This window comes from Callithrix jacchus, chromosome 7, assembly GCF_049354715.1.
Source record: "Callithrix jacchus isolate 240 chromosome 7, calJac240_pri, whole genome shotgun sequence".
Lineage (NCBI taxonomy): Eukaryota > Metazoa > Chordata > Mammalia > Primates > Cebidae > Callithrix > Callithrix jacchus.
In genome coordinates, this window is record NC_133508.1 from 9,754,009 (window position 1) to 9,826,097 (window position 72,089).

Sequence of the window (72,089 nt, forward strand, 5' to 3'; positions counted from 1 at the left end):
TCAAACTGATAAATAGGCCGATTCATCGGAAAGCTATTACAAAAATAAATCTGTATGCACCTAAAAATAAAGCCTCAAAATACATAAGAAAAAATGGTATTAGAGGAAGAAATAGAAAATTTCCCAAACATAGGAAAAAATATTTTTCAAGCAACTGATAGAACCAACTAGAAGAAAATTAGTAACGACACAGAGAATCTAAATAACTCCGTTATTCACCTCGATCTAATTGATGATAGAACAGTATGTCCCAAAACAAATCACTTTATTGAGTAAAGCCATACTTCGTTGGAAAGTTGTAACTTTAACTATAAATAAATAAACTAAAATAGAAGTTGTAAGCTTAACTATAAATAAAGTTGTAAGTTTAACTGTAAATGTAAACTATAAAGACTGAAAACAAGTAAGCTGAATTTTAAATTCCAAAAGTCAGCAAGGAAACAAATGAGGATCAGATTAAAATAAAAACTAAGAAAGATCAATGTGAACAGAAATCGATACAATAGAGAAGCACAGGAACGGGGTGGCAGCGGTCACAGGAGCAACCAACCACCGTGAAAGAGAACCATTCAAAATTCCTAAAGCCGACTTTTTAAAGAGATTGACAAAAACAACACTGATGGGAAAAAAGAGAGAGAGAAGATGAGAAAGGGAAATGGGGGCAGAGCAGGAGGAGGATGAGGAGCAGAGAAAGAGAATAAGAATGTAAATAAGGGCCAGGAGGAGTGGCTCAAGCCTGTAATCCCAGCACTTTGGGAGGCCGAGGTGGGTGGATCACGAGGTCAAGAGATCGAGACCATCCTGGTCAACATGGTGAAACCCTGTCTCTACTAAAAATACAAAAAATTAGCTGGGCACGGTGGCGCGTGCCTGTAATCCCAGCTACTCAGGAGGCTGAGGCAGGAGAACTGCTTGAACCCAGAAGGTGGAGGTTGTGGTGAGCCGAGATCGTGCCATTGCACTCCAGCCTGGGTAACAAGAGTGAAACTCCGTCTCAAAAAAAAAAAAAAAAAAAAAAAGAATGTAAATAAGGGTCCATAGTGAGAAGAGGAAAGTTATAGTCGCAGAAGAGAGTTTAGTTGAGAATAAAAGACAACTTCAACTTCAGAAAATCTATCAAATGTTTTGTCTCAAGAACTATAGCACAAAAGCTTTAGGAAAATCTCAATAGATAACGAAAATACATTTAAGTCCAAATTTATTTGTTAGAAAAAATTCTCAAGAGACTAGTAAGGAATGTTTTTCAGCTGTTCAATGGTACTACTGAGTGCCAACTATATTCCAGCATTCTTTATGCATTGAAATAGAGCTTGGAATTTTATCGCTTTATTTTCATGTCATATTAATATCATTTTAGAGAGCAATAACCTTCATAGGGAACATGCATATCCATTTATAACCATTTATATAAACAGCTTAGGAATTGGCAAATTACATAACTGCCTCTCTCAGTACAGAACCCTCTGTCTTTCCTACACATAATAACTTCACTTTTTGTTTCTTTCGACCTTAATGGGTATCAGAAAATATTAGCATATGTATTGAGGATTGTCTTAGAGTGCTAAAATTAAGACCTGGAGTTATCAAACAAACTACAGATCTTAGATTTCAAAAAGTGTAGGGCGTGTGTATGTGTGCATGTGTGCACGTGTGCACCGTGTGTGTATAATTTGTTTGTAACTTGACCTTTCCTTTCCTTGAAGAAGGGCACAGGAGACATTCCTAGACAGGTTCTCCATATTTTCTTCGTTCAGAAGTGGCTCAAATCTAATTTTTTTGCAGGTGCTAAATAAAATCAAGATGAAGCTAAACAGATGGTCACACCTCCCTCTCCTCATCTCAGTTAGTCAGCCTGATTAAAATGGTCATTCTTCCAAAACTTGCATGTCTTATGCAAATGCTTCAAATATTTCCACAAACCATATGTCCAATATCCTGACTTGAGCATGAGTAGAATTATGTGAAAAGTTAGTATCGACACCCACTCCAATAATGCATTCTCAGAGATTTCAAAGGAATTCCGTTGGGGTATTTTGGTTTGGCAGACACCAATAAAATGTAGAAATTTCTATTCAAGTAGTTAAAATATTCAGTCAGTGTGTCTTTAACAAGAAGCAATCTGTATCCCTGAGTAGTTAACTGTGAACTTGACATACATTAAATGCTTATGTCATGTATAAGAAAATGGCATTTTAGTCTTAAGTAAAAACTTAAGATGTCTTCATAACTTAAAAATAATTATATTTCATTTCCTTTTTTAATCTGAATTTAAGACCTTATTTTTGGCCAGGATCCATGTTGAAGAAGAATGTCTGGAGTTTCAAACAAGTGAGTTTTTTGTTTATATTCTGTGGCTGTGGAACTTGAAGTGAGTTGATCAGGGTAAATGCAGCTGTGAAGACATGAGGGTGAAACCACTTCTACTTCCTCCCTTTCCTCCATAACTGCAGAGACATGTAGCCTATTTCCGAGACAGGCACCTATGCGATTACCGTGCAACTACACGACGTGATGCTGGGTTTAATCGTATTTGTCCATTTTAATATTCTCTATCATTTTAAATATAAAGAACCTCAGGAGAAACCCAGAGCTCTGAATAGCTCCCGAATTCGCAATGGGAGCATAAACTCATCCAGCACCTAGGCATAGACTTTGAATTGCTTTGCTAAAAAAGTCCACTGTGTTACATTTGTTTGGAACTACTTTGAAATGTTTTGTGGGTTCAAAACACACATTAAGTGAATAAGTAAATAAGTGAATTCTTGCCTGCTCTGTGCTGCTGTCGTTTCACAGAGGATGTCTTCCTCCGTCTAAATTTTAAGTTACGGGAGGATGAGATCTGTGTGTCTTTCTTCTCTCCTGTGTCTCACACTGCACTTCTCCCAGGGGCTTACCAGCCTTGAGAATTCTCCCTTGTGTTCTTCCAGCTGCTGTTGTATTTCCCATGAATCCTCCCCTCCCCAGTAAGTAAGTCTCCCTTCCTAGCCACGTTTCTGGACAGTATGCTTTGAGCAGGCGGGTGGAGGGACAGGTCGGTAGGTGCAGCTTCAGAGGGAGTCCTGACTAGCTCCCCATTCTGTACAATCACCTAATTGATTGATTACCTAAGTATTGGTAATTTATTACCTAGTCATCTATCTATGTATTTACCTATCATTTACCTATCAATATCTATCTATCATCTATCTCCCAGACAGCCAGCTATGAAACCTGGAAAGATCACTCTCTCTCTTCCTCCTCAAAGACCCTCACTCCAGAGGAGTCCTGCCCTATACCTGAGAGGAAGAAACACAAATGGAGAAGCCAAGAAGAATCAGAGCAGGCAGGTCTCACTGGGCTTTCCCTCACTCTATCACATTAGATCACAGCATTTTTTCCTATCACACTTCTACACCGCTGTCCATTCTTCCATCAAACCTAAGTATAAAAGTACAGTGTTCCCTGGGCCTTTGATTCTTCGTTTCTGAAGGATCTCGTGTCCTGTAAAACTTTGACTAGTTAAACCTATTATGCTTTTCTCCTGTTAGCCTGTCTTTTGTTCTAGAAGTATCTGCTATGATTCTTATGATGGGTAAGGGAAGGTATCTCACCTTTCAGACCCTACAGAATGCATACTCAGGTTCTTCATAAATACCTTCTGTCTATAGGAATATTGATAAACTACTTAATAATTAATCATTTGCTGAGCATTTCCTGTGCATACACAAGAACTGAAAGTGGCCCACGTTACTGGGGAAATACTACCACTGAATCCATGGATTCTGGCTTCGGAACACTTCTTCAAGAAGCTGGTTAAAGTAGCTAACGACATCAGAAAATTCTTAAGAGATATCAATATTGTATGGGGATCCTTGATTATCAGGTTAATTTGGACTATAAATACTCTCTTAATGGGACTGCAATGAAATTACCAATGAATCCCAAAGCACAGGAAATGTGTAGTTATTCGCACATACCCAGGTCAGTGACACAGCATCCTCTAGGGACCCTGGGACGCTCCCTTTATTTGCGGAAATTATACTTGTGCTCTCAATTCAAGCCTCAAGGCTCATTACTGATCCTCCTTGATTAAAAATGTGTAATCTTAAATTAAATCTACATATAATCAAATATTTCATTAAAGTAATTTTAAGATGTTTTGCAAACTGCACTGCGAACATATTAGGAATGTTACAACAGTGTCCACCTTCATCAGCTCATCAGTTACTCAGCGTTTACCACCTGGATGACTGCTTTCCAGCGGGTCTGCAGGTAGATCGCCAGGCCTCCAAGAGTTAACGATGGAAGTAGGCTCCAGGAAATCTGCTTTTCAGTTCTCTCGTTTCATTTTCCAACTTCCCGTCCCTAAGTCAGATTCTGCGGTACACTTTTGAATAAAAAGATTTTCTTTTTTTTTTTTTTTTTTTGAGACGGAGTCTCACTCTCTCACCCAGGCTGGAGTGAAATGGTACAAGCTCGGCTCACCACAACCTCCGCCTCCTGGGTTCAGGTGATTCTCCTGCTTCAGCCTCCTGAGTAGCTGGGACTACAGGTGACCACCACTACACCTGGCTTATTTTTGTATTTTTAGTAGAGATGGGGTTTCGCCACGTTGGCCAGGCTGGTTTCAAACTTCTGACCTCAGGTGATCCACCTGTCTCGGCCTCCTAAAGTGCTGGGATTACAGGTATGAGCTAATGCGCCTGGCCTGAATCAGAAGATTATCACCTGAGTAGGCAAAAATCATTTTGTTGTTAATATGTCCTAGTTATTTATTCATGCCATAAAACAGCCCTTTTATCAGTTGAAAGCTCCTGGAGTTACATCTGGTTTAAAGAGTATAAACCAGTCCTCTTTTTCCTCCCAGGACTGAGCCTCAGGGCTCACCTTGCATGTACACCTTTCACATAGCTGATGAGTTCAGTATCATCAGGCTGTTATTTCCTAGGGTCTTCTAGGGTGAACCGCCTCTCAAGCCACTGTGGCCATAGATTTGGTGAAAACCGTCCAGCGGTTGTCCCTTTGCATGGTTCACAGTCAGTAGAGATGGACAATTTTAGGCGTTGAAATTGTACTGCCAAGCAGACATACCAAACCCATGAGTTGTAGCAGAAGCGAAAGCTAGGATGGGTGTAAATTCAAAACACCTCCACTCACACGATGGTGGCACATTAAATACTAAGGGGGTGAATGTTTTTGAGGTGCACAATGTCCAAGTTAGGGATTTGGGGAACCTACTGTGTCTATGATACGAAAGTAGTGTGGTGGAACGGAGGCAGTGTGCTTTGACGGTTTTATCCTCCAGAAAAAGTGGAGGCTCCCACCAGACCTTGAAACACACGTCGTCATGACTCAAACTCACCTTCAATTTATTTCCTTTATTTTTGACCTACCTGAGGCTCTCAGACTCTTTACTGGCAGACCAGAGTGTCTCTCCTTGGCACACAAACCGGGGAGATAAATTCAAATTGTATCTGTTTCCCTTCTAAACAAAAGACTGCATTACCCTTCCCTGCCCCTGCCCGTTTTCCAAATGATTTCCATGATTCTCTCAATATGACCCGGTCTCTCGGACTTGGAATGTTCCAAAATTTCACCATCCTATGGGCAGAAGCGCCACTGGGTTTTCTAGGTCAGCCCCAACCCCAAAACTCTACTGCTGCCCTTGGCTGCCTTCCCCGGGGAGGTCTTCTCTTGACAGCTTCAGGGGAAAGGTAGAACTGTACTCACGATGGGATTTGTGCCAACACATCAAAACCCATAGCACTCTCAATGTGTCTGTGCAGCTGACATGTGAATTATTTAGAAACCACTGGGCCTGTAGACGGGAAGGCCATGTGTTTGGCCTGTTCAAATTGGCAAGTGACTGTCTGCTGCAACTTCCTCTGCTTCCCGTAATAGAACTCCACTTCTCCTCCAGCGCCCTGTGCAGAGCGGCTCACGTAAGCGCTGTGGGCCGAGAGTCAGCCCCTGGCGTTTTGTAACTCGGCTTTGGTAACCATGGAGTAAGATGATTCAAATATTTTGCAAGCTAGTCACTGTGCTGATATGTAATATCAATACCTCCCACCGGAGCTCTGCATCTTACCGCTGAATCGAGTAAACTCCTCATTCTCTCAGAGTGTTGAATACAGTAGCAGATTACCGTGAAATAAATAAAAATAAAAACAGCACATTACTGTAAAATAAATGAAAATCTGGCATCTGTAGCTGTGGCTGGAAGTTAACCTTTATCCGGTGGATCCTGCTTAAAGGGATTTCTTTCTGACTGTGCTCACTGCCCTGGGCTGAGTCTCCAGTCGTGTGTGTGTGTGTGTGTGTGTGTGGGTGTGTGTGTGTGTGTGGTTTTTAATGACATTAAGAATAATAAATTGGTGTGGGGGATGAATCACTATTTTAATAATTGTTTTGTTTTCTTAAAAATCACTGTATAAATGTCTGGAATTCTGAATTTCAGATGAAAGATCTCCGTTTCTTCTGAGGATAAGCATCTGCCTATACCTTAGCCAGGGATATGTCTGCACTGGCTCAGGTCTGTTCACATTTGGGGCCGTCTCTCTCTCTCTCTCCATCTCTCTCTCTCCATCTCTCTCTCTCTCTCTCTCTCTCTCTCTCTCTCTCTCTCTCTCTCTCTCTCCGTCTCTCTCTCTCTCTGTCTCTCTCCATCTCTCTCTCCCTCTCTGTCTCTCTCTCCCTCTCTGTCTCTCTCTCCCTCTCTGTCTCTCTCTCTCTGTCTCTCTCTCTCCGTCTCTCTCTCTCTCTCTGTCTCTCTCTCTCTTCCCGTCTTTCTCTCTCTCTCTCTCTGGCTTCGGACCTGTGTGCTTGCCTGTCTTGGGATTCATGACCTCATTCTTTTCCTCATTTCTCTTGATCACATTCCTCCCAAGCCAGAGGCTGTTTCTCCACTCTTGGTTGTTTCCGCCCTAGTCCGGCTCAGGTGGCTTCTTGGGGAATCCCCAATGGCTCTGCTCCTCCCACCATGGGCTTGGCCAGCTGCAGGCTCGGGTCTTGTTATGGAGTTACTGGTTCCCTGGCATGGCTGTGTCCCAGCAGAATAACTTCTCAATTTCCAGTAGCACCCCTTGGCGCCTGACATTCAGAAGACATGAAACAAACACATGAGGAAGTGAGTCTGCAGGTAGAACTGGAAGCTACCCAGTTGATTCCTTCCCAGCCTAAGAAAGCCGCCCAGGAACAAGGGGACATCTGAGGCACACTAGGCCTTTTGTGGCCAGCAGACTGATGCCTGGCCTGGGCCCTTCTCTGTGGTGCCTGGACCTCCATTGATAGGGGCCCTTTCACACCCCCACAGACCCTGGACAGGCCTCTGAGTGGAGGAGTGCGCTGGTCTAGCCTCTACTCACCCTTGGGCCCCAGGCCAACGTGACAGCCCCTGTCTCCAGGTCCAGTCCCTCCTTCCACCGAGGGGTCCTGCCTTTCCCTGCCTTGTAATCCATCTGGGCCCCTCCCCCCAGGGCTCTCCCTTTCTCTGCTCCCATCTTTCTGAGGACCAACCTTCTTGCACCCAACCAGCCTCCCTGGGCCTCCCTGTCCCCAAGCTCCTGTGGGTTAGCCCCTTGCTGGGTCATCTCCTGATACTTACTGAAGGCTTTTCTCTCATCCATGCCTTGGCTCCTGGTGCTGCTTCTTAATCTGCTCCTGTCTCACCGCACCTGTGAGTAAGATCTTCTAGAGGCAGATGTGGAGCCACCATCTCACTGCACCTGTGAGTAAGGGCTTCTAGGGCACATCTTCTCATCAGGCCCGTTTTGTAGAGTGTCAGCTGTGTCTGAACTGCTTCGGTGGCTTTTCAATGATCTTTTGATGAAGACCCAAATTCTTAATGTGGGAACGAGGCCCCACGCCCTCTCACGCACTCTTTCCCTTAGCCTTTCCTTCACATGTCGTGGTTCCTTCTCGGGTCCTTCTCTCCACTCCTTGGGGTCTCCTCCCACAGGGTCCCTTGCCCTGCTCTCTGGGGCCCATGTCACTTAAGGAGTGTGGACTCTGCAGATCTCAGGAATGTGCTGCTCTCATGACAGCCCAGACTAGCCCCGGTTCCCGCACGCTGATGCCGCAACTTGTGTGTCTTGACTTCAAGGGGCTGGGGTCTCTGTTTGTAATTTTGCACTGGCGCAGTGTGCGCTTGCCTTTCCCACTTGGTAGAGTCACACTTCTTAGGCTCAGGCAGGGGCGTCCCCCTGTATATCTCCCCTCTCATGTTCTCCACGGTAAATACTCATCCTGGCTTCTAACCTGGAGCCTGCCCATGGCTGCGCTCTCATTGGTATGTGTTGACTAGATGAACAAATGGATGCACTGATGGCTGAGAGAGGGAGCACATCTAGGAAATGGAGAATTTAGGCACACCAAGGCCTCGTGCCGTGAAAGAAGGCTGTGCCTCAGGTGAATACTGTATCAGCTCTCTTCATTCATTAAGAAATATTTATCGAACGTTCCTATGGATCAGGTGCTTTGATGGTTATCTCCTTTGGGAAAACACACCCCAGCGGAATCCTCAATACTCAAGCCCTACAAACTTAGTATCAGTTTTTCTTTTTTCCTTCCTTCCTTCCTTCCTTCCTTCCTTCCTTCCTTCCTTCCTTCCTTCCTTCCTCCCTCCCTCCCTCCCTCCCTCCCTCCCTCCCTCCCTCCCTCCCTCCCTCCCTTCCTTCCTCCCTCCCTTCCTTCCTTCCTTCCTTCCCTCCACTCTTTCTCTCTTTGAGGGAGTCTCATTCTCTCACCCAGGCTGGAGTGCAGTGGTGCGATCTTGGCTCACTGCAACCTCTACCTTCCAGGTTCAAGTGATTCTCCTGCCTCAGCCTCCAGAGTAGCTGGGACTACAGGCGCCCGCCACCATGCCTGGCTAATTTTTGTATTATTAGTAGAGATGGGGTTTCACCATATTGGCCAGGCTGGTCTCGAACTCCTGACCTCATGATCTGCCAGCCTCGACCTCCCAAAGTGCTGGGATTACAGGCATGAGCTACTGTGCCAGACCACAATATCAGTTGCTTTCCATGACTGATTCTATGCTACAGGATCCCCGGGCAGCAAGAGGGAGCACACCCACCCATGCCCTCCCTACGTTTCCTGCTGGTCCACAACCTTGCCCTGGTGAGGGATGAGTGAACCGCAGAAAGGGGAGAGGGTCTGAACCCATGAGGCTGGATGGAGAGAAGCACCTCTGTCTGCAACACCTTCTAAGGAGTGACGTTCATGAGATGAGAGTTGGCTCCAGACAGCTGAGAGTTGGGGGCTTCTGTGCACCTCCAAGGGGCAAGACATTCTCCTTCCTTCATCCTCACCTCCTCCTATTTCTGAGCATCATCACCTGGCAGCAAATTCTGTTTAGAGGTGAATTTGGGCTCAAAGGAGGATTTCTAGGGCAAGGAGAAATCATTCTGAGAACAGGGAATTTGATAGAGTTTCAGGAGTTTTTGACAATTGTCTCTGGAATAGTGCTGTGGCTGAGGTCCAATTCTGCTGGCTGGCTTTTCGCAAGTCTTCCAAATCTGTCCAGGTCACATCTGGAGAAGAGCAGACTGGTAATTTTTTCATCTCTTTTTTTCAGCCCCTGGAGGAAGAGCAACTCTCAACACCCCTTGCTTTGGTGTCTCGTTTCTCTGAGATCAGTGAACATTCTGCGTTGGTTGCCCTGTTCAGTTTTGAAGGTAACATTGGCTAGATCTCCCTTAGACAATGAGGTTACCCAGATGTTAAGTAGACTTTGGGCTTTAGCAACACAGACACACAGGCATGCATGAGTGCATACACAGACACACAAGTACACACACGTGACAGCCAACACACAGAGGTTTCCTCTGCAGGCACACAGGTCACAAGTGGCATGAAGTGTGGCTCGGCATTTCATCACCTGTGTGCATTCCTCTATTTGTATAAGTGCATAGGCAGGGATCTTGTTTTGCTTTTATATATTTGCAGGTTGAATGCCTGTTTGGATTTTAACAAGAGCACTTATGAAGCACCTTTACAGGACATGCCAGCTTTACACTGTAGGGCCAGGTCAGGGTGTCTGCAGGTTGGGTTTCTGATGCTCACTTAACAGAGCCATGATATTCTTAGAGAGGCTGCAACTGGTCTCTGCCTTGCCACTCATGTCCATTTCCAATCTGGGAAATGAGGATATTCTTTGTTTTCCACCTGCCCATACTAAACATGATTATCTTCTTTTGAAAATATAAAAGCAGGGCCAGATGTGGTGGCCTACTTCTGTAATCCCAGCACTTTGGGAGGTGGAGGCAAGTGGATCACCTGAGGTCAGGAGTTCAAGACCAGCCTGACCAACATGATGAAACCCTGTCTCTACTAAAAATACAAAAATTAGCTGGGCATGGTAGTGGGCACCTGTAATCCCAGCTACTCTGGAGGGAGGCTGAGGCAAGAGAATTGCTTAAACCTGGGAGGCAGAGGTTGCAGTGAGCCAAGATTGCACCATTGCACTCCAGCCTGGCAACAGAGCAAGGCTTCATCTCAAAAAAAAAAAAAAAGAAAAGAAAATATAAAACCACAAAGATATGCTCAGTGTGGTAAATGTAGAAGACATAGGATAAGCAAGGAGCATACGTTTTAAAAAATCATTAGCATCCCACAATCTCTCTTCTACTTAATTATTCCCACACCTTTAACTATCTGCTAAAGGGTGATGTGTACCTTTTATGTCATTGGCACCTTAGGGCATAGTCGTGCTGATATTACTCATCGTTTTTCCTGTCTGCATGTGGACTTTTGCTTAGCTTTTCTAAAAGGGAAGTTAGCACTCCGCAGATACACAGAAAAGCCATAAATCAATCCTGAAAACTGTAGTGTATAGTGCCAGCATCTTCCGAACATTTTTAGATACTTGGCTGTTTAATTGTGAGGTTGGTTTGATGACCTCTCCTGTGCTTCTCTTCCTCTAGGGCATCCAAAGGGGGCAGTGGTGATGCCACGGTCACAGTGGATATTACTCACAGCCTGGCCAAGTTTAAGCGATGTACACATTCTGAAATTAAAAAGACCTATTCTGAGAAAATCATAAACAGAATGCATTCCCCACGTTCCTGGAAAAAACAAAACCCTTATTAAATCTTGGTCTAAGAGATCAAAACTTCTTCCCCCCACTTTCTGCTGGAGGCTTATTATATTTATATTTGACTTTCTCTTTGCCTGTCAATAGGCACGAATATATATTCCAAGTGGGTTCTAGGCTTTCAATAATAATTTTTAAAATGGTACATTTAGAAAAGCAATGGCACGGAAAATTCCTTCCCCTAGAAGAGAAATGGTGCATGTGCATTCTGACTGTGCACTACAGACATCTTTGCCGGCATGTCTAGCTTCTGTTTCACAATCCGCAACAACCTCCTGGGGAGACTCGTCTATATATGGTTTAAGTAAAAGTAGGACGCAGAGTCTATCTTTTTCCTGAAGAAAGTAGCTGCAGGCAAAATCCTGAGCTGTAAACCAGGCATCGCCATTTACAGGCATGTACTGCGTGGGAAGACGGCTCTGTCCTTAGCCAAAGTGAAGCTCTCTCTTGTTTTCTACCTTGTATTTCTTTCATTCCACAGCAGATTTGACCACACTTTTTTTCCAGGGATATTTGTTTTCAAAGTTTTTATACATTTTGTTTTTTTTGTTTTAGGGAGTACCAATTTTCACTTTTAAAAACAACCTTATAGAAGAAGCAGAATTGAGAAGAAATTAATTAAAAAATACCTTATGGAAGCAGCAAAATCATTGCTGTGGTTAATCTTATTGCAGGAAAAGAATCTCAAAATAAAACTGATACTGTAAGTTACTGATGTTTTGTCCAGAATGTTCTATTTTGGCTGAAGGAAAATCTAGTTGTCTTTCCTGGTTCTTCGATAAATTGCTGTTTTATGTATGTGGGTGGCAGAAAAAAAAAAGAAACAGCATTACATTCTGCAAGCAATGTTATGCACTTTAAAATTTTACCTTGGTGTATCATTGCATCTTTTGGGCCTCCAAGTGCGAGAGACGCTGATCTCCTTAATCAATCTGAGCACACGTCTACTTCACTGGAAAAGCAGCTCTGAGGCCATCCCCTCTAAATGGCAATTGTCCTGGGGGTCCCTGATCAGCAGGCATGCACCACTGTGGCCATCCTCATGCAGGAGACGCTGAATTTCTGCCAGAACCAGGCCCAGGAAGAATTCTCGCAACTTCTGTGGATGTAGCTGCAATCTTTCCGTCTTTGATTTGAACAGTTTGGGGTCAAAATACTCATTCACCGTGTATTGCATCCAAATCAGGAGAAAGATGTAGAGTGTTAATTGTTGCTAGAGCAAAAACAATAATGCAATTATTCTACCCCTTTACACGGATTTCTTTTTCTTTAATCTTGGAGTAAAAGACGTGCATATCTAGTGTCATTCATTTATTTTGTATCGTATTTCTGTGATATATTAGATGTTTCCTTCCTTATAAATAATGTAATTGTTGTGCTCATAAACGTGGTAGGGTTAATCAGACTAGAATCTAAATGCAGTAATCCTAATCTGTGTTGACAATTTAGCATCGCTTTATTAGCATGAGAGATGAGAGCAAGTGTTTTTGATTATTAAAATTTGTGGAGTTTGAGATGTTATTGGCAAAGATTCATGCAGAGGAACTATGCCCTTTATAAATAAGGCCTAAAACTCAGGCAGCCACTGTCCCGGTCATTGCTGCAGGACCTGAGGTCAGGAGGTCAGGAGGACCTTGGGTCTGTCTTTCTGCACCTCTTGGAGGGTCCTGCCTCCTGTACAGCTGGTTGTTAGGATTTTCTGTTTGATTCAGAGAAAGCCTTCTGTATACAAGGCTGGCGAATGCACCTGAAGTCAATGAGTAAGTCCTTTCCGGAAGACAGACCCTTTGTATGACTACATGTGTCTGCTTGCAACGCTTTCTTTCTGTGTGTGTGTGTGTGTGTGTGTGTGTGTGCATGTGTGTATGGCATTAGTTATGCTAAAATGCACGTTAATTAAAATGATGAAGTATCAAGACTACAGGAATGTCCTCCTCGTATAACTGTATGAAATATACACAAAACAATGCTCTTCAGACATTGAACAACTGGCAGCCCAGGGTAGAAACGAGAAAAGAGAAACAAGGTGAACTGTTCTGAAATTGCCTCAGGTCAGTGCCTGAGAACAGTTTTCAGGCCGCCTTGCAAAGAGTGGAAATTCAAACAAGGCCTGGAGATTTTGCTAAATGGTGAAATCTCAGAAATGAATTCAGGAAGCAAAGGGAGCTGCAACGTGTGAGGCAGAGCTCTTTAAGGAAAGAAATACCCGAAGAGAATTTCTCAGATTATCGGAGGCTCCCCTCTCATTTTTGCTGGGGAACTGACCTGTACATCCTTCAGTCTGGAGAAACTGCCTCCAGAAAGCAGCAAACTGAGACAATTTCTGGGTCCTACTCAGGGCTGGGAAGACTGTGTGTGGACCGGAGTAGAGAGCACTCACAATAGAAAAGGAATTGGTTAGGGTTCTAGGAAGAGCCACACCTTAGCGATGGAGCTAAAGTAGCCCTTGAGTGAATGACTGGCCTGGATTACCAAAACTTAAATGAAATTTTATAAAAATGAAAATGATCTGCAATAACATATCTGCCAGAACAGAGGCCAATGCTCTTTAGAGGAATACAACAAAATCCAGCACTCCACAGTTCAGTGTCCAGCATTCAATCAGAACTTACAAGGCATGGAAAGAAGAAGAAAAATATGAGTCATATTCAGGAGAAAAAGTAATCAATCAAACAGACCCAGACTTTGCAGGGATAATGAAAATAGCAGGAAAACCTTAAAACAGCTGTGATTCATCTTCACGATATATTAAACGATGTGCAGGAAAACATGAATATGATGAGAGAGATGGGAGTTATAAATAAAGACCCAACGGAACTTTTGCAGAAGTGAAAGACAACACTCCCAGAGGTGTGTAATGTTTGGGCTAAAAGTATTATTATGACAAAACAACTGAATTAGCTCAAGTTGATCTCTAAAAGCTCTTCTTCCTAGAAAGGAACTTGGACCTTTTACTCAAGTCCTCTCCTCTATCTGGCCCAGCAAATCAGAGAAGGTTAGCTCCTCTGCTACTCGGCTAGATGAACCCGGCCTAACTGCTGTCGAAATGGCAGTCTTGTAACGTCAGTCATTTAGAAAGGACCCAATCATAAATCATAACATGCAAAACAATTCCTCTCACTTCGCTCTTTTTTTTTCTTCAAGACAGGGTCTTGCTCTGTTGCTCAGGCTGAAGTGCAGTGGCATGATCACAGCTCACTGCAGCCTCAACCTACTTCTCATTTCTGAAATCCAGTAATACTTAAGATCTTTCAGGGTAATGCTCTCTCTCATCTCCTCTTCTCTAAGTGTATAGATTTGTATGTTGGAAGCCTCCAAAATGCTCCTCCGTTCTCATCTCTATGTGTGCATGTGGATGTGCATGTTCGTGGTGCGTGTCTATGTGTGTGTTGCATGTGTGTTGTGTGTGGGTGCCTGTGGATTGATATACACATGTGTGTCATTCATCTTTCTGTCACATCTTACATATGTGTTATGGGTAGCACATACATATGTTACATGTGCATGTATATGTTGTGCACACAGCATGTGTATTGTAGGTATGTGATATTTGTGTGCACGTGTTGTAGGTCTGTGTGTCGCACATGTGTTGTGTATGTGTGCTGCATGCACGTGTATGGTGATACACATATGTGTGCCTGTTGTTTATGTATGCATGTGTGTCCATCTATGAGGATGTGTTTTAATAGATGCATATTTGTTGGGTGTACATGTGTCCATGTACCCATGTCTGCACACGTGTTTGTGTGTGCATTTGCATGAGTGTGGTAGGTACCTGCATGAGGTGTGTGTGCATGACTATGTTGTGTGTTCATGTGCATTATGTTTATATCTGTGATGGGTGCATGTGTTTGTGTGCATGTTGTATGTATGCATTGTGTGTGCACTAAGTATTTGCATGCCTGTGCTTGTGGTGCATGCATGTGTATGTGTGCATGCCCCTGCTGTGTTTGCATGTGCATCCTGTGTGTTGCTACTGTCTGGTGTGTGTGCACATGGGCATGCCTGTGTGTTATGCTTCCCCGGCTCATTGTCACTTGCTCTTGGAGGTCACCCTGGACTTCACACTGTCTTCACCATCTCACTCTCTTGAGCCTGGATTTGTGCCATTCTACATATCCATCTCAGGTGTTCTCCACTCTCTCTCTTAGAATCCATCACACTGCATTCTGAATGCCTAGTTACTTGTCTGTATCACAGAGACCACGAGCTCTTTTACAGAAACGGCCACACTGATTTTGATACCCCAGGACTTAGTGTCCCCTGTTAAATATCACCTGATGCTCATCTTATGCTTATATCATTGTTAGTAACCCAGAAGTTTGGCAACACAACATTCAATTTTGAATCTAGAACAGTCAAACCTTGAACAAACACTGAGCAATGTTGGCACCCTCCTGGATGGTGATGTGAAAACGAGGATAAACGGCGAACAGGGGATAGAGCTGTATTTATCAAAACGCTTTTCAAGTTGATAAGTAGCTGCAAAATGTTCAATAGTATCGTATGCAAATGGCCCGTTTAGTTTATTTCTTAGTCATCTTTTTCTACTGAATATCATTCTTCTTAGCACTAGATGTGATTAAATTTAGGATATTTACTGAGAATTAGTTTATTGGCTCATAGACCCAGACGGGATGTTTATTTTGTTATCATATCTCCAGTTCATTTAAAATGCTGCATTTGGCCAACATATGATGCTGTGTTTGGCCATGTCCCTTAAGTCAGTTTGTTTCTGAGCTTTGCTAGTTTTCTCCAAGGCCAGTCATGTACAGGGGTTTGATATTTTGGTAGTGACTTTTTTTTTTTTTTTTTTTTTTTGCTGAGACCGTTATTGAACAATTCACATTATCATTATCATCACAAACTGCTTGTGTGAAGGTAGCTCATGAACGGCTATTGCCTGAGGCTAAGAGCAAGCTGGCTATCATTCCCAAAGGAAAAGACCAGAAAAATCATTTATCACTTTATCTTTTTCCTTATCAAGGATTTCGTCTCGCAGAATGAGGCTTATCCCTGAGGCTGCTTGGAAATTGACAATTCAGGAAGAATCAATGGAGAGCTGCATTTTTGATAGATGAACCATTAGAAAATTCTATGCCATTTTTCCCATGACCTTTCCTGAAGACAGATGAATAGCCTTTCAAAGGTTGTATTTTATTTCATGTTCAAAGCAAAAAAAAAAAAAGAGAGAAAGGAAAAAGTAAAACCTAGCCAGAGAAGATGTATTAGAAACACAATCAAGTGAGGTTCTTTCCCAATGTAAAATACATACATCAAGGGAAAAGGACGATGGTGGTTAAAGGTATCCTGTGGAAGAGAAAGAGTGATTGGCAAAGATCACAGAAGCATCAGCGTAACTCGAGGAAGCTCTCAGTTTCCTGGAAGACAACTTCTAACCAGCACTCCCACTCTGTGAGTTATTTTCATACTTAATAAATCTAATTTAGTTACGGTCCTTCCGGGGCACATCTCACATCAGACTGTTATCTAGAGGGACATCTGTGACTGCATGGCCCATGCAGTGTTACGAAGGAAAAAAACAAATAGAGCCAGATGACAGCAATGGACCCACAATATGATGGATGGTATTTTAAAATATCAAGATTTAAATTACGGAAGGGCAGACCAGATGAGAGGGATGGTGATAGCAGATGAGTTAGGAGACATTTCCTAGAGTTACTTAAGGAATTTGAATGTGGAAATGGAAAGAAAAATCTCTAAGAATCTAAGTCATGATAGAGGCAGTCAGTGAAAGCTCTAGAATGAGTGAAGTTCAAGTTTGTGGGCCGTGAGAGACATGGCGCCTGGGTGGGAAGGGCTGGTGGAGAGGGGAATGGGGCCCCTGCCCACAGGGAGGGCAGCTCAGACCATTCGTGCATTCTCCTCCCAAGTCTTTCCCATATTCTGTAGGATTAAAATATCTTGAAATATTCAAAATATAATTTTATTTAATTGAAAGTTTGACTTTTGGGTTTTGGTTTTATTTCTTTGTGTTACTTTTGTAGAATTTAGGTAAGCAAGAAAAAAGATTAATGATTCTACTACTCGTGATTCTAAATTACAAAGTAGATTTGTCACTTACGGTAATGCCTCCAGCCGGAATAACACAGCTTCTGTTTGTTGAGTGATGATGGTACTGTGTTAGCTCCTTTACTGCCTGTGCCTTCTTCGTTCTCTAAACAACCGTAGGCTGAGTGACCTGTTACTTTGTCCACTTTATAATGCTGAGCAGCAATTATAACAATGACAAAAAGAGTTTTTGTCAAAAACTCTCAGGAGGTAAGTTAATAACACATTTTAAGGTCTTATTTTGAGAGATTTGCTGTCCATTTTTTTTCTATTTGTCACTTGTCCTGATAATTTCATCACCAGCAAATCACCACCAGCCAGTTTTACATTAAAGACACTGGCTATGTCTACAAAAGTCTAAACCATTCAAGTGAAGAAACAAATCAGCGAGCTTTCCAGTAATAAAATGAAACCTCCAAAACCAAAGTTCTCAAGAACAGTGACTATTTCTCCAGTTGTGACGCCGCACAAGTAAATGTCTGTGATCTGCAGATTCAGCATCATATTTATGGACAAGGTAGTTGACCAGTATAGATTAGGGAAAAAGTATCCTCTGAGTATAGATATTTACCTTATCGATGCTTTCTCTGAGCCATGAACTCAATAAAACCCACTTTGGAAAATAAAACTATTTCCTACAATTTTGGAGAGTAGATTCTCCAAATTTTAAGTCATCACTCTTTCCAACTTGGTGAAATCCTCATTGACTGTGGACTGAGTGAGGCATGAGTAAAAAGAAGTAAAAATAAGACAAAAGGCACTGTACTTAAGGGACTGAAATCCAATTTAAAACTGGAGTTTACAATGGAACGTGGCTACATACACGTGATGTTTACGAAACGCTTCTCACTGTGGGAAAGTAGTAATATATTAATGCTTATTTTATAGACTGGCAGCATATTGGAATTTTCATACACTTAGGCTTCAAGAGATATTATTTGATTCTCTATAGATGTGGTTACAAATAAGATATTTAATAATGCTAAAATTTAAAGTAATTGTGAAGTGAAGAGTACCTGAAAATAGTCTTTTCTTCCATAGAGATACAATAGGAAAGAAGAAACTGAGGGTGAGTATGAGAGTTAGTGGATTACATGTTCCAGGCTTGGGTTCAAATACAGTAGGGAAAGAGCAAAGCCCTCCTTACTATTTAGAGATGTTACCAATTCTATCACTTGCTTCACATAAAAGGTGTCCATGAAGAGACGGACGACTAGAAGTGGGAAAGAGAAAACTGCAGAAGTGTAGCAGAGCCCACCTGGACCTTCACGTTGAGGAAGACAGTAGATGACCGCTGTGGACATCAGAGCCTCAGGGTCCCTGGGTCTCTTATGTAGACATCTGGTCAACATCCATTTAAAGGAGAAGGTGTACGAGGTCGTGGGAGCGCTCACCAGTCTGCCCTTCTGTTATGAAACAAGTTACTTGGGGGCTCTCACCTCCCACTCCACGTGCCTATCGGCACAGGCCTTCCTGCCCCACCTAACGTTCTCCTCCAGGGCAGTTTGGGTGGACGTGCTCTTCTCTCCTCATGACATTGCTAGGATTGAGTTTATATTCGCTCCCCAAGAAGCCACCCTGATGACCCGTCCTGAATCCAGCTTTCTAGCCAGTGCTGTTTCAAACAAAAATTGAACATATACGTTTTTTTCAATTTAGTGCATTTATTTTTCATTTCTTATTTCCATAGGATTTTGGGAAACAGGTGTTATTTGGTTACATGAGGAAGTCCTTTAGTGGTGATTTGTGAGATTTTGGTGTGTTCATCACGTGAGCAGTATACATTGAACCCAATTTGTGTCATTTATCCCTCACCCCCTTCCCACCCTTTCCTCCTGAATCCCCATGTCCATTGTATCATCTTATGCCTTTGCATCCTCATAGCTCAGATCCCACTTATGAGTGGGAACATACTATATTTGGTTTTCCATTCCTGAGGTATCTCACTTAGAATAATAGTCTCCAATCCCATCCAGGTTGCTGTGAGTGCCATTAATTCATTCCTTTTTATGGTTGAGTAGAATTCCATTATATACATATGATGGAATATCTATATCTATATCATCTATATCTATATCTATCTATCTATATATATATATATATATTTATCTATCCATCTATCTACCACAGCTTCTTTATCCACTCATTGATTGATAGGCATTTGGGTTGGTTCCACATTTTTGTAAAACAATACATATTTTGAAGGAAATTTTATAAAATATAATTCTTGGAACTGTAGTTTTACAAAGCTCAGTGTTTCCCTTTACAACATAATAAAGAAAAGTGTTTTGAAAAAGTTGCCTTCCACTTTCTTCTTGGGTGTCTATAATGTATGTTAATGTATTTATGAGTGTGAGAACTCCTCCAGTAGAAACATATCTTTACTGGTTCTCTCATCTTTATTTGTTCCCACTTTTTACACAGTTATAGGTGCATGGAACAGTTTTCTCAAGGCATATCCTCAGCATAAGTTTTATGGATTACAGTTCTATGGATTACAGATTAAGAAATGCTGCATTAGACTGTTACAATGTAATACAAAGCATACACCCTCACAAGACGGGGGAAAGCTGTAGTCATAGTTTCAAGATGTCAAAAAGCAGCAAGACTGTGAAATATTCAGATTCCTTTTGTTATCAGACACCCTCCTTCTGAGTCTTCAGTGTGCTGAGGTAACATGAATGCCCAATGCAATGTCCATCGGAGGCTGAGTATGGGAATGAGTAACATAGAGGCCTGACTGCATCACTGGAGCTACTGGGGAGGTTACAAAATGGGTATAACCCCCAACAGTCTGAAAGAAAAGACGAAGAGAAAAGTTTTAGGGATGTCTTTAATTAGTTAAGGGGCAGTTAAGGTGGGTTGCCTGTGGCAGCAGATAACTAGATGACCTCCCTCGGTCTTTGCACTCTGAGAGCTCTATAATTAGCTCCAGCCAAGTTAAAACATTTTTTTCAGTCCTGCCTCATGTAGTGTGACTGACAGCTTGGTTCCTTTGGGTAAATTCTATTGGGGAAGATGATGAAAATCTAAGAAACTTCAATTAAGAGGGGAAAGCAGTGCGCTTCTCCTTGAGCTCACTGAAAGGCATGAGCTAAATTTCAGGTGCTGCTACATGGGACGATGGCTAATCCTCTGTGTCACCAGGGGCAGATACAGTTTTATCTTTCTTGTGGTCTTATTTCCTTTGGAATTACAGGATATGTCAGGAGATATCTGGGTGGGACTTAGAGGAGAGTAAAAAGAAACCCATTAAGCTCTCTGAGGACATGAAACATACATCCTGTAATCGCTTTTAAGAACTACCCAGCAATCATATAATCATCCTGTCAAACAGCTCCTCCAATGAAACTAAAACATTGAAACATTTGCGTGAAGAACAAGTATTTAATGCACAGTGATCTGTAAAATACTTACGCCCACACCGTGTGTCCTTCTAGACCGCATGGCCCTTTGTAACCAAATGGATCTCACTGTCTTCTCCCCACCGCTCTTCAAAGCTCTCCCAGCAAAAGCCACTGAGCACTTGTTACATGCCCTCAGGCGATGCATCTTGCTTCTTCCTCACGGTTCCTCTGCAGAAGGCATGACTGCTGTCATCATGCCCGACTAACTGGCAGGAACCTGCAAAACCCAGCAGCCATTGCGGCAGGTCAAATGCTGCCTCTAGACCAAGAGTGTTCTCTCCTGTTCTGTGAGGCATCGCACCTATCTTGCAAAATACAACCTGGCAGACTAAACGCATCACATTCCTATTTCTAGACCGTTGATAGATTTTTCTTATTTGCTTGTGTTTGGCACAAAATATCTTCCAAACCAGATCCCATAATATTAATGGTAAAGTTTAGCCAATGGCTAATTTTGTTTTAATAGTTATATCTAATGCTGTTAAGATTGCGTAACATAAAACATTTGGAAACTCATAATAATTTTTTTGGAAATTCAGAAAGAATATAGCACTATTTTATCATGGCGAGTTCGAGAAAGTTTGTTTTTATTTTTGTTTTGACAATCTCTGTTAGAGTTCAGATTGTTGAAGGGGTTAATGGAGTATTCTATGGGCCAGTTTAAGACAAGGGATCATATCGAAAAAGAAGAAAGGAAAAAGCGCTTGGTCCTGTTTAGGCAAAATTCCTCTGCAAGCTGCTGTCCACAGTGGCTCCATGTCTCCATTCAGGAAAGCTGCAAAGCGTAATTCATACTTAACTTCTAACCCAGAATTTGCTAATGCAAAGAAGTAGAGCTACTTGCTGTACATTTTTCTTGTTTTCCTAAGCATTTTGCATGAAATTGTTAAAGATTAATTTGTTGGGAGCCCTGCCTATAATCCTAACACTTTGGGAGGCTGAGGTGGGAGGATCACTTGAACCTGAGAATTTGAGACCAGTCTGGGCAACAGAGTGAGAACCCGTCTCTACAAAAATAATACATTTAAAAAATTAGCTGGGCATAGAGGTATGTGCCTGTAGTCTCAGCTACTCGAGAGGCTGAGATAGGAGGATCGCATGAGCCCAGGAGATAAAGGCTGCAGCGAGCCATGATTGAACCACTGCACTCCCACCTGGATGATGCAGCAAAAGCCTGCCTCAGAGAGAGAGAGAGAGAGAGACAGAGAGAGAGATTTATTTTCAATAAATAACTACAGATGAATTTTTTCCGGTGGTGAAGGAGCAGTCTAACATGGTGATTAGAGCTGAGCTCTGGGGTGTAACCTGGGTCAGCATTCCTGCCCAAACACACGTTAGCTGTCTTGGATGACCCTCATCAGGAAGAACAATATAACTGCTCTGAAGACAAGCAGGACCATGTGCCACAGCCAGCTCCAGCTCCAGCTCCAGCTCCATGAACATCCCACAGGATGAGTGATGGCTATAGCACTGTTGGGAGCAGAGGACCAGTGCTGGGACTGTGAGTGAGAGCACACCTTTTCAGGAGTCCGCTTGTTAAAAGGTCTATCTATGGCAGTTGAATTCTTTTTCAGAGAATCATCCTAACATTGTACAAATGGAATTGAATGCGTGACATTTGATATTGTTTTTTCCTTAAAAACGTTTTCATGTTGAACCTATTTCAGAAAAATAAGGCTCCTGGAACTATGCATTGTCTGATCGCTCTTGCTCGTGTGCACTCCTTAATGACGGAGACAGTTCGTGATGCTCTGGTGGTGTTCAAAGTTTAATTCTCTCTACCCCAGTCATAGCTTCTGTACTATGGTAAATAGCTGCCTCTTTTCCCATAGAGCTGTCTTCCTGGATGTTTTTCTGTGTTTAGTTTTCCTAGTCTGACACCTCCATGCTCACCTTGAGAAAGGATTTCAGGCAGCTAGCCAAACTACACGCTGTTTGTCTGTCAATATTTATTCTGCCGCTTCTCTGTGTCTACTGGAGTTTTTCTCCTTTGGAATTAATTATTATGTTCTTAAAGGGAAATTTTGTTAGAAAAGATTGTGTTTATTAAAAAAAACTATACAGACTTTTAATTTTACCAAAGGATAATTACATAAACATTCTGAAAATGTCAAAAGTGTGCTAATGAAAAAAGGGAAAATATGGGCTCAATTTCTGTCTCACTAAAGTAAAAATTATTTAGTTAAAAAAAATTTTTTTAAAGAACTTAGGGCTGGCACAGTGGCTCACACCTGTAATCCCAGCACTTTGGAAAGCTGTGGTGGGTGAATCAGGAGTTCGAGACTGGCCTGGCCGACATGGTAAAACCCCTTCTCTACTAAAAATACAAAAACTTAGCTGGGCATGTTGGTGCACACCTGTAATCCCAGCTACTTGGGAAGCTAAGGCAGGAGAATCGCTTGAACCTGGGAGGCGGAGGTTGCAGTGAGCCAAGATTGAAGCACTGTATTCCAGCCTGGGTGACAGAACAAGATTCCATCTCGAAAAAAAAGAGAGAGAGAGAGAACTTGTTCACTCGTGCATGGAATTTGATGGGGCTATGATAGTCATGCAGGTTGTGATTACCATGGGGGTCTCTTTCCTTTCCTCTGCAGGACGGTCATGAGCCAGCCCCTAAAGTGACACAGAACAGGGGCAAGGACCTGCACAGAGTGGCTGTGATATGTCGTTCTTGGTGACTTCAGGTGATCTCTGTTAAATGGTGAAGCAACGTCCACCTCTGGATGCTGTTGTGAGCGTCACATGAAGCCCTGCATGTAATGAGCAGGATGCACGCTCCCAGGAATCATGTCATCATCACCGTCATCCTTCAACACAACCCTCATTTGCATTCATTATTTACAGAGTTAGACACTGCGGAAAATACCATCTAATAAACTCTTCATATGTTCCTTTTTTCATTTGGGAGATGAGGTGTTGCTCTATTGTCCAGGCTGGAGTGCAGTGTGTGATCATTGCTCACTGCAGCTTCCAATTCCTGGGCTCTAGTGAGTATCTCACCTCAGCCTCCTGAGTAGCTGGGACTATAGGCAGGTGCCACCACACCTGGCTTATTTATTTTAGTTTTAATAGAGGTGAAATATTCCCATGCTGCTCAGGCTGGTCTTGAATTCCTGGGTGACACAGTAAAGCCTGCCTCAGAAAAAAACAGAGAGAGAGAGAGATTATTTTTACTGAATAACTACAGATGAATTTTTTCCAGTGGTGAGGGAGGCAGTCTAGCATGGTGGTCAGAGCTGAGCTCTGGGGTGTGACCTGGGTCAGCATTCCTACCCAAACACACTTTTGCTGTGATGAATGAACCAGGTCCTCAGCATCCCCACACTCATTAGAAAGGACAGCATAACTGCTCTGGAGACAAGCAGGACCATGTGCCCCAGCCAGCTCCAGCTCCGTGAACATCCCGTGAGATGAGTGATGGCTGCAGGGCTGTTAAGGGCATAGGAACGGTGCTAGGGCTGTGAGTAAGAGCTAACAATGAATTACTCTTGTTATTCAGAGTAATTATTCAGTGAAAATAATCTCTCTTTTTTTTTTTTGAGGCAGGCTCTTGCTGTGTCACCCAGGAGTTCAAGACAAGCCTGGGCAACACAGCAAGACCTCATCTCTACTAAAAATGAAATAAATTAGCTAGGTGTGGTGGCATCTGCCTATAGTCCCAGCTACTCAGCAGGACTCAAGCAATCCTCCCACCTCTGCCTCATAGTGTTGGGATTGCAGGAGTGAGCCGCTGTGCCCAGCCTTCCCATGTTCTTGAATATGATCTACATAGAAAGTCATAATACGAGGTCACTGTTTGTTGATGAGACAGCTGTGGCGTCCTATTCTATTTACAATGCATCATCATTTTTATGTGATTAGATGAGTCCTCCTCAGAATCTGTCTTCCACATGGAAAACAGCTTCTGTCTCCCTCTTAAGATGAAGAGCTCTGTCTGCAGAGAAGTCAACAATTTGAGGGATTCATCTGCCTTAATCACTCACCTACTTCCAGGAGTGGAAACCTGTACACACACACACACACACACACAAAGAGACACACACACACACAGACATACACAGAGAGACACACACACATACACACAGAGACACACACACATACACATACAGAGATACACACACAGACACACAGAGACACACACACACATACAGACATACACACACAGACACTCACACAGACACACACACAGACACACACAGACACACACATACACATACAGACTCACACAGAGACACACACAGACACACACATACACACACACAGAGACACACACAGACACACACACATACACCAAACACACACCACACACAGACACACACATACACACACACAGACACACATACACACATACAGACACACGGACATACATACATACAGACACACACACATACAGACACACACAGACACACACATACAGACACACACACAGACACACACAAAGACACACACAGACACACACACATACAGGCACACATACACATACACACAGACACACATACACACACATACAGACACAGACACACACACACACACAGACACACACACACGGCAAGTCAAGTGAAATTAATACCGTGTGTAAATTTTTATCACATGGAAACAGTGTAGGTTTACAGAAAGACCAGACCCCTCCATAAGGAATGTGAGATGTCGAAATTAGAAGAATGCCATTTATAGCCAAACAAATGACTGAAGTGATGAAGATAAATCTCCTTATTACATTTTCTTGGAATCTTTACATAGAAAATGATTTTAATAGACTCCTGGTGCTGTCAGCCAATAACTAGTTTTCTTAGCCTGGTGCTGTTTTAGATTCAACTTGACCACAGAATTATGGGGAGTTAAGTCCCCATTTAGATAGCCAAACTCTTTCTGTTTAGACATTAATGTTCTTTACAAGCAAATACTATTGTCTTTCATTCTTCATCTTCTTGTTACTCAGTTCCAAGTTTACTCTAATTTGTCAGTCTTTTTGGAGTAATTAAACTCCCAAAGGAACATAGATTTCAATGCCCAAATATAATTCAATTACTAATCACAATGTAGAAAGCTTTCAGATTTAGAGCTAGAACCCAGAACAAGCTCATAAAAGGAAAGAGAGGAATACTCATGGGTGAATATTTCCGAAGTAAAATATGTGCAGGGGAAAGTTAAACATGACAAAATGTGTGAATTTCTGACTTTAGACAGTAGAGTGGAATTAAAGGCTGTGCTGTGTGGTGTGAAAAACCCGAAGCTGATTTTTCTTTGTGATAGATGATGCTATGCTAATGACAAAGCCTCCTTTTTAGCATACTCAGAACCTCACAACTGTCTCCCTGCTCCTTCTATTTCATCCTCCCCAAAGCACACCAGACAAAGAAATAACTCAGGAAGCTGAACCCTTCCATAGAGCTCTTGGACACGTCTGATGAGGCTGGAGACTCATTTACATTGGAGCAAGCTAAACAAAAGGGTCATCAGTGGCTAGGCAGCAGTGAATTGCCTCTGGGATACATATCATATAAATAAAATCACAGAAGAATCAAAATCAAACACACACAAAATACGCTTTCAAAATGGTAAGCTATTTGGATTTTGAAGGAAAAAAATATTTGGTACATGCAGTGTTTGCTACCCTTGGTAAACACCCAGTCTGGTTTCTGCCCTCAGCATTTCCCCAAAACATATCTTGCAAAGGTCACAAGTTCTCTTCCATATCACTAAATCAAAGAGGCATGTTGAGTTCTCATTCTCTCTTATATCTTCTGCAGCATTTGAAGCAATTTGTGACTTCCCCCTTTCTTAAATGCTTTCTTCCCGTGGTCTCTAGAATACTACATTTTTCTGGTTTCCTTATAACACCTTGAATAGTCTTCCTTAGACACGCTTTATGACTCTTCATTTCTACATAATCTTTATTTGTTTATTTATTTTTGAGACAGAGTCTCACTGTTGCCCAGGCACCATCTTGGTTCACTGCAACTCTGCCTCCCAGGTTCAAGCAATCCTCCTGCCTCAGCCTCCTGAGTAGCTGGGATCACAGGCATGTGCCTCTACACCTGGCTAGTTTTTGTATTTTTAGTAAAGATGGGGTTTCACCCTGTTGACCAGGCTCATCACAAACTTCTGACCTGGTGATCTGCCCACCTTGGCCTCCCAAAGTGCTGGGGTTACAGGCATGAGCTACTGTACCCGGCTCTCTACATAAAGTTTAAATGTTGAATTTCCATTAAGTTCATGTCTGGGCTGAGGGTTTCAACTGCCATCGAATTGTTGATGCCTTCTCACTGGAGATTTCTGGCTTGGATCTATGCATTCAAGTGTTTATTAGACACTTCTCCTTGGATATCTCAAAGAGTCTTAAATTCAACAAGTCACAAATGGAACTCTGGATTTCCATGCGTCCACCTTGTGCCAGAACTAGCTGTCCTATAAAGTTCCATAGTTCAAGAAAGAACGCCTTCATCTACCTGCTTTCACCAGATGCTTGAGGAAACCTTGCCACTCAGTGCCAAGGCAGACCGTGGCTACTGCTCCAAGCTTTCCCAAGAAGGACTCGTGAGCTATTAAAAAGACAACTGTGCTTTGTGGTATGGAAAATACCCAGTTTCTCTAGGAGACATTAGATAATAGCTCTGATAGGATGCAAATCCCTTGAGGCACAAAATATCCTTGTGGCTTGCTGACCAAAGAGATGCTTAAAGCAGGAGTTAGATGGACTCATGGCGTGGATCTGTTTCACAGATGGTCCCATTGGGCCAGTGGATTATCTGATGGTTGTTTCCAAAGTCTAGGAGGCCGAAAACATTTGTAACGATGGTCAGAATCCCAGCGAGTCTCCTTACCACTGGCGTAAGAACTATTACGGTCAGAAGGTCCCAAATGGAAGTTCCTGGAAATGCCTTCTTCCTCAAATAATAAATACAAGTTCCTGGGACAGTAGCAGAGAGTCCTGCCTCCATCAAGATGTCAAGAGACAGAGGTAGGGATCCCTATCACACCCCCATTTAACTTGCTTGTTTGGCTGGTGGAAAAGCCAGATGGATCTCTCAGAATGACTTGGATTATCATAAACTTAATCGTCAGTGACAACAGTCACAGCTGCTGAGCCAGATGTGGTATCTTCATTGGAATAAATCAACATAGCCTCCGGCTGCCATGCACCCATTGATTAAGTAAATGCTTTCTATGTAATGCCCATCAATAAAGATAATCAGACACAGTTTACTTTTCCTCTGCCAGGGAAGCCGTAAACCTTGCCTGCCATGTCAGAGGGCCATGCCCAACCTCCTGCTTTTTGATCCAGTGGAATCTAGACAAGCGCTGACACTCCGGATATCCCACAGAATCCCACAGAGCTTTATGATACTTCATGCTGAACAGACCTAAGAGGAGGTGTTTACAAGCACCCTAATTGCTAGCAGGAAGGGATAATCTCCGTGGATGGACATTCAGGTCCCTGCCAAGCTGGGGAAGCTCCCAGTGGCTCACATGTCTGGGAATAGGAAGACTTCTCCTAAAATAGAGAGTCCGGTAGAAAGGACACAGCCCCTAATAGGTGTCCGTGGACTTTAGCACAGCACACATGACCTTGGGATTTGCTGCACTGAGCTGCTCTCCCAGCAGCCCTCTAGCTGACCAGCTTTGCAGCAATGAAGGCTCAGTGCAGATCAAGGGAGGATGGAAACTGTCTTTCCACTCAGACTATATCATCCAGTAGGCTCGGTGACACATAGACATGTTTGTGGCAGAGAGAGATGTTTTTGGAGGTTGTAGAAAGCTCTGATAGGAGTATTGCACAGAAGCTTGGAGATGTGGAGGAAAATGACAATCCTCTGCATGTGGGAGGTGCCATGGGATGTCTGCAGGTATGTGACACAACCTGTCCTGCTGGGCTTTATACCACCTGTTGAACCACAGTGTTGCACATGCAGATGAACGTTTCATTATCATATGGGTGGCATATGTGAGGCAGGGGCTGAGCAGGTTCAGAAGGCACATGTCAGTTGTCCCAGCTTGACTTTCATGGACCTCCTTCTACAGTTCTCCCTCAACCCATATTAAAAAGAGACCAAGGGACCTACCAGTGGAGCAGAAGGCATGGGCCTGGCCGACAGCGTGTCTACACCAGCCTGAGTGGTGGCCGCTGCATCCCAGCCCCTGTGGAATGCTCCAGGTGTCAGTGGGCAGAATTTCCAGTAGCATATCTGGTTGTCTGCTTGATGCAAGGAAAGGTGGCCCAATGCTCACATTTACTTTCATTCTGGAATCATGGCTAGCTAGAGGATGGGTGACCAGGGGTCCTGCGGAGGGGGAATGAGGATGGATCTTTCAGAAAGATGTAACTTTCAGAAAGTTACAGAGAATAGAGCTACTAATACCTCACATAAATATCAGCCAGAGGGCATACGGTTTAGAGGAAATCCTCAAGAATCAGTGAACAAAGTGGCCTCTCCCATAACGGATCACTTGCCTTCCTGCATTGGAGCTCCATGAATGCACAGAGCACTGTCGGTGTGGCAAAGATGGCCGCAGTGGGATCACGCTGAACTTAACACCACAGTCTCCTTCACCAGCATGCTCTGGCTCCGGCCACCCTGAGGGCCCAAGCTGCCATGGAAGATGCCCATGATTAGAAGATGCCCATGATAGATTGGAAGATGCCCATGATTGGAAGATGCCCATGATTGTTTGGAAAATGCCCACGATTGATTAGAAGATGCCCATGATTAGAAGATGCCCATGATAGATTGGAAGATGCCCAAGATTAATTGTAAGATGCCCATGATTGGAAGTTGCCTATGATTGATTTGCATCTACTCTGATCACCTTCCCACTCTAAACATGCTTTGAGGACAGTCGCAGCTTCCAAGCAGCACTTCCTCTGGATGGGAGGTTAGACAATTTGTAGTGTGTCCTGGTAGTGCACACACAGAGGGTCACCTCTTTTCACGAACCTTGCATTTGGCTGACAGCTGGCTCTGGCTAGCGAAAGGCTTAGAGGATGGACACTCGTGGACGCTCCACACATGCTCACATGGTTGGATCATCCAGCCACTTGCACTCATGCCATTCACATGCCAAGAACTGGCCCTGGCTGGTAATGGAAGGAGAGAAGAATGGCATGGAGCATCCTATGACCTGGAATCAGATCCAGCTGATTTCAGCAGAGGCATACTAGCTTTTGAAAGTGAGTAACTAAAAATTACCCAATTTCCAGCAAGGTAGGTGTACTTAAAGACCATGTTAACCTGTGTATAATATTCAAGGACTGTCGTACAACAATGGTGGCTCTATAAGCACAGGATGGTTCTCTACCATGGAAATCTGGTTTACGAACATGCCTTAGGTAATAGGTTATAAATCACATATGTAATACAGAAAAGGCCGCACTTAGAAAAAAAATGGGAAAGATGAACGCAAACATGTTAATAACAGTCACATTTTAAATCTAAATAATATGTCAGAGTTTCTTCATTTCTTCATATTTGAAGCAATGTAACAGAGCAGAAAGATTGAAGACCCTGAAATCATCCAGGCCTGGTCAGGAATCTTGGCTTGGCCAATCATTAGCTACGTGACTTTGGTGATGATTGAAATTCTCTGAGCTTCTATTTTCTTATCCGTTGCGATATCTTTATCTTGCTTATCTGGAAAACTATTGGATAGATTTATGAGAAGACTCATGTGAACACCAGCAATAAGTTGTCCTTTATTTTCTTCCAATATCACCTGTATCTTATAAATGTGTATTTTAAAAGAAAAAATAGAGGAGAAGAAAGGAAGGAAAAGAGAAAGGAAGATGTTTCCTTGAATGAATTAAGTTATTTCTAGTAGAGACTTAGTGAACACCATTGCAGAGATTATACCCTCTCTCTAAGTGATAATAAAAATACAAATATTTTATTGAGTTGGAAATCCAAGAGTGGCAACCATTAATCTACACTGAAGAAAAAAGCTCCCAGGTATTGTAATCAGCAATCAAATGTGGGCATCACACTGATCCAAATTTCATAAGAAATACTGCATCCTTACAGGATGTTTTCAGGCAAATTCAGCAGTAAGTCCTGGAAGCTCGTTTGAGAGCATGAGGCTGGCTGTATGTAGTATTTCAATTCAAGTTGCTTAGAAACTTCAGAGAAAGCAGGCTGATCTTGTCTGCATATCCATTTGTGAAAATGGAGGCAAAAAGAAAAAGAAGATTAAATCAAGAATGAATTCAAAGGGCTACAATACCCAATCTAGCCTGTTTAAAAAACAAAACCAAAAACCAGATGGGGCAAGCTGGGCTCTTTTCCTGAAAGTCGCCACTTGTTTTTAAATGTTCTCTTCTCTCTTTTTTTTTTTTTTTTGAGACGGAATTTCGCTCTTGTTACCCAGGCTGGAGTACAATGGCGCGATCTCGGCTCACTGCAACCTCCGCCTCCCGGGTTCAGGCAATTCTCCTGCCTCAGCCTCCTGAGTAGCTGGGATTACAGGCACGCACCACCGTGCCCAGCTAATTTTTTTGTGTTTTTAATAGAGACGGGGTTTCACCATGTTGACCAGGATGGTCTCGATCCCTTGACCTCGTGATCCACCCGCCTCGGCCTCCCAAAGTGCTGGGATTACAGGAGTCAGCCGCTGCGCCCGGCCCTCTTCTCTTTATATAGACAGAAAAAGATGCCGCTGTGTGAGAACCCTATCAGTTGGATGTTTCATGACTGAGTTTTCAGATGCCTAAAGCATCAGTAGCCACTGGGTAGCCTGTTAAATGAGTTCTGGATACAGACATCTGACCCACACCGAGGACGGTGTCCACAGCCAGCAATCAGTCTGCCCGGGGCCACCCTGTACTCAATAGGGTGTGCTGCCTCTATGGAAGGGAGAGCGAGGGCTTCCGGACTGCTCGAGGGAAATGGGCAAGGGAGCGTGTGCCAGGATATACACGGTGTCCTCTGAGGGACCTGGCTTGCCTGGCAGGGTGACAGAGGCAGGAAGGCAGAGACCAGCGCGCCCCCCTTTCCTGTGACAAGGGGTGACCTCACAGACCTCCTAAAACACATCCCCAGCCTGCAGCAGGTGCAACTGCCAGCCTACCTGCTGTGCAGCAAGAAAATGTGGGTGATTCTTGGAGAAAAGAGAACATCCCCCAGTGAGCCAGAGACAAATCTGTGAGCAGCAGGTGTTTGAGATGTATTTAGCCCTGTGAGTCCCTGTCTGCTGGAAGTGGTCAGAATTCCTCCAGCCCTGTAAGAGGCGCATGTGGGATGCCAGACAGAATGCGATTAAAGGGAGCCGGTGTGAGTGAGGCCTGGCGCTTCACATTAACCAGCTCTCCGTAAGCTTGTTACGCTGGAAGTATTATTAAAGGCAAGGATTTGGCTCCTAATGCTTCTAACCAAAATTGCCCCAAGACTTCTTTAAACACCACGACTTTAATAATAAAATAAGCATCTGAGAAATGTGATGAGTTTCTTACACATGGCTTAGAGGTCGCAAAGATAATCAGATTTCTAGTCACTCAAATTTGTCATTGCAGTGGGTGAACTGCCTTGTGTGGATGATTTTAAGAATGAAAATCCCAAGGATAAATTCAGTGGTTTGAGATGATAATGACCTCTTGAGAGATATTTATCTACCTAAGCCCTTCTTAGTCACAGTCTAAGGTTCTATCACTCGTGGATAAGCCAAGAGTATTCTAATCTATTCGAGCCTCTTTGGAGCTAAAATTGCTGTTGTTCAGAAACTGCTTTTTAAGGGAGACACAAAGCCTTTTGCTTCCTCATTTGAGAGAATTATTGGTCTCTCTGGCTTGTTTTGTGACTCCCTTGAAGACAAAGGTTGCTGTGACATTTCTTATCACCCGTGCCTCTTGTGAATATTTATCTTCAGTTTTAAGAAAACACTGAAGCCTCTCTGCAGAGTATCCTGACCTCGAAAAGCCTTCCCAGCCAGACTTTAATCTTCCTGCAGCCGAGCGGGCTGAGTGACTAAGAGTTGGCCACATCTCACTTCACTGCCCCTCATCTATTTGCTGTCTTTTCGACTGAAAATAAGCTTTATTAATTATTTAAAACATCACCCCCAGACACAAACACACAGGCTACTTGGGCCAAAAACCTGACTTTAGGAAAATGAAAAGGAAAGCGAGCATTGACCAGAGGGAGCCTGCTTGGAGCTTCCATTAGGCTGGGTCTGCCTAGGGCTGTGAAAGGTCAAAGCATTTATTTAAGTAATTTCGGATGGAGGCATGAAGAGCCTTTGAGCGGATGCTCTGACTGTACAAAGAACTACTTCAGAAAATCACCTAACTCTTCACTTTTTATTGTAGACAAAATACTTAAGTTTGGAGGAAAAGTAATGCATCACCAATGAACCCCAAAGTGCCAAATTTTTATCGTTGGCGACCAGAATGTTGAGATACCAAGTTGACGCCAATGTTTTGTTGCCACCTCTCTCTACTCGGGGAAAACAACATACAATACCTGCCTTCCTGGAGCTGTAGGGCCGCCTCCCCGGTGGTCCTGCGAGCGTGAGCCCTCGTCTCTGCATCCGCCCACACCGAGTCCAGCACGGAGGCATGTTGGCCTGGACGAGATGAAGCTCCACTCTGGGAGTAGGAGTTTTGAGCTCCCACACAGATGGGCCATGCTCTGCTTCACCGGGATTCCCACCTCTTGTGGTTCACGCCTCCTCGAGGGTCCTCCTGTCCTCCTGGAGCTGTTTAGAGATGAACTGAAGCCACACACCAAGTGCCCGTAGCCCTGGACCTGCAGGCGTCTGTCCACAGAGGCTGCTTTCTTCTTCTTCCAGGGCTCACAGGTGCTGTGGATTTCTGCAGTAGTGTTCATGCCAATCTTAAGATGAGCCATCTCACCAACAAGCATTCATCGAGTGCCTTCTAAGCCTCCCAGGCACTGCGTGGTCTGCTGGGCCGACTACATTTGCTGTGGGCCAAGTTCATGGTCTGGTAGTGGGAGGAGCGATCATTAGGGAACAGACGATGGTGTGAAAGGCAAGGAAGTTGATGCCCAGCATTATATTCCTTAGCACGCTGTCTTCTCCGCTGCCTAAGAGCAGTTTTCTTTCTCTAGAATTCATTTAAACCAGGCACACAAACCAAGCCTGACCTTCTCTGCGAATGATACGGCTGCTCATCTTTGCCTTGCCTCATGGATTACACGTGTGATCTTTGCTGTACTTTCGCGTACAGGCAGGTTTTTAAGTGCTTGAAGCTGGTGCCTTTTCTGTCTGTGAAGTGCCATTGCTCACGGCACGACAAAGCTGCATAAATGAGTGAATAAAGGCATTACTGGCTAACATTTGGGATCCTCTTTAACTGATGGTAGAAACACAGTTCGAAATTATTATTTTCACCATGACTTTGTGTAATAGAAACCAAATTTTTGGTGTCAATTTTCTGAACAAGCAATAGAGCCATTTATTTTCTAATCATTTTGGATCTACGCATTTTCTGGATATGAATTTTATCTTTAAGAGCTGAAAGAGAAAGTTTATGATTTGCTTTACATGAATGAGGGCAGCTTTGTGTAGAGGAAGCAGTCTCACTGAGGCTCTAAGACTGGCTCCATGGTCTGTAAAGGTCTTTAGGTTCTGACATCTTTACGGGTAGAATGGAAGAAAAAAGCCCCATTTTTCCAAACACCTCACACATTTCTCTAAGAAAAATAAATTTAAAAAGGTGATAATGCTTTGAAGACAGTGAAGAACTGCCTAGCTATCAATTATTACTACTTGCCAATAAAATTCATACAGAGAGGACATTCATCAATTGCATGCCATAGGCACAGATTTCGGGTTTCTCTACATGAATGTGACGCTGCAATCACATATTATTATTTCTGCTATAGAACCGTGTTGTAAACCTGTGGTGTATGCATTCTAGAGGCAGAATTATTTCTGAGATAAACAACAGAACGATATATTCCGAAGACAATGTTAATAAGGACACACAATACTTTTAGAACAATGGAGCAACTCTTCTCATTTTTAAAGATGAGAAGAGCAAAATAAAATAAACAAAATAAAAATAAAATCATAAACGCAAACTCTTTACTGGAGTTCTGTTTATCCAGCAACACATGCCAAGAGGAGCTATGTCCCTTGCACTCAGGGACCTCAACAGAGATGGCCTCTGTTCCTGCTTCTGGCTAATAGGAAGATGCCAACAAAGTTGAATTTCAACTGGCTTTCCTTAGGTTAGCTACAAAAAATGCATTCAACACAAAATGCGACACCTGAGCAACCACTCATTCAACACATACTGTCCAGTCTACTCCAGCTTGAATTTGGGAACTAGGCATTCAAAAATAACATGCACACAACCTTTACCCTCCAGGAAGTCTCTGTCTATCATTGAAGGGATGATGAATAAGTTGTAAATGAACTGTAAAGGTGCAGGGCAGGCGGCAGATATTCTGAACAAGCATGAAGAGAGGGGTGAGTGGGCACAACAAGAACAGTGTGGTTTGTGCTCCCCGAATCTTGCTGAAATCTGTCCAGGAAGGCAGATACCTCATCTGGAAAAGAAGGGAGTGTGGGGATGTGTGGACTGAAGGAGCAGCACGCAGCAGGTTTGGAGGATGATCCATGTTCAGAAGTGCAGCTGGAGCTGGAGAAGACCTGGCGGGAGCTTGCCTTGTGGATGGGGCAGCAGCCTTGTGGATGATGGGCAAGGTTGCTATGCAGGCTGATGGAGCTGGAATGTGATCCTACCCCTTATTCTACCATGTTGGGAAAATGGGGCCATGGACAGATGGACTCACCCCATGAGATCTCACATTAGGAAACTAACTTCCTCTGGAATCTGACGAATAGACAGATGTGCTAAATGAGGAGCACTAGGACCTGTTGTGATATCCCACAACACAAAAGAGGGGTAAAGAGAGATCGCATAGTCAGCGGGTGAGCACACACATGCTCTGGACTGGACTGCCACGACCCGAAACCTGGCTCAACGCTCCAGAGGACCACGAGCAAGTTGTTAGAATGCGCTATGCCTCCATTTTCTCATCTGTAAAATGGGGATGACAATAGATATTGTCATAATCCAATTAGTAATTTAATTATCAATTTTGTAAATTAATTTGTAATTTGCTTAACAATATGTCAATTAGTAAGTTAAAACAACAACAACAACAAAAGAAAACCTGTCATCAGTGTCTGAAACACCAGGTGCTTTTTATGGGCTGAATTGTGTCACTTCCAAAATTTATATGTGGAAAGTCCTAAACCGCAATGTATCTGGAGTTAGGTGATTTGGGGAGGTGACTAAGGTTAATTGAGCTGGAAGGTGGGGCCATAATCTGATGGAACAGGTGCTCTTATAAGAAGAGAAAGAGACATCAGAGATCTCTGTCTCTCTCCTTGCACACGGGCGTAAGTTCACAGGGAGAAGGTGGCTTTCTGCAACCCAAAGGCAGAGGCCACACCAGGTATGAACTCTGACAGCATCTGGAGCACGGTCTCCTCCCTTCCGGACTGTGGCACCCTGAGTCCCCTGGCTTCAGCCGCCCAGCTTGCACCATTTTGTTTGGCAAGCCTAGCATTCCAAGACAGCACCATCTACCATTATTACTAAGATCAGAAATGAAGAAGGCAGGCTGCGTTTGAAGAACACCTTTCCACTTCCAGCATTCAAGGATTTTCATGTCAAGGATCAGTGTTGTTGGAAACTGGTTCTACAGCTGCTTGACCATCTGTTAGTTATGTGACCTGAGGAAAGTCAATGGAGCCCTAGTCTCAGTACACTCATTAGAAAGGTGGGGCCAACACAGGAGGCTGCCTTCAATGATCCTTCAGCTTCTTCTCACATCGGATGGCATATTTTCTATGTCCACTTAGGTACTGTTAACCAAGCACATCTGTTGTCACTTGGGAGGCTGATACATAACAATTGCTTGAACCCAGGAGACAGAGGTTGCAGTGAGCTGAAATTGTGCTACTGCACTCCAGCCTGGGCAACAGAGTGAGACAATGTCTTTTTTTTAAAAAAAAAAAAAAGGCAGGCGGTGGCTCACACCTGTAGTACCAGCACTTTGGAAGGCCGAGGCGGGTGGATCATGAGGTCAAGAGATCGAGACCATCCTGGTCAACATGGTGAAACCCCATCTCTACTAAAAATACAAAAAATTAGCTGGGCACAGTGGTGCGTGCCTGAAATCCCAGCTACTCAGGAGGCTGAGGCAGGAGAATTGCCTGAACCCAGGAGGCGGAGGTTGCGGTGAGCCGAGATCACGCCATTGCACTCCAGCCTGGGTAACAAGAGTGAAACTCCGTCTCAAAAAAAAAAAAGGCTGAATTGTACAATTTATTTCACTTGTCCTGGCTTTTCAAGCATCTCCTCCTGTGCTTAACCAGACCTTCTCTTGCTGCAGATCAAGAAGAAGGTTTGGTTCCATGCATGACATCATAACGTCCAGCTTCTTTAAAATATTTTAGATACTAGAAATAACAACCCAGCCTTTACCTGCCAGGTGTAACTATAATCAGTCATTGTATTTAATGATACTTTAGCTACTTTTAAAGTTTATAATGTCTCCTTCTTTTCTGGACCCTGTCTATGTTCTTCAAACTTTTTCCCCTTCACATGGGAGGACACATTATTTCCAATGGTTTTCTCCATGTGCAGTATCATGAAAAAGTTAATTTGCATTAGCCCATGTGTATCATTCTGGATATTTCCAGATAGCATGGCCTTAAAGACACAGGGGAAAATGAAATGTACCCAAATATCAACCTCTACTGACCAAGAGGAGACGGTGAGTTCTGGGCAAGCGGAGAGTGCAGCAACTCTGAAGATCTTGAGCAGCAAATAGTCAGCCATTTACCGTATTTTAAAGATCGAATCATTCTCAGTATATTCAATCAGAATTTGCAATAACAGAGATTGAGACCACATTGAGCTGAACTTCCTACCACCTGTAATTAAAGCACTTGCTAAGTAAGTAAAAAATTCTAAGCCAGGAAGACATTTTAATTATTTAGAGAACAAACTATTTTTTAGCACACAATACCTTAGATAACCCATTTAGAAATAATTTAAAGTCTGTGTAGAAATAAGCTGAGCCTTTTCTTAAAACATGAACCTTTTTTTCCCGGGTATCAGAATTCATCCCCGGTCCAATCTTGAGCTGGTGTACCTAGGGACACAGTTCTTCTAAGCAGCTTCCAAAAATACAATCTTTCCACCAATAGGGCTAGCCCTGGCATACCATTCAGAGCAGAATGTCTCCAGGTTCCTAAGAGAAGTTGAGGAGACTTGTTGGATGGTGATTAATTGACCTGTCAAGGTTCCAGGATAACAGATGATAAGTCACTGTGACATAATGCCCAGGTGAACAGCAGGATATTGAAAGTAACATTCATCTCCGAATTTCCTGACCCTGTATTTTCCTTCACTTCTTTCTTTTTATCTCGCCTCTCTGTCTTACCCTTTGTTTTCTGTCTTTATTTCTTGAACCACTTTCTCTGAAATACCTTTAAGCCCAATAACATGGAACAGAAGTAAGTACAATACCCATCGTAGGTATAGAATTCCATCTTATATCACGCGCTCTTATTTTAAACTTCAGCTGAATTTAATATCTAAGTACGATTCTTGTAAATACGTGCACTTGTATCTTTGTTAATTTTTATTTTGTGGATTGGTAATTTTTTGGGTACGTACGTTCCTTCGAATCACCACGTCCCTCACTAGCACTGCTTACATTACAGAGTATGTCTGAAAACAGTAAATTTTATTTAAATAACTTATTCAAGCCTCAAATAAACTCAGTCTGACCACTGTCCCTGTTTACCTCTCATTGTATGATCATTTTAACATTGACCAGATTATTAAAAATTTCCCCTAAGGTAACAGGCCACGGACCCAGAGCTACCCAAGGAGGGACTGGGTGTAAGAGAAAACAATGGCTGAAGGTTAGAACAGGTTTCAAATGTTTTTGAAGCTATGACACTATTTCTTTCAAATAAATCTTACCGAAAAGTGTAATATCTAAATTACGGGACAGGGTGTCATGCTGATGAAGGCAGGGCCCTGGGAGTCAGCCAGCTCCTCCTCTCCCCCAGCCTGTCGCCTTCTACATGTATGCAGACCCCCGAATATCCCCTAGGTCCACGGTGGAGCACCTGAGGGCCCTGGAGCATAGTCTGTAAATGACGTCCTTTGAGTGAGGCGGTTTGAGGTTAAGCCTGATGACGCCGGAAGAATTCCCCTGCACCTGGGTCTTGCCTTCACAGCATCCGTGGGGTGGACCGAGGCAGAGTCTTCGACTGGAAACAGCTCACTATGGCTGGTAGTAAACAATGGACCTTGGGACATTCCCAACAAGTGTGGTTTGCTACATTCTAGGGCCTTGAAAACTGCACTAATATTGAATGGCTACTGGGCAGGTATTAGCAATACCAGATTTCAGGAGAGATGTTGGTCTGAAGTTTCTTTTCAAGTGATCTTTCTGAACGGCTTTTTCCATTTAAAGATAGCATCTCTAGCTCCTGAAACTTTCTTTTTCTTTTCATATATTTTTAATGGGATGTGTCCCTGATTCACCCCTTACTCCAATATACAGAGGCAGACAGAGACACCAGCATCCATGCGTCATAGTATGTGGTGGTCCAGCCTGGATATCTGCTTTCAGTGTGTGGCTAAACACTACAAACTGTGTAGAACGAATATATTAAATCGGTTAGGGTTTCTTGTCACTCTCTGTTGCAGCTGTGAGTTTTCAACAATGCCCAAGGAAGGGTTTGCTCCAGGCAGTGCCATTTCCACTACCGCCCTCCTCCACCTTCCACTGTCACCCTCTGCCCTTGATCCTGACCTTCATGGCCGTGGCCACCTGCATCCACTGCCTGTTTTCTACCTGCCCATCAAGGCGCCATCCTTGGCCATTGGGAACAATGCATACACACAGCCACCCCACCCATTTCGGTGTTCTTGGTTCTGTGCCTGCAGCATCTTACAGTGGATGGTGCCTCTGGCTTCTGTGTCTCAGCTTCACCTGTCCTCTGGAGCTCTAAGCTCCACCTACACAGGACACACCTGTCCTCGAGAATCCCAGAGTCCCTAGCCTTTAGCCTTCCCTTTCGGTTTCATTCAGAATTAGCTGTGGCCTCAGCACCCTAACCCTGCCCAGATGCCACACCCATCACAAACTGGCTGGAGAGATCATAAACCATATGCCAGAAGATTAGATTAAATTTGGAGAAACTTGCCTCAAGGAATTGAGTTTTATTTGTAGTTAGAAATAACTAACGCCAGTCCTCCAGCTGTCAGAAGAAAAACTGGTTGAAACCGTGTCACTCGCTGTTGTCAAACTATTGAATGCCAAGAGTAGTTTGAATTTTTGCAGAGACAGTCATTGTCCTCAAATGTATATCTAGCTGCACCACCCAGACCAAAAGAACAGCCAATAGCACGTGCTGTGAGAGGATGTGATTCTATTGCGTGCACATTTGGTGCCTGTGTTAGTGAACTGTACTGAGCTGAAGTTCTGCTGAGCCATGTAATCATGCTGTCAACATTGCCAGTCACATCTATAGCTGGAAATGACTGTGCACAAATCATGTCTTCCAGAAACACAACTTCCTAAGCTATGGAGGAAAAAATCTCCATGAATTAAAGAAATCCACTTAAGATTTTCTTTTTTTAATTGCTTAAAATATATTAAGAGGCAGCCAAGTTCTGAATTTAATATCATAATGTGTTTTATTCAAAAGAAAAGCAACCAAATTTTTTCTTTAATTTTGCCAATGAATGGACACAATCTCTTTAACTGGTGGCAACCAGTGTGTTTACAGATTTTGGTTTCAATTCTTATATACTTCAGTCTCTTGGCATTCCATGGAATTAAGTTTTAGCAACTTTACCCCTACAATACTTGCTGGGTACAATTGAGTCCAGTACAGTTTCCCTTACCTTAACCAGATATGACACTTGCTCTCAGGGTTCCAGGACCAAAGTGCTGCTGTCCATTGCAGGCAGCTCAGGCTGTGTGTTAATATGCAGACTGTGACCACCTTGCCAATGAGACAGAGCACAGAGGATCGATACTTCTCTGCACATCAGCCCTGCACACCCACGGGAAGTGGCTGCCTGCCTGCTGTGCGACCTGCGGGCTTCTTGGTTTTATTCCCTTGTCACTACCTCTTGCTCCAAGACACGCTTTTCATTTCGTTTGTTCCCAGCCCCTTCTGCAAATGAAAGAGCCCAGGAAAAGATCAAATGCCTCTTTGCTGTACTCCACTGCTGAGCCATGGCTGGCGGAGACGGAGCCCAGGGCACAGCTGGTCGGAGCCACCCCTGGACCACAGCTGACCACCGGCCCCGCTGTGAAAATGTGGGGCCAGGTCTCAAGTCAGAACTCGGAGCCAAAGAGAAGGAAAGGAAAAGAGAGGCGACATTAGGCGGGGAAGATGGCACCGTTGATCTGCTCTTGTGTGTCTGCTCTCTTAACTCTATTACTATTATCAGTGTGAATGTGATTAGCCTGCTGTAGGTTGTTTGGATGAAGGCGAGATGTTCTGGGTAACAGTAACAGGGAGTCACACTTGCTGAACACAGCGCCTGGGCTCACACCCCGATCTCTTAATTATAGGCCTCGTCTGTAAGAGCCGAACCCTGTTCCACTGCAGGACCCACAGGCTCACGCTTGACATCCTGCCACTGCTCTATTTCTCTCTTCCTTTCCCAGTCCATGTCTCCCTAATTTCAGTTTTCCCCAAATTTTTCACACGTTAAGATCCTTCTTATGTAAAGGTTGCAAATGGAAAGCGCCTTGTGAGTTTTCCAGGGGGTTCTCATCCTGACTTAAAGTTTGGAGAAAATAAAAATCAAGAGGGTGGCAATTAGCGGAAGCCTGTGGCTCACAGCCTTCCCCCTCCACTCCCGAGCTCTTAATAGCGTTTCCCCGGGCTGGTGGTGGCCTGTGGACTCATCAATGACTCAGGAAATGGCATAAACACTTTTAGCCTGCCCTGCTGAAACTCACCGTAGTCTCCTGTGTTAATTGTTGAAAAGTTTTGTGATGGTATTATTATTATTTAAAGTAAAGGCAAAAGATGGAAAGATGGCATTTAAAAACGGCATTAAATTAGGTGGCGGTAAAAACATTCTTCTTCCCCGATGTGATTTTGATGGCGTGGACATCAGGCTGTTGTGTAGAAGGAGAGTGGCTGCTTTCAGGGCTCACAGTGTCCAGGGACATTCACAGGAAAGTCTATTCAGACAGAGGATGTTGTGTCAGGAGGCAGCCATGCATCAAGGCAGCCACATACTTGGCCTTCCTAGGGCTTTGACCTGTTCACACAGGCTGGATCCTGCAATTGCTGGTGACAGGGATGAAGACCTCTGAGCTAACTCAGAATTCCTGGCAGACAAATCAAGAGCTGTGTGCATCGCCTGGGAGGCGTCACGCATTCAGGGACACCATTAAGTGATTTGTTCCTAAACTCTGCCTCTTGATAAATCCCCGGTGGCTTCCTGAATTGAGTTCTTAAAGTACTAACATTTTCAGTGAACCTCAAACAATAACAGGAGTGGACTATGGCAGAGGGGATTATATATCACTTTAATTTATTCCTAACCGTAGTTGATATTTTAAGGTCATTTATAATGTTTCCACATTCATCACCAGCAACATAGAGCTGAGACTGTTAGGTGGGTCATAGAACAGCTTATCATAAATTATTACTACTATTTACCTACTTATACATTCACTGAAGAATATAATTTAGTATTTATGGTAGATCTCTCTTAGAGCTTGTTCAAAAATACTCATGCCTCAAAATACAGCCTCTGACCAGCTGCTGTGTGCTATGTGTGAGAAGCTGCCCCAGCATCCTGGGTCTGCCCAGGGCTTGGAATTCAAATGTTCATGATTGTCCTGGGTTGGGCTCTCTGGTAGCTGAGATAAGGTGTGTATTAGGCATCAAGTTGCAAGGTGTGTAATGGGGTGCACATTGAGGTGCAAGGTGTGGGTTAATGGTGCACATTCGGGTGTAAGGGGTGGATTAGGGGTACACATCTGGGTGTAAGGGCTGGATTAGAGGTATACATTGGGATGTAAGGTATTGGGGTGCACATTGGGGTGTAAGGTGTGGATTGGGGTAAACATTTGGGGTACAAGGTTTGTATTGGGATGCACATTGGGGTGTAAGGTATAGATTAGGGGTGCACATTTGTGTGGAAGGGCTGTATTAAAGGTGCACATTGGGATGTAAGGTATCAGGGGTGCACATTGGGGTGTAAGATGTGTATTGGGGTGCACATTTGGGGTGCAAGATGTGATCCAGAGCCCTGTCCCCTCTCCATCACTGTAACAGTCACACGAATGGTTTATGCCTCCAGGCTCCCCCTTCCCACGGCCTTCCTATCTGCACCAGTGTTTCCTCTCCTCATCTGAGAACCCCCCTGACCTGCCTGAATCCTAAATGCCCCAGGTGGTGCCCCTGGGCTCTGATTGCTCCCCTCCGCCCTTCCTCTGCCTGGGCTGGGCGGTGCTCATCGTCCTCGGGACCTGTGTTGCTGTCATTCTCTGTGCGTGGGCATGGCTGCTCTCTGCAGGGAGTGCACGTCCCCTTCTTCACTTGCGCAGCTGCCCGCACGCCTCTGTGCTCAGCTGATCTTCATTCCCTCATGGCCTGCTGAATCTCTCCTCAACAGGCTCATGTTTTTGGCAAAGCATTTTTCATACCGGCTATAGGGTGGCCTGAACTCCCCAGATGTAAGACGAGAAGCAGGGACAAGAAATGTGCAGGCTTGAGAGAAACATCCGGTAGACACAGAACCGAGCTGAAAGGGCAAACGACAAACCCGAAGGAAACCAGCGAGCGTTGAATTCGCCTGTCACTTGGTCAGTTTCAGCCTGTGGGTCACATGTGATGCTAACACTGGACCAGGCAAGGCCCACACTGGCCCCTCCAGGAGGAATTGGGCAGCGAGGCCAGTGTTCTCCCAGGCTGAGGAGGAGTTTGTAAGCTGCAGCCCTCACCTTTCACCCCACCTGCTCAGGAAGTCAAGCTATAGGAAGGAGATGGGACAGAATCTTTTGAGGCAGTGGGTCCTGTCTGCCACACCCCCTGGTGGTATTTGCTAAAAGTTATAGAAAGAAAGCTTCAGGGTATGAAGAGTGGCTGGAGGGTCCCTTGGTGAGGATGCTTCAGCCTGGGCTTAGTCAGAGAGGATGTAAAATGTGTATCTACATGAGAATATCGATGCACTCATTTATAGTGGGGGTCGAGTGGTTTCATCTCTTTCGTGTCAAACCCTGGTGTGATGTTTTTATAAGGCTGCTGCCTCACATCTTATCCCGGAGCCTGAAGTTCACAGCACAGCCATGGAGACAGGAAGCAGGAGGGAAGGCGGAGAAGATCAAGAACGACTTGGAACCCAGGAGCTGGAGCGGGACCTGCGGTGTCTGGGAAGCCCGGGAGTCCCGTGCTCCTGCAGAAGCTGGAGCCTCTCAGCCTGGAGTGGACTCACACCTGGAGTTGTGGGCGCTGGAGGGGACTGGGAGAAGATGGAGGGGACATGCTGTCCAGCTGAGCTTGTGACAATGCGTGGGTGCCTCAGGCTGGCTGTTACCCCTTTCTCCTCCCCTGGACCTCACAGGAGACTCTCCTGCAGGCCACCCTACCCAGAAACATCCTGGGGGATGTGGCTTAGCCTGGACAAGAGGTCACATTGGAAAGTTCCAGGAGAAGACCTTACTCCCCTTCCCACAGTGGAAGGCAAGCATGGGGTGAGCAGGCAGTGAGCTCAGAGGAGTCACCAAGACCTAAACTCCAGGTTGTGTGATGCTTTCCTATGAGCAGGGGGGCGAGGCTCAGAAGTTTTCTAATGAATTCAATATTTAGATGACAGTTCAGGCACCATCAGGACCTACACCTGCTCAATGGAAAGCACTCAGTCCACAGGCCCACCCCAAATCTAATGAAGCCCTGAGCAAGCAGATACCCCTGAAAGTTGGGGCTTCTATAGGGTAACCCACCTGACTTCTTCAGGACATTAGTGGCATGAAAACAGAAGGGACAAATAGTCTAGTTAAAAGAAATGGAAGGACCACAATTAAGATGTCAACTTTGTTTGAACCTCGGTGGTGGCCCATACCTGTAGTCCCAGCTACTCGGGAGGCTGAGATGGGAGGATGGCTTGAGGCCAGGAGGTGGAGGTTGCAGCGAGCCGAGATTGTGTCACCACACTCCAGCCCAGGTGACAGAGTTTATTAATTCATTAAATATAAATTTTACATTAGATCTTACCAAAGGATTATTGTTAATTTTGTTAGGTATAAAAAAAGCATTGTGTTTATATTAAAAAGCCCACTTTTCTAGAAGTCAACACCGAGACATGAAATCATGATGAGAGAAATCATGGTTTCTGTGATTTGCTTTAAAATGTATCAGAAAAGAGAAAGAAAAAAATGAGAATGAATTAAACAAGTGTGGCAAAACATTGAGGAATTATAAACGTGGGTAATAAGCATGAAGGCTTATTTTGCTATTTCAGCTTTTGTGTATTTCCAATAACTTTACTTTTTAATTTTATTTATCTATTTAAGATGGAGTCTTGCTCTATTGGCCAGGCTGGAGTGTAATGGTAGGGTCTATCTCAGTTCACCACAGCTTCTACCTCCCGGGTTCAGGCAATATTCCTTCTTCAGCCTCCTGATTAGCTGAGATTACAAGCGCCCAACACCACACCCAGATAATTTTTGTACTTTTTGTAGAAACAGCGTTTCACCATGTTGGCCAGGCTGGTCTTGAACTCTTGACCTCAAGTGATCCTCCCGCCTCGGCCTCCCAAAGTGCTAGGATTACAGGTTTGAGCCACCATGCCTGGTCTTCAGTAATGAATAAGAATTGCTTGTCGGCCCTCTAGTTTATGCATTATATCTGTAGGGTTTGGGGTTTTTTTTTATTGGAGAGCTAGTCTCACTCTGTTGCCCAGGCTGTAGTGCAGTGGCATGATCTCAGCTCACAGCAACCACCACCTCCAGGGCTCAAGCCATCCTCCCACCTCAGCCTCCTGAGCAGCTGGGACTAAAGGTGCATGCCATCATGCCTGGTGAATTTGTGCATTTTTTTTTTTTTTTTGTAGAGATGGAGTTCCGCCATGCTGCCCAGGCTGGTCTTGAACTCCTGAGCTCAAGTGATCTGCCTGCCTCGGCCTCCCTAAGTGCTGGGATTACGGGCATGAGCCACCACGCATGGCTGTGTCTGCTATTTTAAAGAAGATCCAGACTACTTGGTTCCTTGTATTGACAGTTGTTTATGGTCAAATGAATGAGCTGAACTTTTGGATGACTATGAAGGTTGGTTGTGAAAATATCTGTTTTCAAAAACGTAGAGTGACAGGGTTATACCCCTTAGAGGTTCTGTGTCTATGACGCAAGTCCTGTTTGTGGCTGAATCAGTCTCTGCTCTGCAGCCAGCACTTTGCCTTAATTGAAGGAGATCTACAACACCCACCAGGAAAACTGGGTTTGTGGAAGGTATTCATTTACCTCACAGAATTCTTACTTGACTTGAATGTTGATGGTCTGACCCAACCCAGTAATGACCTGTAGATTTACATATCATATATAACATATGTAACAGTGCACGCTCATGCATATACACACATGTGCACACGTGTACATTCATGCATGTATGTACACATACATGTGCGCACATACACATGCATGCACACACATACACCACATTGCTCCTATAGAAACCAGGCGTGACATCTGTTGCTTGGTGAAGCTCCTATCAGTTACCGTGTCTGTGCTGATTCAAACACCAGCAAAAAGTCACCCCTGCTCAGCTCCAGGGAGCTTTGGAGTCAGAACCAACAGAAGTAAATCGCTGCTCTGCTGTGTCCTAGCCCAGAAACACTGGACAAACCCTGTCCCCACGGAGTCTGAGTTTGCTCCTCTGTTGTATGAATTTAATGGTACCCTCTGCTTGTCCTGCCATCTCCCCAGTGCATCTCCCCAGTGCACCGTAGAAATGGGAATTCTCTGTTCCCAAGAGCTCTCCAACCTGCCCCTGAATTTATAAAATAACTGTTGAGATGTGATTGAGGTATAGCAAAATGCATTCATTTCAGGTACACAGTTCCCTCAAGATCCAGAACGTTTTCATTGCCCTTCAGGTGCTTGGTGGCTCTCTCTCTCGTTCATCTTCTGCTTTTGTCTGTCCCAGATGGCCCCTCACTGCTTTGCATCACACTCGATGAGTCTGGCCTCAGCTAGAACGTCATATACACAAATCATGGGCCGTGGTCTTTTGTGTCTGTCTTCTCTGCCTGGGCTCCCAGTAGTTCTCCAGGGTTAGCCTCTCAGGAGCGTCCTGGCTACCCTGAGTCTCAACTTCCTGGACAGGGCCATGATCCAGGTGACACCTGAGCTATCAGGAGCCAGTGGTGATTCAGGTGACACCTGAGCCATTGGGAGCCAGTGGATCTTCAGTCCTAGAAATCAGGAGTCAGCCCTGGGCGACCTGGTGTCCTGCGTGAGGGCGTGGGCAGGCCCTGCTGTGCCGCACGGTGAGCTGTGCGATGGTCAAGTCTACAAATGGCAGTGACTGATTTGGTGGAGGCATTGGGACAGCACGGAGAAGGGGACACCAGCTGTAGAGGGAGAATACCCTTCACAACCCTAATAGATTTCTGTGTCCCTGTTCCGTCTCCTTTGCATCCCCCTAAATATTCTTTAGTTTTTACTTAAGCTGCAGCTTCTTGGCTCCATTGACCCTGTGACGGCATTTGTCTGTGAGTCCCTGGACTCCCTGATGGATGCCCTTGGCCTTGTGCTCCCCGGAGATTGTGAGTGAATTTTATATGTTTCATCTTCCTGAGACCGGCAGGCAGGTCCCTGACCTCTGGCAAATCCTGCTGCAATGATTATTCTGACTCCATGTGTTCCTCATAAAACCACCTTCCTGAGAGGGAGGGGAATCCACAATTCAGATCTCCTTTTCTCCCCGCCCCGTGCCATGTCATGTTGTCTTTTCTAACCTTCTTCTGCTGGCAGAACGTTTCATTTGTCCACCTATTTGTTCCTTCCTTCTTCCTTTCTTTATTTACTTGTTCAACACTGATAGTACGCCCACTATGTGTTGTCCCAAGGCATGAGGATCCAGCAGGATCGAAGCAAATGCAAGTCTCTCCCTGGTGGAGTCTACGCTCTTGTTGGGAGAAACTGACAAATTACGGAAGTCAGGAGGAGCAGGTGGATGGTGCTGCGGAGGAAAGGAACAGCTGAAGGAGGATGGAGAGTGGGACATGGAGGTGAGGAGGTGGAGGAGCGAGCTGTGCAGAGACACAGCGGGAGTGCTCCAGGCAGGAGGAGCCCCTGTGAGGGCTGCAGGACTTGAAGACACACAAGGTGGTGGCTGGACCCAGAACAGTAGGAGAGGTGTCAGAGGGGCGAAGTGGTGGGTTGGTGGGGCTTCTGAAGGCCAGTGGGAGGACTTCGGCTTCTGCCCCCAGAGACACGAGGAGTCCTTGGGGAGCATGGAATAGCAGACACATCTGAATCATGCTTTCCCTCTTCACTCTGACTGTCGTGTGAAGACAGGGGTTTGGGGTTGAAGGTTACAGTGGGGTGGGGTGAGGAGGTCACAGCTTGCGGAGTGACCCCTCCCAGGGAGGCAGCTGCAAAGGCTCCAAGACCTAGGACTCTGGGCCCCTTTTGCAGAAGGTGGCAAAGGGATGATTATGGTGATTGATGGTGTGACCGTGACGGCAAGAGATGATTGTGATGGCAAGAAGGCAAGCCTTCATTCCTGAGAATGAATCCCACCCCAAGCCTCTCTGTGACGGAATGAAAATGGAAGACCAGGGATGGGCTGGGATGCCTTGTCAGTGTCTTCCTCTAGTAAATAATGGGGGCAGCAGCAAGCAGTTTCACGTGCATGCAGTTCTTAGCACCCATATACCTAACCTGATTTTTTTTTTCTGATAGAGTTTCATTCTGGTTGCTCAGACTCAAGTGCAGTGGCATGATGTTGACTGACTGCAACCTATGCCTCTCAGGTTCAACCGATTCTCCTGCCTCAGCCTCCCGAGTAGCCGGGATTACAGGTGTGCACCACCACACCCAGCTAATGTGATATTTTTAGTAGAGAAGGGGTTTCACCATGTTGGGCAGGCTGGTTTGATTCTCACTTGGATTTATTTGAGGGAGCTTGGATTATTGTTACAATTTAGAGATGAAGAAATGGGGCAAAGAGTTTATAGCTGACTTGCCCAAGGCCACATAATTTGGATGTGATGTCAGAATTTGAATCCAGGGTGAGGAGTGCCTTGCAGAGTTTCTGTGAATAGCTAAGAAAGAAGCCAGCGACGGGCCGGGCGCGGTGGCTCAAGCCTATAATCCCAGCACTTTGGGAGGCCGAGGCGGGTGGATCACGAGGTCAAGAGATCGAGACCATCCTGGTCAACATGGTGAAACCCCCGTCTCAACTAAAAATACAAAAAATTAGCTGGGCACAGTGGCGAGTGCCTGTAATCCCGCTACTCAGGAGGCTGAGGCAGGAGAATTGCCTGAACCCAGGAGGTGGAGGTTGCGGTGAGCCGAGATCACGCCATTGCACTCCAGCCTGGGTAGCAAGAGTGAAACTGTGCCTCAAAAAAACAAACAAACAAACCAACAACAAAAAACAAAAAAAACAAGAAAGAAGCCAGCGACTTCAGAGTATGAAAACACGATACGTATTGGTACAAAGATGGGCTATTTACAAAACACGCCTGTTTCCCAAGCCTTATTTAGCAATGCTAGGTATGTTTGATAGCAGTAAGAACAAGAAGAAACAGATGGAAAAAAAGAGCCAGGCACACCTGATGTGTAGTATTCTCATCTCTGGGCATGTTACAGCTTTGTGACTATCTATTTAATTCTACATTGACATAATTTTATTTGACTCAGAAAATCAATAGACCATTTTTCGAGGCTGCAGTTTGACAACGACCTATGGCCCAAGAATCAAATTACTTACGATCAATCCTGGCTTCCCTGCTGGCTGGAGTGGAGCCTCTAGGCAGGAGACCTGCAGAGGTAGAGCTGTCTCAGTCCCCGGCCTCGCTTCAGAAGGTCTGCCCTGCCGTTGTCTGTCCAGACCACACAACACACACAGGCGGCGGGGGAGAGGGGACGGCCGCAGAGAGCTCGGCCTGTCACATGTCATCTCAACGCTAAGCAGTTATTTCTCCTGGATTGTGTGACTTACCCAGAAGCCTGCGTTCGGCAAGCCTCGAGGATGAAAATACAATTGCACCGTGTAATAATATCCTTTCTTCTCTAATTTTCTCTACCCTGCTAGAGTTTCTCCCAGGGCAGATGCAAGGGGGCATGCTCGTGGGACTCAGCCTGCTCGAGAACGAAACGGGATTGCACGACATTCCCGCTCAGCTCCAGCCCCCGATCTGGAAGCAGCTGAAGATAGAGGGACCTTGACTTTTATCTGATTCTCCAGCTCTTCACATTCCAGGAAAGCAACTCAAGCTCTAATTTGCTTAGTCATTTAGTTGAAACCGCAGTAAGAGAGGTGGCAGAGAAAGTGAAACAGTAGGAAAATTAGATAAGGAAACAAAAGTGAAAACATGGTTTTTTTTAATTTAATTTTTTATTTTTTATTTTTTGAGACAGAATTTCGCTCTTGTTACCCAGGCTGGAGTGCAATGGCGTGATTTCGGCTCACTGCAACCTCCGCCTCCTGGGTTCAGGCAATTCTCCTGCCTCAGCCTCCTGAGTACCTGGGATTACAGGCACGCGCCACCATGCCCAGCTAATTTTTTGTATTTTTAGTAGAGACGGGGTTTCACCATGTTGACCAAGATGGTCTTGATCTCCTGACCTCGTGATCCACCCACCTCGGCCTCCCAAAGTGCTGGAATTACAGGCTTGAGCCACCGCGCCCGGCCAAAAACATCTTTTTTTAAAGACTCAAATAAAAACCATGAATTTTAAAAGTTGCTCAGGATTAACTTCCCTGCTGTTTAAAATGTCCACAGTATGCAGTTAAGGGACACCCATGACCCCATTCGCCCCAGCATTCGTTCCTTCATCCTCCTTTCCCTCGAACAGGAGTGTGAAGGCCTCACAGCACGAGGCGCCCTGGAGTAGATACTGCATTTCCATGGAGATTTAGGGGGAAATGCCAGTTAGTGTCTGAATCTTCTTACCTCCACTTACCTCCACTCAATATAATGAGACGAAGCCGGCATTCCCCAAGTGCCCGTGGTACCTATGCAACAGCTAACCTGCAGTTTGGATGGAGCAAAACGATTCTGAGAACAGAAAAACCAAGTGTCTGCTTCATATGGTTTGTTAGAAGAGAACAAACTTCGTTCCCTCCCTCGATGACTTTGGGCACACAGAGAGGAGGCTACCGGGAATCTTCTACTGTGGGTTTTCATCCGAGCTGTAGGTGTGAGCATCTCTCTCTCATCAGTGCTCAGAGTTGGAACAATCAAACCTCGGGCTCTCTGGCATCACAGAAACAAGGAAAGCTTTTCTCTGTTGGGTAAATTATTAATCGTGGCGCTATATCCCCCTTGACATCAATAAAGCACGACAATCCATTTGTCATGGGCCAGTGTGTGCTCATGACCGACTTGCCCTGTGATGTAGGTCAGACTTGGAATTGATGCTCTGATAACCAGAGATGTGGGATGGAAGTGGGGTTTCTCTGGTCCTGCAGAATGTGACTTCCATGCCTGAAGCTCTGGGGGTGGGGGGAGGTTTCTCTGGTCCTACAGAATGTGACTTCCATGCCTGAAGCTCCGGGGTGGGGGGAGGTTTCTCTGGTCCTACAGAATGTGACTTCCATGCCTGAAGCTCCGGGGTGGGGGGAGGTTTCTCTGGTCCTACAGAATGTGACTTCCATGCCTGAAGCTCCGGGGTGGGGGGAGGTTTCTCTGGTCCTACAGAATGTGACTTCCATGCCTGAAGCTCCGGGGTGGGGGGAGGTTTCTCTGGTCCTACAGAATGTGACTTCCATGCCTGAAGCTCCGGGGTGGGGGGAGGTTTCTCTGGTCCTACAGAATGTGACTTCCATGCCTGAAGCTCCGGGGTGGGGGGAGGTTTCTCTGGTCCTACAGAATGTGACTTCCATGCCTGAAGCTCTGGGGGTGGGGGGAGGTTTCTCTGGTCCTACAGAATGTGACTTCCATGCCTGAAGCTCCGGGGTGGGGGGAGGTTTCTCTGGTCCTACAGAATGTGACTTCCATGTCTGAAGCTCCAGGATGGGATTTCTCTGGTCCTGCAGAACATGGTTTCCATGCCTGAAGCTCCAGGGGGCCAAGCAAAGCACATCGGCAGAGCAGGGAGCTTGGCCCTCGACAAGGGGCCGAATTGTGGCAATGCGGGAATACTATACACAGTCACTGCCACACTGCTGAGGTTGCAGCTGGGAGGGAGCAGAGAGGAAGACATGGCAGGTTTGGCACTCCTGCTTCTGCTTCCCCTTTGCTGCATCAATAGGTGAAAAATAACACTTTTTTTCTCTAAGGAGAGAGCATTAGAATAAAAATACTGTATCCTTGAAATATATTTCAGAAAGAGAGAAAAAAGGAAAAATGCTTAATCAATTTCTCTAAAAAAAAAAAGAAAGAAAGAAGAAAGAAAGAAAGAAAGAAAGAAAGAAAGAAAGAAAGAAAGAAAGAAAGAAAGAAAGAAAAAGAAGCAGCAGCCAGAGGGCAAGTGCAGTTAAAAGTGACAGAGCTGGCTTTCCCCTCTGCCGAGCTGCCTACCCGTGTGGGTCAGAGCCAGGCCCGGGGTGCAGAGCTGGATGAGCAGGGCCTGCTCCTTTTGAGCCGTAAGTTTCCGCAACGTGTCTCTGTGCCTTTCCCAGACCTCCTCTAGTGGAGGAATGGCTCAGGAGTCAGTCAGACTGGGCTCCTCTAATGGAGGAATGGCTCAGGAATCAGTCAGACTGCGGTCAAGTCGGGGTCACCACTTAGCAATGTGTGCTTTGGGCAGTGTATTTAATCCTGTATGTCTCAGTATCCTCATCTGTGAGACGGGACCTTAGGTTAGCTGAGATAATATGAGAACTCCGCAGCGAGTGTGATCCAGTGACCATGGTGGGTAATCAGCCATCCAGGGGCCTGGAACTACACGTCATAATCAGGCATCATGCTGTGCTCACGGGTTCTGTGGCCAGGAACTCCTGCAGACACAGTGCGACTGCTCCTCTTGGGCCCTCAGGGTCTGGTGGCCCCAGGGCCAGGGCTGGAGTCTTCTGCAGGAACCTGCCCACCTCACTCACAGCTGCAGGATGCTGCCATTGGCTGGGACCTCAGCTGGGCTGCATCATGTCCCCCAAAATCCAGGTGCAGACGTCCTGGCCCCCAGTGCCTGAGAATGGGACTGTTTGGAAATACGGTGTTTAAAGAGGTGAGGTCACTACGGTGGACTATAATCCACCCAGGCTGGTGTCTTTGAAAGAAGAGATTAGGGCACAGATACACGGACGACACTGTGAGGACACAACAGCATTCTGTGGTGAGAAGAACTCACAGGTCCGGCCTACAGGGAAGGGGCAGAGGGAGTGAATCACACAGCAGGTGACACCAGGCAGCTGCAACCACAGGCGACTCTGCAAATCGGTGCCCGACAAGCCTGCATCTCCCACAGCGCCCACCTACGTGGGTGGAAGCCAGACCTTCCAGTTTCTCAGGTCAAACCACCCATATCCCACATCAAGTCTGCCAGTCAGCCCCGCTGACACTGCTTGGAACTGCATAGCACCGGGCCACGACCCCCACCCTCTCACCGCTCCTGCGCTGGGCCAGGCCCTGTCATCTCCCACCTGGAGTGCAGCAACTGCCTCCTGGCTGTGTCTTTGATTCTGCCTTGCCCCCCTCAGTATACTCTCAAAATAGCAGGTAGGATGATAAAAATTGTGTATCAAAAGCAATCACACAGCCCTGCCCAAACCCTGCAATGATTTCTACCCAGAGTCTAAGCCTCCACAGAAACCCAAACAGGCCCCCACAGTCAGGTCCTCCCCCAGTTCCTACCCCATCCAACTTCTGACCTCTCTCTCCTGGGCTCTCTGAACTTCAGCACTCTGTCTCCAGCCTCCATTTCTTTCCTTTCAAGACAGAGTTTTGCTCTCATTGCTCAGGCTGGAGTGCAATGCCACCATCTTGGCTCATTGCAACATCTTCCTCTCAGGTTCAAGCAATTCTCCTGCCTCAGCCTCCCGAATAGCTGGGATTATAGGCACACATCGCCATACCTGGATAAGTTTTGTATTTTTGGTAGAGATGCAGTTTCACCATGTTGGTCAGGCTGGTCTTGAACTCTTGACCTCAGGTGATTCGCCCTCCTTGGCCTTTTAAAGTGTTGGGATTATAGGCGTGAGTCACTGTGCCCGGCCTCCAGTCTCCATCTTATTATCATTGGATATTGTCTAACCTCTCAGCTTGCCCTCTCTCCTCACCTGGATCTGTTTCAGAGTTGGTGGGCTGCACCCTTGCTGCTTTGGGCCTTCTCTGTCTTCCATCCAGTTAACCAAACCCAATGAGGCTTTGGAGTCCTAGAAAACCATCTCTGTTTCCTTCATGGGTACAGTGAACCCTGAAAATTTGAGACAGGTCTCATTTAAATTAGAAAGTTTATTTTGCAAAGGTTGAGGACGCGCACCCATGACACAGCCCCAAAAGTCCTGAAGACATGCGCCAGGGTGGTCGGGGCATAGCTTGGTATGACTCATTTTAGGGAGACCTGAGACCTCAATCAATATAAGTAAGAAGAACATTGGTTCATCCAGAAGGGTGGGGAAAACTCGAGGCAGGGAGGGGACTTCCAGGTCACAGGTAGGTGAGAGACAAATGGTTGCATTCTTTTGAGTTTCTGATAAGCCTTTCCAAAGAGGCAATCAGATATGCATCTATCTCAGTGAGAAGAGGGATGACTATGAGTGGAATGGGAGCCAGGTTAGCCCTGAGCAGTTCCCAGCTTGAATTTTCTTTTTAGCTTAGTGACTCTGGGGGTCCGAGATACTTTCACAATACACATCAGGTCTCCAGCTTTTCAGTTTGCTTTGCAAATGGCCTCAGTTATTCACCTGAAATCTCATTATCCTCTAAGACTCATGAGTCTTCTGTGTTGTAAGCTGTCTTCTCTGCCAGACTGTGAGTTCACTGAGGAGCATAAATTGAATGAGTCATTATGGTCAATAATTCTTGCCAGGGTGCCCGCAAGTGGTGAGCGCTATTCAATTGTTAAAAATTAATTTAAATGAAATTAAAAGGACTGTATATAGTTCGTCTATGTAATATATCCTTGGGGTCCGGTCCCAGAGTGGGCAGTCAATGAAGAATGATTCAGTGAATGAAAGAACCTGACGAAACATAGATGAACAGTGACAAAAGAGGGAAGTCCAGTAACAAAAGACGGAAGTCCTCCCAGGTCACAGAGGCCTGCAGTTTAGAACACTAATGCACACCGACTGCCCTCAGCAGCGCCTCAGGTCCCCAGCCCAGCTCCCCCACAGCAAAGGCCCTGGGATATTTGCTTTCATGAATGGAGGGAAGGAGCTCCTGGTTACAAAGTGACTTCAAGGGATATTTTGGCCTTCCATGCAGAAGCAAGGGTACAGAGGAAGGCCCTGCCAGGGCGAGGACCCAGACTCCTACAGGCAGTGGAGGGATAAGACCCTAAAGAGATTTCCCTAAGTGGGGCCTCCGGGGGTCTCTGAACAGCCCTTCTCTTCAATGGCAAAAGAGCTGTTGAAATGGTGACTCTCTCCAGACTTCATTTCCCCAATAAAGGGTGCCCGCGACCCTTCACTGGGAGGCAGGTGTAGAGTGAAGGCCTCTAAGGTGACCTCCAATCTTGTTTGCCAGATTTATTTGCTTATCTAATTATTTTTAAAGTCCGGACCTCACCGGAATTATCACAATTTGTGAATTAGTGGGATCTGAAGTAATAGGGTTTCTGAGTATCTTTAATTATACTTAAGGATGGAAGGATAATTCCCTCATTTAGAAAAGAGACAAAGGGAATTGATTAAACAAATGAGACACCACAGTTAGATACAGGAAAGGATTTCCTGCCTATGAATGTGGTTTTACATTTAAAACTGGACAGAGGGGTGAATCTTTGAAAAATCTTTCAAAGTAAGTCCTGTTTCTAATTGTCTGACCATGTAGGTTTTTGTGTCCTGAAGGCACAGGTTATGGAAAATTTCTAAAGACCCTAAGCTTCTCCAGGTTTGTTATTTTATTGCAATCATTTTCTGAAGGGAGGAGTAGTGAGGCTGTGTTGTAATTATCTCCGGCTGGAGAAGGGCACAGCTGTGGCTCATCTCTAAATGCAAGGACTAAAATAATTACTCTAGGAGTTACCAACTGCTTTTATACTCGATTGCCTTTAAAGAGAAAAGAAAACTAGCTTTCTTTCACATCTAAACATGCTTTCTCATGTGGGTTTAGCTTTTCTCCCCAGTTTTCTATTGGACATTTATGAGTGCACCAGTCATTATGCAAATGCTGTTTTTGAAAGAAAACGAGGCACCATTAGATTTTGTTCAATGAAATATTCTTGACCTTCTGGTCATGAGAGGTTGGATCATCATCTCTTTGTTGACCACTCCCATCTACCCAGTTCTGGCCCCTTACCACCCACCTCTGCTCTGAGCTCTAGTGCCTTCTGAAGGCTGAATGTTGGTATTTCTGACTGAGGAAGCCTCTACATGGAAGGCAGGATACCAAGAGCCTCAAGTTGGCCATGGTTGAGTCTTCCATCATGGAAACTGTCAAAGGCTCCAAATTAGAGATACTCCCAGCCTCAGAACATCTACCCTCACACCACAGCCCAATCCCTCCACACAATCCTCCTCCCTCAGTACTTACCCGGAGTGAAGACCAAAAAATTAATCAGCTGGCAAAAACCACCTTTTCTTAAGATCGAAGACTAAGGTTTGCTTACAGGAAAAATGGGGCAGCATTTAAAATTGTTCTAGATTATTCCATATAATGCAGATTGTTCTAGATTATTCCATATTACACAGACTGCTTACAGGAAAAATTGGGCAGAATTTTAAATTGTTCTAGATTATTCCATAGAACGCAGATTGCTAGATTATTCCATATAACGCAGACTGCTTACAGGAAAAATGGAGCAGAATTTTAAATTGTTCTAGATTATTCCATATAATGCATGACACCCCTGGATTTATCAAGCTAGCTAGGAAGATGCAATATTCTCCATCAAAACATCAGCCATCAAAGAGTTTGGTCTAGGGTAGCAACGCGTTAGTCTCAAAGCATGTCCTAAACAGAGAAACCACCACCCACATGGGAGCCAGGCTTGGAGTCTTTGCATTCTAACACCTCTCCAAGGCTGATTTATATCTTTAACCTGCTGGATCTTCTGCAGTGAACCAGTCAGTCCTGAGGCCAAGTTCACCAAAAATTATTTTCATAAATATTTTTAAGCAAATGATCATTTTGGAATGAAAGTAACAGGCTATGCTGTCTAGAACAATCTGTGTAGTCTGAGGCTCTGTTCAAATTCCAGCTCAACGGCCCAGGATTGATTACTTTCTTCCTTACAAAAGGACGTGTTTCCATCGACAACTCTAAAAATTAAAGTTTCCACTCTCTTTTCTCTAAATTTCTCCTGTATATTTTACTCATTCTTAGTGTTTTAAATAGGAAATGAGAGAAGGATGAATTAAGTGGCACAGGGTCCATAGCCTCTCCCTGGGGTCCACGCAGCCTCCCCGTCCCTCCTACTCCCACTCTGCAGTGTCTGCACTTGTTTCATTTCTAGAAAGATATTTTAAACTTAAGTACAAGAAAAAGTGCTTGTTCACCGTAAGGTGGAAAGAGACAGCTCCATTAATACTGTGTAAACGTATGGCCCTCTCCCCTAATTAGGTGCCTGCCACACCTTCCTGAAAAACAAAGCAAACAGAAGCCTACTCTCCTCCCCGGCAGGGAAAAATAGTTTAGAGACCAGTGTGATAAAATGTTTGGTACCTACTCCTTTTTTTTTTTTTTTTGAGACGGAGTTTCGCTCTTGTTACCCAGGCTGGAGTGCAATGGCGCGATCTCGGCTCACCGCAACCTCCGCCTCCTGGGTTCAGGCAAGTCTCCTGCCTCAGCCTCCTGAGTAGCTGGGATTACAGGCACGTGCCACCATGCCCAGCTAATTTTTTGTATTTTTAGTAGAGACGGGGTTTCACCATGTTGACCAGGATGGTCTCGATCTATTGACCTCGTGATCCACCCGCCTCGGCCTCCCAAAGTGCTGGGATTACAGGCGTGAGCCACCGCGCCCGGCCGGTACCTACTCCTTTTAAAAAAAAATTGTGCTGTCACAATCTCTGGTTTCTGCTCAAAAGAGACACTCATACATCCACGTTTATCACCGCCATTCCGTTTTATTGCCATTCGGATTGGCTAAAGGACAACGACATGAGAAAGCTGACTGGGGAGATGGAGGAGTGGGCATCCTGGACGCTCACAGCGCTCCTGACCTCCGTCTAGCTCCCAGCACCCTCCACCTGCACGCCCCGCCCCATGAATGGAATCCCTGCTTTTCTCCACTTACCATTTTTGATTCTGATTCTATGGCCTTAAATACTCTAGAATTTCGTGACTTTCAAATTTCTTTTTTATTTCTTTTTTGAAACAGAGTCTCGTTCTGTCACCCAGGCTGGAGTGCAGTGGCGCAATCTCGGCTCACTGCAACCTCCACCTTCCAGGTTCAAGCAATTCTCTGCCTCAGCCTCCTGAGTAGCTGGGATGACAGGTGCCTGCCACCTCGCCCAGCTCGTGTTTTTGTGTTTTCAGTAGAGATGAGGTTTTACCATATTGGCCAGGTTGGTCTTGATATCCTGACCTCAGGATCCACCCACCTCAGCTTCCCAAAGTGCTGGGATTGCAGGCATGAACCACTGCACCCGGCTGACTCTCAAATTTCTCTCTGTACTCCCCACCTGCCTGCAAACACTTTTATCCAATTGCCTACTTGGCATAGCCATCCAGAAACTGATGGGCATCTTACACTTGACATACCCCAAACAGAATTCTGTTTCCCCTCCTTCTCATTTCAGTAACTGTGTCGCTATCTACAGTTACTGACATGAAAGACCCTAAGTCGGGAGCCATCTCCCACCCCGCTGCCTCTCTCCGTCGTTCCTCCTGGCACTGCATCATGCTGGCACCAGGGCGCTGGCTTTCCACCCGGCCTTACTGCTCCATTCTGTGCTCTCCATGCAGCAGCTAGGGTGAGCTACGGGAAATTTTAACCCGATGGTTTCACTGTCTTCCCATGTCCTCTCAAGGAATTCTCCCTACCCTGACCTACAGGACCCGGTATGATGGGGCTCCCCACTGCCACCCCCTGGCTGGCTTGGCATCCACCCTACTCCATTCACACCAGGCTTCTTGAAGTTTCCCCCACAGCCCCAGCTTGTTCTTGTCTCAGGGCCATTGCAGGAGGTGTTTGCACTTCATTCCATATCTGCATATGGCCCGTTTCGTCATCTCAGCCAGATCTCAGCTTATCTGCAGCTTCCTCAGAGAGGCCCTTCCTAGCCGACACGCTAACAGTCTTTGGAATCTTCACTGTCCCATCGCTCTGTGGTGTGTTAATCACACAGCCTCTCCCTTTCTGCTAAGAAAGTTTCTGTGCTGTTCGTCTTTCCCCTCTAATGGAAGTTCCACCAGACTCGAGGCCTCGCTTGCTCAGCGGGGCAGCGCTTGGGTCTTGAACAGTGTCTGATACTTATGAGGGTCTTCACCGGTGTGTGGAGAATGAAAAAATAAGCTAAAGACGATTTCTTCATTTTAAGTGAAATCCACAGTCGAGTAAGCATAGGAGAGAGTGTCTTCAGTAAGTTCTGCTTTTGCCAGAGGAACGTTCAACCACAGTTAACTCGTGTTCTTTGCCTCTCTCACCCTCCTTTTCTCTCCCTTTTATGCATACACACACACAAACACAAGCACCCCACGTGTGTATATGTGTATATGTGCACCTGTGTGTGTGTCTGTTCATGATAATCCTCTGTGCTGCACTGGAGGACTCAGTCATTAAGACCTTACTCTTTCAACCAGGGTCCTGGTCATGTGTACACTTATCAGAGAAAAATCATGCTCTATAAAACATCAACACGTTAGAGACAAAAGGGCTGCAAGAGAGAAAAATAAAAAAAAGGACAGAAAAATTCTTGCTTTTCAAAGACCGGAAATTCGGCTGCCTGGTTCATTTCTTCTCCCTTTCCTATCTGAAAAATTTCCAGAAACCTTGGGATTTCAGTTATGCTCTGTGCTTGGAAACTCTGAATGATATAAATAATTCTCAGTAGGAAATAAAATGACTGATATACACAAATAGGAAAGAAATGTTCTTGGGTTTATACATCAGAAAATTTTCCTAACCAGCTTCCCATCTTACCAAAAGAGCATGTGACCAGACTTCCCATCAGCTAACTCAGGCCTGTCAGGGCAAAAAGAACGGTGGTGTCAGCCTCTGCTCACACTGCCAAATATGCAGATGATCTCCAAGGATTTGGCAGTATTAACTGCAAAGGGAAATAATCAAAACACAACGTTTTCTACAAAGATATGGTAGAGAGGATTTTAGGATGGAGTATTTTATCATGGTAAGGTCTGCAGGAAAAATAAAAAAAGAAATGACCAATAGTCATAAGAAAAAGCCATCACATTGGCCAGTTGTGGTGGCTCACGCCTGTAATCCCAGCAGTTTGGGAGGCTGAGGCAGGTGGATCATTGAGGTCAGGAGTTCAAGACCAGCCTGACCAATATGGTAAAACCCTGTCTCTACTAAAAATACAAAAATTAGCCAAGTGTGGTGATGCATGCCTGTAATCCCAGCTACTTGGGAGGCTGAGGCAGGAGAATTGCTTGAATTCAGGAGGTGAAGTTTGCAGTGAGCCGAGATGGCGGCATTGCACTCCAGTCTGGGCAACAGAGCAAGACTCTGTCTCCAGAAAAATTTTTTTAAAAGGCCAGGCATGGCGGCTCATGCCTGTAATCCCAGCACTTTGGGAGGCCAAGGTGGAAGGATCACCTGAAGTCAGGAGTTTGAGACCAGCCTGACCAACAGGGAGAAACCCTATCTCTACTAAAAATACAAAATTAGCCAGGCATGGTGGTGTATGCCTGTAATCCCAACTACTCAGGAGGCTGAAGCAGGAGAATCACTTGAACCTGGGAGGCGGAGGTTTCAGTGAACTGAGATCATACCATTGCACTCCAGCCTGGGCAACAGGAGCGAAACTCTATCTCAAAAAAAAAAAAAGGCAAGAAAAACTCATCACAGTTAGATCGGGGCTCTTCACAGAGCAATCCTTCCATCTGCAGTAGAGATGTTACTTCTTCCACAATGTAGAGAAGTACTGGATGGATAAATAGTAGAGGGAAGAAAAATCTTATTCCCCTTTCTTAAATTTCCCTCATAACTCAAGGGTTACTCTTTCTGGCAACATACTATTATTTTAATAAAAGCCTCACTTGGAAACTTTGAGGTTGGAATCGGAAATAAATTCTAGTTGGAAAATGAAAGATCAAGATTTTCCCCACATGTCTTTCCTGAAAGCCTCGCTGCTGCAGTGAAGAAATGCTGCGGAGAAAGCAGCGCTCACTGCCCCCAAGCCCGCGCCCCGTGTCTGGATGGGGCTGGGAGCCGGGTCATCTGACACTGCCAAGCCGAATCTGGAGTGCCATTTATTGAAGCAAGTCTTGCTTTCATCTTCCCGTGATGTCACCTACTCTTCTGCATAACGTTTTTGTGTAGGAGCTGTCACCATTAGACTTATACCTGCATAGCCATCAGGTGCACAGAATGCGAAAGGAAAGAGGCTTACAGCAAAGTCTTTAATTACTATGTCATTAAATATATCTACTGTATTTTATGTTATAGTATTATATTGTATTATTATTTAATATTGACTCTACTTGGAAAAGATGTGAACCAAGAAAGCAGCAAGCACGGGGGAAGCTTACTGAGGAACAGCCACGCTACAACCGCCTGCCTGACTTCTGTGCTCACAGCCAGTGTCTTTTGCAGAGTAGATTAAAATGAGAGCCTCAGAGCTCATCTTTTTGACTCAGAACCCACCTGTAGACTCAGAACTCACATGTAGACTCACAGCTCACCTGTACACTCAGAGCTCACCTATAGACTTAGAGCTCACCTGTAGACTAAGAACTCATCCATAGACTCAAAACTTACCTGTAGACTCACAGGTTACCTGTAGACTCAGAACTCACATGTAGACTCACAGCTCACCTGTACAGTCAGAGCTCACCTATAGACTTAGAGCTCACCTGTAGACTAAGAACTCATCCATAGACTCAAAACTTACCTGTAGACTCACAGGTTACCTGTAGACTCAGAACTCACATGTAGACTCACAGCTCACCTGTATAGTCAGAGCTCACCTATAGACTTAGAGCTCACCTGTAGACTAAGAACTCATCCATAGACTCAAAACTTACCTGTAGACTCACAGGTTACCTGTAGACTCAGAACTCACATGTAAACTCACAGCTCACATGAAGACTTAGAACTCACCTGTAGTCTCAGAGCTCACCTGTAGACTCACAGCTCACCTATAGACTCAGACCTCACCTGTAGACTCACAGCTCACCTATAGACTTAGAGCTCACCTGTAGACTAAGAACTCATTGGTAGACTCAAAACTTACCTGTAGACTCAGAACTCACATGTAAACTCACAGCTCACCTGTAGACTCAGAGCTCACCTATAGTCTTAGAGCTCACCTGTAGACTAAGAACTCAGCTCACCTGTAGACTCACAGGTTACCTATAGACTTAGAGCTCACCTGTAGACTCAGAACTCACCTGTAGACTCACAGCTCACCTGTAGACTCACAGCTCACCTATAGACTCAGAGCTCAGCTATAGACTCAGCACATACGAGTCAGAGGTCACTGCAACAGACAGTATCTCTGGCCATTGGGAGTCCACAATCCTCTAGTGCCAGGCCCACTCTGATGCTGCTGCAGGGATGCCATACCAGGCTCTGCCTTGCCTCCTGTCGCCTGGCTCTGCCTGGGCCTTGAGGACTCTGCTCCAGCAGTAGCTGGGCCATTGCAGCTGCACACATTCTGTTGGTCCTTCCTCCCCACCCTCAGCAAAGAGCCACTTGTTAGCACTGCCTGCGTTCCAGTTCCTGCGCCAGGGTCGTCACCATTTCCCAAGTGCTTGTGTATGGGATGGCCTCCAGGCCTTGGTCATCTGCACACGGTCAACATTACATGGATCAAGTCTCAGGCCAACTGCTCTGCATAACTTACATGCAATGCAGCCTAATGCCAACACCAAGAGTCAGAGGGAGTCAGCCAGTGATGAGTTCAGGACAGGTTGCCCCAAATATAGCACCTTGGCATTGGAGAAAACAGCAGAAGCAAGGTCACCCTCCGACCCGGTCTTGCCTGTCTCCCAAAGCAGAGATTTCTCCATAAAATCTGGAGAAAAGGAACAGCCTTACTTCTGACAACACAGGGACACAGAGAAGAATCTGGACAAGGAGGCCTTGCTGTGTTCCTACTGAAAAGCCTTGTAAAACACACAGATACTTTCTCCCTATCTGCTGCATCTATACTTGTTTTCATCTGTGATTTTGATTCAGATAAATGCCCATATTCTAAGGAATAAATTTTTGTTGAACTTCAGATAACTTAGATATTTGAACCCTTACCCCTAAGGGGGTCATGAGGTCCGTTGGCTCTTACAAGGTGTCCCCAGAAGGTGAATGGTGACATTAGAACAGGTTGATGGGGATGAACTTTATTTCATAACCTCACTGGTGTTTTTGTGTGTATTTTAAACTGTCATAGGAGAATGTGCTTGGTGACTCTAATAACAAGCGGCTAGAATGGTGCCCATTCAGCCCCCCACAAAGTACCGAGTTTTGTCTGTAAAGAAAAGAAAAATGGGTGGTGGTGGTGGTGATTGATCATCCATTTCAAAATAAATAGGCATCTGTAAAATTTAGCAAAAAGCACAACAAAACAAGCATGAAGACCAAAAATGATGTATTGAATTTTCTTCTTTCACCTAGAAAATCTACCAGTGTTATTTTTGTGTGTGTGTTACTATGAAAAAAAAATCATACATGGTTTTGACTGAAGGGTTGTGATTAGATGATTCTCTCTTTCTCTCTCTACACACACACACACCCCTATATATACACACATATATAGATACATATGTATACCTATATATGTACATATATGCATACATATATGTCTAACATATATGTAAATATATGTATTTACAGGTGTATATATATTTGCATATATATATACCCATATATGTATAGATGGGGTTTATATATAAAAATATATATATGTTTATATATGTAAATTTTTATAATATATATAACATATTTTATATATAACTCACCTGTAGACATATATTTATATATACGTAGACATATTTTATATATAACTTGTATATTTATATAACTCATAACTGTAGACATATTTTTATATATAACTCACCTGTGTTTTTCTAATATATTAATTAATAAAATTAACAACAAGAAAAATAATATGACACAGGATAAAAGGGAAGACATGTGAACAGAGGAGAAGACCAAAGATACTGAGGACCTGTGTGGTGGGGGCGAGGGCCCTGGGGGGAGCAGAGGGGATGGATTGAAAAAGCCATAGTCATCAATTTGGGGAGGAAAGAATGTGTGTGTGTGTGTGTGTGTGTGTGTGTGTGTAAAATGGCATAGTTTAGGAGCTAAATGGATTTGAATAAAACAAAGTGAAAAGTTCGTTTGCAAAATTTAGAAAAAAAAACTGTATTAGAAAACCTAAAAAAGGTTCCATTTCTCCGTCAAACTGCTTTTTTATTTACTTAAAGATCAAGACCAGGTTTTAATGCATTGATTTGGGGTACTACAATTGTGCAAATGTATGATGTATAATAAAATTTGACTTACATAAAATAAAATATTTATGTGTAGACACCCATCCGAATTGTATAAAGTGGTAAGTTGCGTCAAACAAAATAATCAGAGAGGATGCAGAAGATGAATGACGGGAACACCTTGTCTTGGTTCCATTCTGGAGACAGTTTTTATGAAGATCCAGTGTTAATCCCATGAGAACTTGTCAGGCCTGGTTTCTCCTGGACTCGTGTGTACGGAGGATCACGATTCTGTTACTGGCCGTGAGTGGCAGTTCTCTCTTCAGATCCTTTCCTCAGTGGATACTTGGTGTGTGTGTGCATGCATGTTCACAGGCGTACGTGTGTGGGGGTGAGGTGTGCATGTGAGCTTGAGTGTGTGCATGTGTGTATGCATGTGCTGTGTGTGGTGGCCATACCACATGTGCGTGTTGGTGTGTGTGAGTGCATTCAGGTGTGTATATGTGTGGGTGCAGGCATCTGCATGGCATGCATGCCTGTGTCTGTGTGTGGAGGGCACACGTGGTTTGTGTGCAGTAGGCACACATGTGGTATGCATATGCGCATGTGTGTGTGAGCACATTCAGGTGTGTCCATGTGTGTCCATGTATCTGCTTGGCAGGCATGCATGTGTCTGTGTGTGGTGGGTACACGTGGTATGCGTGTGGTGGGCACACATGTGGTATGTGTGTGCATGTGTGTGAGCGCATTCAGGTATGTATATGTGTGGGTGCAGGCATCTGTATCGTGTGCATGCCTGTGTCTGTGCGTGGAGTGCACATGTGGTTTGTGTGTGGTGGGCACACATGTGGTATGCATATGCGCATGTGTGTGTGAGCACATTCAGGTGTGTCCATGTGTGTCCATGTATCTGCTTGGCAGGCATGCATGTGTCTGTGTGTGGTGGGTACACGTGGTATGCGTGTGGTGGGCACACATGTGGTATGTGTGTGCATGTGTGTGAGCGCATTCAGGTATGTATATGTGTGGGTGCAGGCATCTGTATCGTGTGCATGCCTGTGTCTGTGCGTGGAGTGCACATGTGGTTTGTGTGTGGTGGGCACACATGTGGTATGCATGTGCGTGTGTGTGTGAGCACATTCAGGTGTGTCCATGTGTGTCCATCTATCTGCTTGGCATGCATGCATGTGTCTGTGTGTGGTGGGTAAACGTGGTATGTGTGTGGTGGGCACACATGTGGTATATGTGTGCATGGTATGTGTGTTCATGTGTCTGCATGACATGCATACCTGTACTGGCATGTGTGCATGTGTGTGCATGTGTGTACACGTGAGGTGAACACCAACGGCAGGTTTTAATTTCAAAGGCTGACCTCCACATTACGATGGAAACTGTCACCACACAGCTGCATTTGTGCCAGTCATTTCATCCGTATGTTTTCTAAGGACTTCTTTCTTGAGCCTTTCTTGTTGGCTGAGCACAGCAGCAACTAAACTTGGATTTCTTTTTAATCACATCTGAAGCAGGGTGATTAAATAGGACACCGACCTCAAGCTGGGAGCGTGTTCTCTCACACCTCATGTATAGTTACCCTCAGCAGGGTGCAGTATTTCCAGAGTAACTGCAGATTTACACAGATGCCTTACTGTGGACAGGCAACTTGAAGGAACAAGTAAATCCAATACAGAAACCGTTTGGTAAAAATGTATTTTTTAGGTTATTTCTATGCTTGAGCTTCATGTATGAATTAGGGTGGTCCCTGAAATAATTCAGTCTGTGAGTTGTGAGAATTTTCTTGTCTTGTAACAGAAAGTGCTTAATAGTCCATACCAGGATAACATATCATCTAAGTATTTTTTTACATAAACTTTTCATTGCAATACAGCTTAGCTACAAAATTGGCATCTAACTGGCATACCTGCATAAGGCAAATTCTTACCATTCTCAGCCTTCTTATTAACCTTTTGTGGGAGTCTTACAACACTCTTCATTCTAGGGTAAATTTTCTTTTATAAAGAATATAATATTTGTTTCTTAGGAGATTGATGATGAGAGAAGGAAAAAAATGTTCAGTCCTTTTGAAGGATGTACCTAGGACTTGCAACAGGGGCAGGGGGCAAGGGCCCCACAGTGCGTGACTCCAGTGCTCCTGTATCCAGGAGAGATGTGCTCTGAGACCCCCAGTGGATGCCTGAAACCTCGAATCATACAACCACTAAATAGAACTTGTTTATATATATATATATATGACATATATATCTATGACAATTTAATAAATTAAGCACAGTAAAAGATCAGCAACAGTGGCTAAAAATAACACCACACAATTCTAATAGTATGCCGGTGTCACTACTCTCACACTTTGGGCCATGATGTAGAATAGGGTGACTTGAACACAAGCTTGTGATATCAGGACAGTCGACCTGATCCCTGAGGTGGCTGCTAAGGGACTAACAGGCAGGTGGTGTAGACAGTGTGGATGCTCTGGACAAAGGGATGGTTCACATCCCAGGCGGGACAGAGCAACTCAGAACACAGCACAATTTCACACTTTCATGCTGCTCATTTCTGCAACTTTTCCTTCAATGCTTTTAGCCCTTGGTTGGCCTTGGGTAACAGAAAGCACAGAAAGCAAAATGCGGATGGGGAACTGCTGTGGCTGATATGACTGTGCATAGTTGTCAGAGCTGTCCCTATGATATCAAGGTTTTGTTGGTTTCTCGACATTGATTGATAGATATCTATATAACATGCTCGTGTTTCAACATGCAAATATCATTTCTCCAAAGCTTATTAGGAAAACAGCAGTATCTCAACATTCTCTCTGTAAATCTCAGAGCAGGTGATTTCCAGGTTTTTCTGGCATTCCTTTGTGTATTTGCTTTCATTCTTTCTAGATGAAATACATGTATGGCTACTTATTTTATCTTTTCAGATTTAGGCAGGATCTGTGAGCTAGCCAGTCTGGAAAATGAGCATTAGCTCTCTTGAACCCCAGTGTTCAACCATATCAAAGCTCCTGAGCCTTCCTCCTTCCTCCTGTCTGGCCATCAAGTCTGTGTTCTGCTGTTGTGGCTATAGACACACCAGCTGCGCGTTTTATTATGATATCCCTGTCACTGATATCTTCTTGATTTCTTCACTATACTTACAGTTTTCGCTTCCTTCCTGGTAAGTATAGGACAACATTATAGTTTATTCCTATTATGTTCATATTAACCCTATGAAACTATTTAGGACTTATTCAATAAATATATAGTTATACCAACCGCTGTTGGGCACTGCACTAAATGCTGGGAATACCCAGGAGACAAGAGTCCAGGTGGTATTCGGACCTCATAATTGACCCCCAACTTCCTGTTGCCGGTCCACATCTCCCCTTCTCTGTTGCAGATGCATCAGTCACCTGGTTTGTGCATCTCATCAGTGTTGTCACTGTGAAGGACACCTCTGGAGCCTTCCCACCAGCCCCAGAATATGCTGAGCATGGTCGACACCTGGCTCCTACTGTCCTGTCTCCGTCACAGGCCTCTGGAGATTCCCTACTCCTGTGTGGTGTTGGAACTCTGCTTTTGATCCATGCATTCTCTTTATTTTGAGAACTATGCTCTTCAGAACTTACCAAGGAAAGATTCCTTGGGGATAACTACTGAGGGCTTGCATGTCTAAATATGTGTTTATTCTAATCTTGCTCTTAATTCTATGCTGAGCATAAGCGTGAGGGATTGATTTCCTTCAGGGTCCGGAAGGTCCATTTCTGTTATCTCCGAGCTCCTGCTGTTTCGGTTGAGAACCGTGGAAATCTTTCATGTTTTCCGCTTTACATTGACTTGTTTCTCTTCCCCGTGAAAGCCAATAGGATTTTATCTTTTGTTCCTGTTCAGTTTGGATCCTTTTATGATTTATTCCTATTACTATGTTCACATGAATACTACGGAACTATGTAGGACTTATTCAACACACATGCAGTTCTATCAGCTGCTGCTGTGTCAGAGGCGTTTGGATCGGACAGACTCCATGTTGAATGGGGGCGGGGTAAAGTAAGGAGAGACCTGCTGGGCTGCGTTCCAGGAGATCAGGCATTCTAAGTCACCGGTTGAGATTGGAGGTCGGCATGAGATACAGGCCATAAAGACCTTGTTGAGAAAGCAGGTTGTGGCAAAGAAGCCGGCCAGACCCACCAAAACCAGGATGGCAACAAAAGTGACCTCTGATCTCCTCCACTGCTCATTTTACAGCAATTACAATGCAACAGCATGCTAAAAGGCCCTTCCACCAGCACCAGGACAGTTTACAAATGCATCAGCATGCTAAAAGGCCCTTCCACCAGCACCAGGACAGTTTACAAATGCATCAGCATGCTAAAAGGCCCTTCCACCAGCACCACGACAGTTTACAAATGCCATGGCAACACCAGGAAGCTACAGTATATGGTCTAAAAAGAGGAGGAACCCTTAGTTTCAGGAATTGCCCACCCACTTTCCTGGAAAACTCTTGAATAATCCATCCCTTGTTCAGCATATAGTCAAGAAGTAACAATAAATCTAAGCAGCTGAACAGCCCAGCCTGCTGCTGGGCCTGTGAAGTAGTCATTCTTCATTCGTTTATTCCTTAATTTATTTATTGACTTATTTATTTTGAGACGGAGTCTCACTCTTGTCACCCAAGCTGGAGTGCAGTGGTGCAATCTTGGCTCACTGCAACCTCTGCCTCCTGAGTTCAAGTGATTCTCCTGCCTCAGCCTCCTGAGTAGCAGGGATTACAGGCCCCTGCCAATATATCTGGCTAGTTTTTGTATTTTTAGTAGAGGTGAGGTTTCACCATATTGGCTAGGCTGGTCTTGAACTCCTGACCTTAAGTGATCTGCCTTCCTCGGTCTCCCAAAGCGTTGGCATTACAGGAGTGAGCCACTGCAACCGGCCTCCTTTAATTTCTTAATAAACTAGATTTCACTTTATAGATTCACCTCAAATTCTTTCTTGCATGAGACCCAAGAACCCTCTCTTGGGGTCTGGATTGAAACCCCTTTCCAGTAATAGCTGGGCACTGTGCTAGATGCTGGGAATACCCAGGAAACAAGATAGAGTCCAGGCAGTATCCAGACCTCAAAGAAGTACCGTCTAGTCAGGATCAGAAATGCTGCTTCCTAACTCAGAAATACATCTTTTTTTTTTTTTCCTGAATGTATTTTAGACAAATACCCTAGAGAAGGAACTAGAAATCTACAGAAATCTTTGGCTCCTATAGCTACATACTTTGCATTTGCCAAGACCATTCACCACTTGACATGTAGACGTTGATAAAAACAGTGCCAGCCGGCCACAGTGGCTCACGCCTGTAATCCCAACACTTTGGGAGGCCGAGGCGGGTGGATCACGAGGTCAAGAGATCCAGACCATCCTGGTCAACTTGGTGAAACCCCATCTCTACTAAAAATATGAAAAATTAGCTGGGCATGGTGGCGCATGCCTGTAATCCCAGCTACTCAGGAGGCTGAGGCAGGAGGATTGCCTGAACCCAGGAGGTGGAGGTTGCGGGGAGTCGAGATCACGCCATTGCACTCCAGCCTGGGTAACAAGAGTGAAACTTCATCTCAAAAAAAAAAAAAGTGCCAAAATTTGAAGTAGGGAAATGTAGGTCAACTAGGCCAACGATCAAGCCAGCCCTGACAAGCGGGTTATAACGAGCTCCTTTCCTAGTGCTAAGGAGGGGTAACTGCAAATCTCCTGTGGATATCTAATGACAATAAACTAAGACCTAAATCTGATGCGAGGGATGACGGAACTATGCCACAAGACCTGACCCCAGGAGGTTGCTCCTCTGTGAATTGTTTCCTGTTCTTCCAGAATTAACTGCCATTCTCAGTAATAACCAGGAGAGCGGCTTCTTCATCATTCAAATGAGCATCTGCTGCTGCCAACAGAAAGCAAAGTCATACACACCTAGTCCTGCGTAACAGAATCCTGAGCGGTCTCCATCTCTGTGTCCAGAGCTTCCAGACGGATAAGTAAATCCAGGTGGGAAGCAATTTAGCCCAACTGTGACTTATTAGCTTGTTCAATATTAGCATTTTTTTTTTCAAAATAAAAATGGGAGATGAGGTTGGGGAAATATAAAATCTAGAATTCATATAATGCTGAAAGAGTTAGCCAGGGAAACGAAAGTAGGAAGAGAAATGTCTAGGGTTAACCTGAAAGGACCCACCTTTGCGTGGGATGAAAGAACACAGGATGCACCCTCAATAGAGGACCAGGGATCAAGACAATCTCTGCAACCCCCGACCTTGAGAGGTATTCGGAGGATTGTCGAAGGACATAAATTCCCAGAATTTCTGCTTTAATCGCTCTATGGATGGCATTGGGACCAAGAATCCAGCCTGCAAGCTGACTGGGCTCAGTCCACCAATTGTCCAACAGGTTGTTATGTGTCATAGGCACACTTCAGATTTTAAAACATGAAACCTGGAAAAGTTCACTTACGCTGACATAGTTTCAGTATCTCATTTGGCAAACTACGGCGTTGTCCAGGAGCCTGCAGACCGGTTAGAGGTCAGCCCTGCCCTGGAGTCAGGGGTGTCCTCCAGAAGAACTGCAGGCTCGTCTGCTCCAGCATCAACCTCCTGAGACATCGTATAGCATAGAGAATGGACACTCAGAGGTGCCACCCTGCAACCAACCAAGCCATTTCACAAAAGCTACCTCACCCTGGATGCTGAGCATGGGGAAGGCAGCCAGAGAGAGAACACAGCCGCAGGATTTATGAGTTCTGCAACTATGGAGCCTGGCTGAGCCCCTTTTCACATGGGAGCCAAGGTCTTTGCGTCCTCCACCTCCCCACCCTCCGCCATCTGCCGCACACCCTCCAGGGTTCAGGCCCCTGCAGAGGTAGAGTGAGCATGCACCCATGGGGTGATGCCTGGAATTCATTAGAGACCTGCCTTTGCACGAGAGCTTCTCCTCGCCCGCTCCCCTCAGAGATGCCACCCTCTGCACTCATGGCCTTCCTCACTCCTGTGGCAAGAGAAAGCAAAATCTGCCCAGTCTGTCTGCCTCTCCTGTGCACCTGTCTCTCCACTGTTCCATCAACTTTGACACCATTCCCTAAACTGACTAACCTCACGGGCTCCTTTTGTTCCTACGAACCTCTTACTCCCATGAAATAGATTCCCTCTGAATTCCCTTATTTCTGGTGCAGCCACAGCCACAGGGTAGCAAAGGAGCCTGCAGGAGACTGGGGGATACAGACAAGGAAATTGATCTAAGTAGGCTGCCCTCAAAAAACAAAAGCTGAACCTACTTAAGCTATTGGATTATCTCTGATTACTGAAGGCTTCCCTGCAGTTCCCGGTAATGACGAACATGCTGCTGCTTCTCTCCAATCAGAGGATCCCCAACAGCAGAGTCACTCAAACTCCCCATGCCAAGCAGCCCCCAGGCCCCTTAATCCCAATCCCAGGTGGATGGATTCCCACGCTGCCTGGGCAGTTCCAGAGTGCAGCCTGGTTTGGGAGCCATGGTCTTGGTGCTCCCAGGCTTGCAAAGGTGGTGACTGACCCGCATGCTGCTGATCCCCCAGTTCAGCTGTTCTTAAACCTAAGCGCACATGAGATTCACTAGGAAGGCTGATTTAGACAGATTCCGGGGCCTCGCTCCAGGGTTCTGATTCTGGGGGTCTGGAGTGA

The 72,089-nt window shown here is 44.9% G+C and overlaps 2 long non-coding RNA genes across 2 annotated transcripts; one reads left to right on the forward strand and one right to left on the reverse strand.

The window, feature by feature from the left end:
• Positions 1-18,807: 18,807 nt before the first annotated feature.
• LOC118155250 (uncharacterized) lies at positions 18,808-49,950 on the reverse strand. Its single transcript, XR_004745477.3, has 3 exons — positions 49,516-49,950; positions 20,561-20,767; positions 18,808-19,937 (listed from the first exon to the last, which is right to left on the reverse strand). It is a non-coding gene; the product is annotated as an uncharacterized LOC118155250 (long non-coding RNA).
• LOC128932538 (uncharacterized) lies at positions 47,471-51,100 on the forward strand. The gene is made up of 2 exons (XR_008482460.2): positions 47,471-47,806; positions 49,840-51,100. It is a non-coding gene; the product is annotated as an uncharacterized LOC128932538 (long non-coding RNA).
• The last annotated feature ends 20,989 nt before the right edge of the window (positions 51,101-72,089 follow it).